The sequence below is a fragment of the Papio anubis genome, chromosome 1, assembly GCF_008728515.1.
Source record: "Papio anubis isolate 15944 chromosome 1, Panubis1.0, whole genome shotgun sequence".
NCBI classification, from domain to species: Eukaryota; Metazoa; Chordata; class Mammalia; order Primates; family Cercopithecidae; genus Papio; species Papio anubis.
The window spans coordinates 118052059-118122884 of record NC_044976.1 but is presented as its reverse complement, the minus strand read 5'-3'; the positions used below and the strand labels follow the sequence as shown (position 1 = coordinate 118122884).

General features: G+C 42.1%; 1 protein-coding gene, 1 long non-coding RNA gene and 1 pseudogene across 2 annotated transcripts; 1 reads left to right on the top strand and 2 right to left on the bottom strand.

The window, feature by feature from the left end:
- Positions 1–18578: 18578 nt before the first annotated feature.
- Positions 18579–19317, bottom strand: LOC101023910 (annotated as a pseudogene).
- A 1645-nt stretch (positions 19318–20962) lies between these two features.
- On the top strand, positions 20963–47362 carry NBPF7 (NBPF member 7). Its single transcript, XM_031656749.1, is given in 17 exon segments — positions 20963–23323; positions 23426–23635; positions 25386–25488; positions 26321–26535; positions 27587–27659; positions 28517–28728; positions 30453–30504; positions 31032–31076; positions 31078–31110; positions 31678–31817; positions 32794–32845; positions 33656–33825; positions 36497–36548; positions 37295–37467; positions 43108–43344; positions 45366–45576; positions 46173–47362. Coding segments are annotated over 15 exon segments (1938 nt in total). The 5' UTR covers positions 20963–23323; positions 23426–23460; the 3' UTR covers positions 45572–45576; positions 46173–47362.
- Positions 47363–51179: 3817 nt separating this feature from the next.
- Positions 51180–52670, bottom strand: LOC110740756. Its single transcript, XR_004177066.1, has 2 exons — positions 52217–52670; positions 51180–51783 (listed from the first exon to the last, which is right to left on the bottom strand). It is a non-coding gene; the product is annotated as an uncharacterized LOC110740756 (long non-coding RNA).
- Between the last annotated feature and the right edge of the window lie 18156 nt (positions 52671–70826).

The following is a 70826-nucleotide window of genomic DNA, read 5'->3' as shown; positions in this document are numbered from 1 at the left end:
TTATAAAACATTATGAATATCAAAAATAATTTTAAAAGGCCGGGCACGGTGGCTAATGCCTGTAATCCCAGCACTTTGGGCAGCCGAGGTGGGCAGATCACAAGGTCAGGAGATTGAGACCATCCTGGCTAACACAGTGAAACCCCGTCTATACTAAAAATACAAAAATTAGTTGCGCATGGTGGCACGCGCCTGTAATCCCAGCTACTCAGGAGGCTGAGGCAGGAGAATTGCTTGAACCCAGGAGGTGGAGGTTGCAGTGAGCTGAGATGGCACCACTGCACTCCAGCCTGGGTAGCAGAGTAAGACTCCATCTTAAAAAAAAAAAAATTAAAAAAGATGTATGAGATTTTCAAACTCAATCATAATAGTAATACTATAAAATAAATGTTTAAATTCCATATATATAAACAAAATATGGGGGAGTGAAGCAAAAACAGAGAAGGAGAAATAAGCCTATGCTAGTTTTGTATTTTACATAGAAGGGAATCAATACACATACTTTGATTTTTTACTCAAATAGAGAAATTAATTCAAGTTCAAACTTTTCTAAACATGTCTTCTTTAAAAATAAAAAACACATGACATAGTACAATTTAAATGATCACAACGTGGTCTCTTGTTCTTGTGAACCAATTTTCTCTTCCTAGAATGACAAGCACGTGGCTTATGTTCTCGCTCTTTCCTCTCCTGTCTCTCATGAAATTCAACATCTGGGTTGAGGACCAGTAAGGTCATCTGAGTCAGGAGTTTTACTTTTCTCAACCTTACAGACCTCCGCATCCACTCCATATCACAGGCACACTCACATTCTGCACTCCGTTACAAGACACTCATTGTTCTCCTCAAAGATCTCAAACTTGGTACTTCCACTCTCTGACTATAACTTTCACATCTTCTTCCTTTCCCATTCCCAACAGACATCTTACCTAATGTGTTCCCCACTAAAACCTGTAAGAGTAAACCCCTCCCAATAATCCACTTCATTAGCCAACGCCCTTTGGGCTGCCTTAGCTCTTAGTGTAGCTGAGCTCTATGGTCAATGAGATGAATAAAGTTTCTACCTCCTATAGCCCTGCCTTGTCTCTCTCTTTCTCGCTCTCTTCTTTTTCAGTTGTGCAAAATTTCACATAGTGATCTAAACCCATTTTGCCTCTTCCTCCTTCCCCAAGCCTACTTTTGTCTTTAACTTTCTGTAATCCAACTTCTTTATCTCCTTTGTATTAAAATTGCATTTCAGAAGATTTCTAATGACTCAAAAATTCTGATGAACATTTTGCAGTTATCACTAGTATTTGAGTCTCCTGGCTGTGACTTACTAATAACCATGGTTTGTTAAAATCAGTCTTGGGAATGTCAAAATAAGTAAGAGCAGTTTCCTGCCTTCCAGAGGCTGATAGTCTCTTAGGCAAGCTGAGCACATAACCCAGTAAGAGTAGTAAAATATTACAGGAACTGCCACCGAGGCGTTTAGAGTTGAGTTCAGGGCAAGCTTCTAAGCTTCTAAGGCTGCACCCTTTGACTCAACGATGCTATCATGGCTGAGCTCTCTTCCCACCTCTCAAACCTCCCCTTTTCTCACTTTCCTTCTTCGGATCCCCTTCCTCATCCAGTTTTCTGAAGGGTGGATGTTTTTCATACTTCAAGTCCAAATCCTCTGTTCTTATCACTCCACCCAATTTCCCTCACAGACTTGACACATTCCATGGTAACCAAAAAAAGATTCAAAATCTTAGCCTCTCAGATTTTGTATTCTGAGGTCCTGGGTATTACTGCTCCACGTTTTTCACTTGGAAAACTCATGTTCAACTTACCATCATCTCTACCCTATTTCTCTATCTCTGTCAATAGTTCCCGCATTCTCCCATTACTCAGACTTAAAACAGAAGTTCACTCCTTTCAATCACCTTCCTTACCCCACCAAGTACTTAGATGCTTCCCAGTTCCTACCATTGCTTCTTTGAAATTCACATTACTATTGTTAACAGTGCTGCAATAAACATACGTGTGCATGTGCCTTTATAGTAGAATGATTTTTAATCCTTTGGGTATACACCCAGTAATGGGATTGCTGTATCAAATGGTATTTCTGGTTCTAGATCCTTGAGGAATCACCACACTGTCCTCCACAATGATTGAACTAATTTACACTCCCACCAACACTGTAAAAGCTTTCCTATTTCTTCCTCTCCAGCATCTGTTGTTTCCTGACTTTTTAATAAACGCCATTCTAACTGATGTGAGATGGTATCTCATTGTGGTTTTGATTTGCATTTCTTTAATGACCAGTGATGATGAGCTTTTTTTCATATGTTTGTTGGCTCCATAAATGCCTTCTTTTGAGAAATATCTGTTCATATCCTCCTCCCACTTTTTGATGGGGTTGTTTGTGTTTTTCTTGTAAATTTGTTTAAGTTCTTTCTAGATTCTGGATATTAGCCCTTTGTCAGAAGGATAGATTGCAAAAATTTTCTCCCATTCTGTAGGTTGCCTGTTGACTCTGATGACAGTTTCTTTTGCTGTGTAGAAGCTCTTTAGTTTAATTAGATCCCATTTGTGTATTTTGGCTTTTGTTGCCATTGCTTTTGGTGTTTTAGTCATGAAGTCTTTCCCCATGCCTATGTCCTGAATGGTATTGCCTAAGTTTTCTTCTAGGGATTTTATAATTTTAGGGCTTAGTTTAAGTCTTTAATCCATGTGAAGTTAATATTTGTATAAGGTGTAAGGAAAGGGTCCAGTTTCAGTTTTCTGCATGTGGCTAGCCTGTTTTCCCAACACCATTTATTAAATAGGGAATCCTTTCACCATTGCTTGTTTTTGTCAGGTTTGTCAAAGATCAGATGGTCATAGATGTGTGGCTTTATTTCTGAGGACTCTGTTATGTTCCATTGGTCTATATGTCTGTTTTGGTACCAGTACCATGCTGTTTTGGTTACTGTAGCCTTGTAGTGTAGTTTGAAGTTCAGGTAGCATGATGCCTCCAGCTTTAAACTGGATAAAGAAAATGTGGCACATATACAACATGGAATACTAGGCAGCCATATAAAAGGACGAGTTCATGTCCTTTGCAGGGACGTGGATGAAGCTGGAAACCATCATTCTCAGTAAACTAACACAGGAACAGAAAACCAAACACCACACGTTCTCACTCATAAGTGTGAGCTGAACAATGAGAACACATGGACACAGGGAACATCACACACTGGGACCTGTTAGGGGGTGGGGAGCTAGGGGAGGGATAGCATTAGGAGAGATACCTAATGGAGATGACAGGTTGACAGGTTCATAGGTGCAGCAGACCACCATGGGATGTGTATACCTATGTAACAAACCTGTACATTCTACACATGTATCCCTGAACTTAAATATAATAAAAATTTTAAAAAATAGAAATTAACATACACACATATCTTCTACTTCTCAGTGTGACTATGTGTAGACTTTCTTATTTCTCCCTAGTGAATTTTACTACTCTTAAAATAGGAATTAATTTTTTCTTTGTGTCTGTTACAGCCTCTAGTGTAATATACTCTATGTAGTAGTTGTTCAATAAATATCTGTTATTGAACCTACTTACAATCATTCCATGGGGGCTTAAAGAGCCACGAAGTTAAACTGGATCATGCCTGTAACATAGCCAAGGCTACACCCTGAGTCATGGACTGCAGGGCAGGAAAGATCCTGCAGTCTCACCTCCTGCATGTGGGGCTAGACTATCCCTGTTTCCGCCAACAGCGCCACTAATCAACTCTGGGACATCTGGGGCAAGGGTGCTTCAGGTTAGCACTGTGGCAGTCTGCCCAACTGATAGGAAACTGAATTTGGGGTGAGGAGGTAGAATTCAGAGAACACGCTTATTATAGAGTCCTCACAATCAAGTTGACAGCAGAGAAATTGAAATATGAGACCTTTTTCCCATTCCTCCACGCAGAATACAAATGAGAATACCTTTCCAGTCCCAGATTTAAGTAGTTTAGTCTCTCAATCAAAAAGCTCCATCCCCACAGTCTTAAACAAAGTAGAAAAATGGTTGTGAGAAAAGCCTCACTCTAGAGAATAACTCATCCCCAGCTAGAGGCTGGACTGAGACAGGAACATCCAGCTCAGAATAAGAGCACCATGAGGAAAGTCTCCATTCCCAGACACGAGGAGCTGATGCGCCACCTCTGGCGAATGTACTTGCAACTCACGCCAAACATTTTTACTGAAATGGGAGCACCGACAGCAATGGAAACCTCCCCCAGCTCTTGAGGCTCATCATGCTCTAAAGGAGAGCTGAGAGAAAGTGTGGTCAGTTTTCTTTGACTCATATCCACCTAACTTCCATTGTTCACTTCTGCTTCCTGTCCCAGAGCACTATTCCAAGCCCACGCTGAAATTACATTTCTGGATTAATAACAAGCACAAGAAAATAAATCACATCTGCCCCAGAAGTGAGCCCAAAGTCAAAAGCAGCCACAGAGAGGAATTTGTGAGCTGAGCTAAGGGTCAACTTTAATTCTGGAGGAAATGAACCTTTAAAAAAAATCAGATAACAATCTATGTAGACAAAACATTAATCTACACTGCTCTAATAAGTTTTGGGGTCTTTAAAACCTCTTTCTTTCTTGTGTGGATATCTACCAGAGCAGAAATTCTCTGATAAGATGGCCTGAGGCCAAATACAGTTCAATAAAGTGCTTCATCTCTATCCAACCCTCAGGACTACTTTCATTTCCTAAGGAACATCCAGGTATCCAGGAATATCTCTAGAACATCATCTCACTGGGGCTTATAAACCACCTGCCCTTTCTGTCAGGACATTTCCCTGTGCCATCAGGTTCAAGTAAAAGGCTGCAGCACGGTCACTGCACCATTGCTGCCAGCTTCTATTTTTCATTTTGTTGTTGCTCTGTGTGTGTGTGTGTGTGTGTGTGCATACGTGTGCATGCAAGCATGCTTCCACATGTTTCTATCAGGAATGATCTTTCAGGAGCACATAAGAAGTGCATGTGGGAATCTTATGCTATATCTTGTAGGCTCTGTCTCATCTCTGCTGTCCATTCTCTCCAAATTTTCTGGACTCTGTTGGAGACTACCAACCCTTGCTCCTGCCTTTAGACATCCAGTCTAAATGCCTCTAAGACATCTGGAACACTCCGACAACCCTGTCCTCAAGGAACTCTATCCTCTGGGCTCACAAAATACCTGCGGGTAACTTGGCTGTGCTCTGCTGTGCCAGTTTCCACACTTCCTGCTTTGAGAGGTCCCAGGAGTCAGGACAAGCCTTTCCCCCCTGGAAAGCACTTGGCACCACAGTCCAAGGCTTTAGAATGCAAAGGGCTCCAGGCTCCTCCGAAGCACTGCCGTTGCTCTGTGACATTAGGTATGGCCTGTGGTTGCCAGCACCATCTCTACACAGAGGGCCTCCTTGAGTCCTGGTGACATCGCTGGCCTGGCTGGGACCAGGGTTACCTCCTGTCCTTTCCCTGTGTGTCATATGGACATAATAGTACCCACAGCTCAGTATGCTGTGCCGATTGAAATAACCCAAATACACACTTAGCACAGTATGGTTCCTGGTAAAAGCTCTGCTAATATTAGCTATTAGAATATGTACTGACAAGAAATAATATTTTTTCTTTAATTGTGTAATGCAATATACAGAAGTTGAATAAAACACAGGTATAAATTCTTGCATATGTTAACATGGAAGCACTAGCCAGAACTAAATACTAGCTTCCAGAATCTTCCCACATGCCCCTTCCGCACCACAGCGCCTCTCCTACCTTTAGCAATGACCATTACCTGATTTTCACGATGTTTGGTTCTTTACAATTTTCTGCTTCTCACGCCCTCCTAATGGGTCTAGGTTTTAACCTGTAATCATACACGTGTATTCCCTTATGCCTGGGTTTTTTTTTTTAACTAAATGTTATGGATTTAATAGTCATCACTGATTCACCCACTTTCGTTGCTAACGAAATATACCGTAATCTGTTTATGCATACGCTTGATGATGGGCATCTGGGCTGTTTCCAGTTTGTGGCTGTTAGACACAGTGCGGCTGTGGCCATTCATGTAATGGTGTCTGGGGCATGGGAGCACCAATGTCTCTGGGTTACACACACGGAATGGAATTCCAGGCCCTGTGTTTCACTAATCTAAGCCTTTTTGAGGTTAAGAAAAAATTGGGCTGGGCATAATGGCACACACCTATAGTCCTAACTACTCAGGAGGCTAAGGTGGGAAGATTGCTTGAGCCTCGAAGTTCAAGGCTGCAGTGAGCTATGATCACATCATTGCATTCCAGCCTGGAAGACAGAGTGAGACCCTGACTCTAAAAAAAAAAAAGGAAAATGAAAGAATCCCCATAATCAGGGGAAAGGAAAAGGGATGAGAAGCTGTTTTGTAGAAAGAAAGGCAGCTAGGGGATGCTCGACCAGGGTAGGATGTGTGGGCACAGAGTAGGGTCGGGGGCATTCCAGAGAAAGGGTCTGCCCTTCTGGGAATGACAAGAGAACACCTTGATAGCTCGCCCACCCCCCGCCCCCAGCCACTCTTCCACATGTGTCTCTCTGGCCCTTTTCTCATGTCTCCACCTCCCCATTCTTGCCATTCTCCTCCTATCTTGTTACTGCTCCTCCTCCACTCTCCCAATTGAATCCCCCCAAAGCACACAGCAGGAGGCTCCGGACCACTGGAAGGTTTGCCCAGTCTGAGAGAAATACGAGGGAATATTTTCCACCAGCAGAAGCAGCATGAATGCATCTTTCTCCGGTCAAGGTCGAGGAAATCAAGCAAGATTGCTTCACCTGACGCTCTGAGCCTCCACAGCCAACTCCCGAGGCCTGGGCAGTGCAGACCTTAGGCCGCTCCCTGGAATGGTGTGACCAAAAGTCAGGAACCTCTGGATACGCAGGGCTCATATTTGCCACAGTCTCCCCGGAACTGAAACCAGCAGAGTTCCAAGGGAAAGCACCATGGCGCACTCTTGTGGCCCCCGTGGGGACTGCAAACAGAGAGCCCTAGGGATCCTCCTGGCCCTAGAAGCAGCGCTAACCTGGAAGACCAACTTATTCTTTAAATCAAATTTTATTAATTTATATTGTAAATTAATATACAGTAGGCACCTGCGCATGTTTTAATTTGTTTTAAAATCAGAGGCAAATAGAAGGAATCAGCAGGTGTAGTGCAAGTCCTTTGTCCTTGGTGACCTCTAGCAAGGAACTTCCCTCCTCCAGGGAGGGGTCCTATCTGGAAGGCCCAGAGTCCAGCCTTGCAGTTCAGCCTCAGTTTATCTTTTCTCTTTTTCATACTGGAGGATTTCGGAGCTCAGGGCAAGAGTTTTCTTGAAGGTCACAGTTGCTACCTGTGTTAGGAGACATGAGGAAGAATTGCCTTACGCATTTTATAAATGGCCCGATTTTCTTCCAACCTACATGGATGAGCTGAAGTGAAATAATGGTTTAAGGAAGTCAAGTCACCAAAGAGGCCTCAGTGGGACATGGCAGCACTAGGGCAGCTTGTAAGTGAAAAACTCAGTGCCACCACCAGACAACTACTTCCTCAGTCCCATGGGCCCGGAGACCTTCGTGGATGGGAGAGAAGGAGAGATACAGCCTTGAGGGGGAGGTGCGGGATCCCAAGAGTGTGTGAGAAGAAAAAGAAACAGTGAATAAAATGATTGAGAACAAAGGTGTTTTAAATTATGCTGGGAATGAGGAAGCTGTGATTATCTCCCTGTTGAAATAGAGTCCCTTGAGATACCTCTCATCTATCAGGAAGCCTCGTAAGACTCCACATCACCGTAGAGCTGTTGACCACAAACAAGGTTCAGTATGCCAGAGCTCCAAGTGATTTGGCTACCCTCTGAAAATCACATTATGATGATTTATCAGGAGTGCTAATAAAATTAAGCTTATCACCTACCATATATTGAGCAATTATGTACCAAGCTTATTAAGATCCATTGGCGTCCTAGCCTGTAATTGCTCAGTGGGCAAAAGTACATTTTCAGAGTGATGAATTTTCTTTGAGTTACTGGTACAATATGAACTCATTTCTCAATAGGATAAATAGGGGCAGTATAAATAACTCTGTATAAAACTTGTAATAATAAATATAAAAATCACCCACTTTCCAGATAAATATAAAAGATAATTCATTAAGAACAAAGAGTGCTGCTCAACTCCATTGTTCTGCAGAGAAACAAGAGTCTCTTTATGCACTTCAATAAGCTGTACTTATCTTGACCTCTCAGTCCATGTAATAAAACAGAAAGCTTCAATTTGTAAGTTAAGATTACTGGAGTCCAAAACAAAGATCATAAGACAGCAGTGAAAAATGGCATCATGCTTCTGGAGTTGCAAATGGGCACATACAAAAGAATATATGGTTTGGGAAGGAACTTCGGCAACGTATTTAGTTTAATAGGGACCTAAAGGCCACTGAGTATTTGATCCATAAGCTAACCATGACCCTACACACTGATTATTCTGGTTTGACTTTGGCCAACAGTCACTATTTTTTTAACTTTTATTTTAGGTTAAGGAGTATATGTGCAGGTTTGTTATATAAGCTCATATTCTATACGTTATTTCCTCACCCAGGTACTAAACCTAGTATCCAATAGTTATTTTTTCTGCTCCTCTCCCTCCTCCCAACCTCCACCCTCAGGTAAGCCCCAGTGTCTGCTGTTCCCCTCTTTGTGTCTGTGTGCTCACATCATTTAGCTCCCACTTATAAGTGACAACCTGCAGTATTGGTTTACTGTTTCTGAGTTGGTTTACTAAGGATAATGGCCTCCAGCTCCATCCATGTTCCTGCAAAGGACATGACCTCTATTTTAAGAAAGGTCAGGGAATTGTGTAAGAGAATATCCACCTGAAATGGAGAAAACACAAAAGATCGGATTGCAAATAAACCTTATGAGAATCATAAACCATACCTAGTATCAAATTTTATTAATTTATATTGTCGTACTTAAGAAGAAAACTGATTATAAGACACACACAAATCAAGCACAAGTGTGAGAGCACCACCATCACTCCCCAAAGAGCCTCCCTTCCATATTAGGAAATGATGTAGCCCAGATGTAACATAAGAACTCTGTAAGTGATGCGCGAGATTGTAACTTACATAAATATGGAGCCATTTTTGGTCATCTCCATTTGATAAAGCTGATAGTCGCATAGATTATGTGACAGTTTCCAAGGAACAAAAGCAAGTAAATCTACAGATTCCAGGTTTGACTACCATGATTACCTACATAGATATGACACATCTTACTAAAAGGATTCCACATGTAAGAAGGTTTCCAATGGTAAGGACCATTGGTGTATTTACCAAGCAGTCTGTCATTATTTGTTTACAATGAAAATTGACTGGGTTACCTTTTTTCCTTTCCCAGGCTATCCTTCAGTAAAGGGAGATCATAGCAACTGAAATAAACAGTCCTTTGTGTCTTTTCTCCAAATAATTTTGTGGAGATTTTAGCCAAATCAGCAGGAGTTCAAATTTCCTTGTCTAAGAAAAGGAACAATGATTCCTTCCAGCATTGGCCATTAGTCAGTGCCAGATCTCAGAGAATTAGTTCAGAGTATTATTCTTAGAAATAGCATGATAGCAATCCTATCTGCAATCATTACACACTTAAGAACACCCCTATGGTGTGCAATAATCTGTCTCTAATGCTTTTTATTGTATCCTGGACACACATCATTTTCCCAGTGGTGAAACCGGTTTAGAGGTACTGTATGACTTGGGGATGGGGCCAAGAAATAGCCTGACCAAGCCAGTAATTGAGCTGCATACCAAATTGGCTTCCATAAGGCTACATGATGTGAAGTTAAATTCCACCCTAAAATACTGTTAGGAATACACATTCCAAATTCAAATGTATAGATATGGTATCTTTGGGATGGGTATCAAAGTTCTAGGCCTGCAATCCCAGCACTTTGGGAGGCCAAGGCGGGCGGATCACGAGGTCAGGAGATCAAGACCATCCTGGCTAACAATACAAAAAATTAGCTGGGCGTGCTGGCGGATGCCTGTAGTCCCAGCTACCGGGGAGGCTGAGGCAGGAGAATGGTTGAACCCGGGAGGCAGACCTTGCAGTGAGCCGAGATCACACCACTGCACTCCAGCCTGGGCGACGGAGCGAGATTCCGTCTCAAAAACAAAACAGAACAACAAAGTTCTTGGTACAGGATGTGCTCTCAGAAGTTACGTTGCTGGACTTTGTTAAAGGCGACCATCCCCTCACTTGCACACTTGGGCATTTCCTGTCCAAAAGCCTCTGAGACATCTAGGACATGCCAGCAATCCTACCTTTGAGAATCTCCACCTTTACAGGCCCCCAAATACGTGAAGGTACCTGGGAAGTCGATTCTTCCCTGCCATGGTTAGGCATTGGTGCCAGACTTGGGCCTGGAATCTGGAGATCAGACAAAGTAAAAAAAAATTCTGAGGTGGGAAAGAGATTTTGTTATACTAAGCTATATAATCGCATTCTCCCTTTACCCCTCATGCTGAGGACACAATAATTTTAACTACAAACCCAGCCTTTCCAATTTTGTCCATCTCCCCTGTTTTGACTACCATGTGTTTCAGTTGACTATCAAGGGTTTCATTTTTCATTTTCAGAAAGGCTACTGCAGTGAGAGTGGTAAGTAATACATTCCCTGAAGTATGTATTTACTCACAGTGTCAATTTCATTGGGCTAGTGTTCCTTTGGTCACACATAGGAAACCCAACAAATCTTAAAAGTGTGGGGTCTGTGGGCTGGGATAGGGTAATATCAGCTAACACTTAGGATTCTCTCAGAGATCACTGGTTCTTAAATGGATGGAACCCATGGTTGTCAAATTTCTCTATCTTTTCTTTAGGAGATTATAAGTCTAGATGCCTGCCATTTTCATGTTGACAAAAATGTTTACAAACTGAGAAATACCTTCAATCTGCTCCTAACTCCCAAGACACATGTTTACTGAGTCCCTGATATGTGCAAGTTCCCCTTTGCATCCATCTCAGGAGAAGACTTCCTAGGAACCCAACCTCCATCACCTGAGATCCCTGTTAGCCCCTCTATACAATCCTTCCCTGCTTTTGGTGCATTTTTGCTCCTAAGGATTCTTCTAGTAGGACTATCCTTGGGCTACTGTAACTATTTTGCACGCAGTCTCCCCAAACGGGACGTATATGGGAGTGTATAATCCATATATCCCACTTATCTCTCTTCCCTCGAGGCATTAGCCAATCACTAACAGATGCAGCAGGAAATCTCAGTTTCATGGGCTGGGGAAGGATAACTTCTAAACATAACTTAACTCCAAGTTCCCCGGCTGCTATCCAGACAAAGCTCCCTCGTGGCACTTTGCTTGACATAACACATACACAGCAATTAACTCAAAATGGATATAGACCTAGTTGTAAGAGCTAAAATATAAAAGTTCAGAAAGAATTCATAGGACAAAAACTTTGTGAATTTGGGTTAAGCAAAGAGTTCTAAGATAATATACCAGAAGCACAAGCCATAATAGAAACCATTAATAAAATGGACTTTCTTAAAATTAAAAACCTTTCTGCTTCGAAAGAGACCATTACAAAGAAAATAGTCATAGACTGGAGGAAAATGTTTGCTAATCATACATCCTACAAAGGACTTGAATTCACAATATATAAAGAACTCTTCTAACTCAATAAGAAGCAACCTAATTTTAAAAATCAGCAAAGGGGTATAGATGCAATTTTACTAAAGAAGAAATATAAATGGCTGAAAAGCATATAACAGGGTACTCAATGTCATCAGTCTTTAGGTAGATGCAAATTTAAACCACACTAATATACTGCATACACTCATGAATATGATTATGCTTTAAAAGACAGAGAATACCAAGCCTCGCTGATTATGTGGGAAAACTGCAATCCTCTAATATTGCCTGTGGGAAGGTCAAATAATAATCACTTTGGAAACCACTTTGACAGTTTTTTAAAAAGTTAAGCATATGGTTACCATATGATCCAACAAGTCCACACCTAGAAATCTATCCAAGAAAAATCAAAACATATGTCTACACAAGATTTGTTCTGGAATGTTCACAGCAGCATTATTCACAAGAGTGAAAAACTGGAAGTATCTCAATGTCCATCAGCTGCTAAATGGATAGACAAAATGTAGTGTATCTGTGGAATGGAATTCTATTCAGCAACAAAATCTCATATATGCTACAACATGGATGAACCTCAAAAACATGTTAAGTGAAGGAAGCCGGTTGCAAAATGCTACATATTGTCTTATTCTATTTCTATGAAATGGCCAGAAAGGATACATTTATAGAGGCACAGAGCAGATTAATGATTGCTTGGGGCTGGAGTGGTGGGAGCAGATGAGGGAGGAGAGACTGACTGCAAAGGAGCTGGAGGGAAATTGAAGAGATAAAGAAACTGTTCTAAAACTGGATTCTGGTGATAGTTGCACAACTCTATGAATCTACTAAAATTGTATGAATTTGTCAAAATGCATTCAGCTGTATACTTGAGAGGTGCATTTTTTTTTTTTTTTTTTTTTAAAGACAGAGTTTTGTTCTGTCACCCAGGCTGGAGTGCAGTGCTGTGATCCTAGCTCACTGCAGCCTCCAGCTCCTGGCTCAAGTGATCCTCCTGCCTCAGCCTCCACAAGTTGATTAGTAACAATTATATGGTATCAGTACATAAACCAACAAATAAATAGATAAGTGAAAAAGTATAGATAACTCATTAGAGATCATTGTCTATAAAAATTTAATACTTAGTAATGATATGTCAAATCAGTGAAGGAAATAAATTTTAAAAAATAGTCTATGCTGTCAAAATTTAGTGTCCATCTGGAAGAAAATAATGTTGGATCTCATCTCACTCAAAGTAATTTCTAAATGGATTTAAGCCTAAAATGTAAAATAAAATTTTATCATAATTTAAAATCTTTCAAGACAACTTAAGAAAGTATATATGTAATATTGGCAATAGGGATACATTTTTCAACTAACACTGGAAAGCCAGGAGACACAAAGTAAAAATGACATCCGTGATAATATTAAAAATCTTCCCATTCTTCCACATGTTACATCTCTTCATTTGTTGAGGCTTTCTAGCTTTTGTCCATTTAAACCCTGCTAAATTTACAGATTAATACTAGTAATATTAAGAATATTTCTTAGGATTTTCTACTTACATGTTGACTAAGACCTCCAGGATGTTAGTGAATAAATATTGGAATAGCTGACATCATTCCCTTATTCCCTGTCTGAGATGGAAAGCATTCAGCATTTCACGATTAACCATGATATTAGCTCTATGTTCTTCATAGATGCATTTTGTAAGTTAAAGAAAATTTCTTCTATTCTTAGTGTGCCACATGTTTTGTTTTCTTTTGAAAATCATGAATGAGTTTCAATCTTGTCAAATACTTTTTCTGCATTTATTGAAACAATTGTATAATTTTTTTCTTTGTTCTGTTAATGGGCTGAATTACATTAATTGATTTACAAATGTTGAAGAAACTTTATATTCCTGGGATAAACTAGACTTGGTCAGGATTTACTATACCTGTTATATATTTGGGTTTGATTTGTTAATATTTTGTAGGATTTCTTGAATCTATGTTTATGAGACAGAGTGGTGTATAATTTTTTTCTTATAAAATCTTCTGATAGCAGCATTATACTTGCTTTGGTTTTGGCATCAGGGTTACGCTTGCCTCAAAAACGTTGAAAAGTTTCTTCTTCTAAATTCTGAAAGAATTTATTTAATATTTGTATCATGTCATTCGTAGATAAAGGAAAGAATTCTACTTGAAAGCATCTGGGCTTAGATTTTGCCTAGTGTCAGATTTTAAAATTATAAATGCAATTTCTTTCATAGGTGGAGGGATATTCATGCTATTTCTTCTTGTCATTTCAGGTGAATTGTACTTTCTAAGAGATTTGCCCATTTTATCTGAGTTATTGCTTTTATGGACATAAAGTTGTTTACCATGATCTTTTATTATCCCTTTAATGTCTGTAGAATCCATGGATATCACCTTTTTAATTCCTGATAAAAAGATAATTTGCATTTTCTTTCCTTTTCCTTAATTTGTCTTTGTACGTATTTATCAGTTTTATTAATCTTTTAAAAAACAGCTTTTGGCTTTAATTTTTCATTGTTTATCTGATTTCTATTTCATTGATTGCTGCTTTTTATGATTTCTTTTGTTCTACTTACTTTAGGTTTAATTTGCTTGTCTTTTTCTAGAATCTTAAGACTATAAATTTAGATCATTAATTTTAAAATTTTCTTCTCTAGTATAGACATATAAAGTTATACATTTTTTCCTATCACTTTAGCTGCATCTCACAAATTTTAATGTTTTGTTCTTATTTTCATTAAGTTTGAAGTATTTGCCAATTTTCTCTCCAGTGAGACTCCCTCTGGCCATAGCACTGCTTACTCCTGGACTGGCTTTGGCAGTTCCATTTAAAGTGATTACAAACATGGCTGTATTTTGGGCAGGAAGTCGGTGTTCCAATGAACATGGTCATGATATAGTTGACAGATGAAGTGATGGTAATTTCCCTTGTGGTGGGGTTTCCAAAGGCTTGAAGTATTTCATTATTAAAAATTTCAAATATAAAACAAAGTTGAAAGATTTTTACAAAGCTGGGGTGCTTTTACCTATATCCTTATCCCCTATATTCTATCATTAATATTTACTATCCTTGCTTTATCATATATCCATATATTTACCCATCTCTCAACCCACCCCTTCATTCATCTACTTTTTTTGATGCATTTCAAGTAAACTGCAGACATCAGTATACTGAATTCACATCCCACTGAATCCTTCAGCATTCACGTCCTTTCCTAAAGTTCAATATTTATCTACAGTTTTTTTGCTTTTGAGGTAAAATTTACATATAATAAAATGCTCATGTCATAAGTGAACATTAGATGAGTTTTGACAAATGCATATGAACATATAGAATATTCTCATCACCCTAAAATTTCCTCATGCCCCTTCCTGGACTTCATCCATAGGAAACTACTGCTTTTTTTCCCCCCCCAGAACATCTACTAATGGAATTAAAGAGTGCATACTCTTTTGCGTATGACTCCTATTGCACTCAAAATCTTTTTGACATTCATCCATGTTGTTTTGTGTGTCAACAGTTTGTTCCTTTAGCCATTCCATGGAATGAATGTATCACAGTTTATTGATCCATTCTTGTATTGACAGATACTTGAATGTTTCCAGTTTTTCCTATTATGAATAAAATTACTATGAACATTCTTGTACACATCATTTTCTGGACATCCGTTTTAATTTCTCTTGGATACATACTTAGGAATTACTGAGTCATAGAGTAGGTAGTTGTATAGTTCTATAAGAATATGCCAGACATTTTCTAAATCAGAGAAAAAAGTAGAATATCTGTTGTTACTCTTTCAATTCAGCATTATACTAGAGATCTAAACCAATGCAATAAAGTAAGGAAAATAAATAAATAAAAGCATTGAAAAGTTTAAAACTAAATAATTGAAGCTGTCTTTATTCACAAATAATGACTGTGTATGTTAACAATCCTAGAAATCTACAAAAATCTACCAAAACTAGTTAGTGAGTTTGGTAATGTTGCAGAATATAAGCTCAATATAAGTAGTCTTTTGTATTTTTGTATATTAGCAATGAGCATTTGGAAAATGAAATAAAAATACCATTTCATTTAAAGTAACATCTAAATATATGATGTGCCTATAAATAAATTTAACAGGCTGAGTGGGGTGGCTCATGCCTTTAATCTCAGCACTTCATGAGGGCAAGGTGGGCAGATCATGAGGTCAGGAGATCAAGACCATAAGGCAAAACACGGGGAAATCCTGTCTCTACTAAAAATACAAAAAATTAGCTGGGTGTGGTGGCACATGACTGTAGTCCCAGCTACTCAGGAAGCTGAGGCAGGAGGAGCACTTGAACCCGGGAGGCAGAGGTTGCAGTGAGCCGAGATCACATCACAGCACTCCAGCCTGGGTAACAGAGTCAGACTCCATCTCAGAAAGAAAAAAAAAAGAAGAAAGAAAGTCAACAAAGTTTATGTAGGGCCAGTACAGCAAAAACTACAAAAATTGCTTTGAGAAATAATAAAAGAACTAAATTAGTGGGGAGATAAACCTTGTCATGGATCAGAAGAGTTGTTATATTTAAAAAGTCAGTTCTTCCCAAATTGATCTCCAGATCCACTAGAATTCTAAAAAAAAACTCCAACCAGCATTCTGGTAGAAATTTACAAGCTGATTCTACCATTTATATGGAAATGTCAATGATCAAGAATAAAAAAGGAGTAATATTATAAAAGAATAATGGTAAATAAATTCACTACCTATTTCCAGAATTACTATACAGCTATGAAAATCATGTGTTTTGTTGAAAAAAATAAAACATATATCAGTGGAAGAGAAGAGAGAATCCAGAAATAGATACTCACATATATGTCTAATTAATGATTCTTAGGACATATATGTATGTATACACACACACACACACACACACACATATATATAGAGTCACCGTTTTGAAGATTATCTATCATTATTTCCAAATAGGGAACATTAAGAGAACATATAAAGAAGCCACAATATAGGAGACATCATATTTATCTCCAATAAAGGGTTTTTTTTAGAGTGTGTGTATATATATATAATGCAGTCTGATAAGATAAACAGCACAATGAAACAATTTCTCAAAAGACTTGAATAGATACTTCAGAAAAGAAGATACATGAATGGTCAATTAGCATAGGAAAAGATGCTCCACTGTTTAGTCATCAGGGAGATCAGTCATTACAACAATGAGATACCAGTACATATCCATGAGAATGGTTGAAATTAAAAAGGCTGAAAATAGCACATGTTGGTGAGGATACAAAGCACTTGGAAGTCTTATACTTGTGGGAATGAACAATGGTACAACTCCTTTGAAAATCTAACAGTTTCTTAAAAGTTAAACATATACAAATCAGACGGACAGTCATTCCATTCCTAGGAATTTACACACGATGTCTGCACAATGATCTGTATGTGTGTTTCCAGACCAAACTGAGGGGCGGGCTGCTATTTCTCATGGCCCAGTAAGGAGATGCAGATGAACTGAGGAGGAAGAGAATTTTTACTTCTGCAGCTGGTTACAGGGAGAAGGCCTGGAAATTATCACCAGACCAACTCAAAACTACAAAGTTTCCAGAGTTTATGTACCTTCTAAGCTATATGTGTATGTGGAAGTGTGCATTCATCTAAATACATAAGTGATTAACTTCTTTCAATCTATAACTAAGTCTGAGTCCTGAAGACCTTCCTCTGGAGCCTCAGTAAATTCACTTAATTTAATGGGTCTAGGGACTGGGGACCCTTATCTTGTCTCTTGCTAAATCGCAGAGGTTTGGGGAGTTCCTTCAGACCTCCAATAAAACTTGTTTAATCCTAAATGATTCCTGTCAAGAATTCCTTCATTATTTTGTCTTGCTTTAAGGCCCAGGAAAAGCCTAGGCAAAACTCTTGGTGGGCTTTTGTTACATTCTAGCCTTTGTATAAGGGCACTGGCTTATTTTTTGCTCTTAATATTTAATTTGACCACTCAGTCAGTACTGAAACAGTAGTTAGGGAGGCCTGCATTAGTGAGACCTGGCCTTCCATATATGGATGCTCATGTTAGCTTCATAATAGCCCAAACCTGGAATGATAGTAACGTCCAATCACAAGTGAATGTATAAACAAACATGGTATAGCTGCACAAAGGAATACTACTTGCAATTACAAGGCATTAACTGTTGATGCAAATACTCATATGGATGGATTTTAAAATGAAGTTGATGCATGAAAGAAGGCAGACACAAAAGAACACAGGTATCATTTCATTTATAGAAAACAGTTAAAAATGCAAATGGACCTGAAATGACAGTGGCTCCTTGGAACTGAGGGTTGAAAGACGGATGAACTGCAAAGGGGTACAAGAAACTTTGGGGCGTAGGGAAATTCCTCTATCTTGGTTGTGGCAGTAGTTCCATTAGTGTATACATTTGTAAACATGCATTGAATTATACATTTTAAAGTGGTGCAGTCTGTTGTACCTAAATTATACCTTCATAAAGTTGATTTCATTATCTTAATTTCTCCATACTAGCAATTAGCAGCTAGAAAATGAAATGCAATAAAATATAATAGAGATTAATAGCCGGAATCATTATATGCTTAAGAATATATGCAATGAAGCAGGTACAAGGCCCCTAAAAGCAATTGGTGAGAAAATTAAATAAGACTAAACAGAGAAATATATATCATGTTCATTGATTGGAAGACTCAATGTTGTTAGCATAGTACATCCACACAATTCTGATTAATATTTCTAGTAAGAGATTTTAGAGAAATTTAAAAACTAATTTCAAAATGTATTTGAAAATCAAAGAACCTAGAATAGGCAAGTCGGTCTTGAAGAAGCAATAACTTGGAGGACTTACTCTGCTAGATTTCAAACCTGATTTTAAAGCTATAGTAATTTAAAAATGGTAGTTTGGTGTACGTATCCATAAATACATCAAAGTAAAAGAATACAGATTCAAACAATATGCCCACATATGTACAGTTATTTAATTTTTTTAGTAGAATCTTTTTTATTCATTAAAAAAACTCAAAACCCCCAAATGAAAAAGTTTTCCAACCACACACAGGAAAGGTATGGGTACAGGGGGTGTCTGTCCCTCTAGTCCTGGCCCCCAGCCCATGTGGTTTTGGCAGCAATAAGGGGTGTGGGGTAATGGCCCCCAGAATTAAAATGGTGTATGTGTGTATGAGAAGGAAAGTGGGGCAAAGTTGTGGGAAGCGGTGGAGGGGAAGGAACAAAGGAGGTCAGTACTGGGAACACTGAAGGTGGGAGGCCATTTCATAACACTGCTTGTTGGTGAAACTGCCATGGACACTTTCTTGGCCTATCAGCATGTCTAGCGTCTTGGCAGTCATGGTGACAATGGCATTGAAGGTGGGGGCTCCACTGATGCTCTTCATATGAAGATCCACGGTCAATTCCCCATCCTGCAGCAGTGAGTCTGGGACCACAGTACATTTCTGGCCCCCCAGTGTCAGCCCATTCATGAACAAGCTTGACCGGTCTTTGCCAACCAGGACACCAACCTCAGCTGGGGTGATGTTGATGAAAGTTTTCCCTGGGACGGCGGCCCAGACAGAGGGCGAGTCCTTGTAGCCCACGATGGCCACGTCCTAACAGGTCCCGTCCGCCACCAGGCTGTAGATAGAGGCATCCACCCGGCCATTGCGCTTCTGCAGGGGCTCCTCTGGTCGCTGCTGCTGGTGCCGCTGTTGCTGGCGGGCGCGAGAGGCAGAGAGCTCAGGGCAGGCGCTGCCGTCCTGACCAAGGCACTGGCACTGCCAGAGACACCAACGCCCTTCATTGGGGAAATGAAAGACTTTTAAGTAAAACGTTTTTGAGTGAAATAATATTTGTTGTTTTAAAAAGTTAATATTAACAACCACTCTCCACCATACACTGAAATTAACTTGCGGTATGAAAGTTAAAATGAGAAACCTTGTGAAGGAAAAACAGGAAATAGTTTCATGAACTTGACATACGCAAATATTTCTTAGATGAGATACCGTAGCACTCACCATAGTAAGCAATCAAGTGAATTGCACTTCATTTTTAAAAACTTTCTGCTTATTATGTTTTGTTTAACAACTTAAAAGCTATCTGTAGACCAGAAATAATTATTTGCTATATAATATCAAAAAATGTATATATAAATGGACTCATTCAACATATATAAAGAACTCCTCGGCCGGGCGCGGTGGCTTAAGCCTGTAATCCCAGCACTTTGGGAGGCCGAGACGGGCGGATCACGAGGTCAGGAGATCGAGACCATCCTGGCTAACACGGTGAAACCCCGTCTCTACTAAAAAGTACAAAAAAACTAGCTGGGCGAGGTGGCGGGCGCCTGTAGTCCCAGCTACTCGGGAGGCTGAGGCAGGAGAATGGCGTAAACCCGGGAGGCGGAGCTTGCAGTGAGCTGAGATCCGGCCACTGCACTCCAGCCTGGGCGACAGAGCGAGACTCCGTCTCAAAAAAAAAAAAAAAAAAAAAGAACTCCTATAGATTACAAAGAAAATGACAAACACCCCAATATATCAATGAGCAGAAACATTTGAAAAGGTCTTTTCCATAAGAAGTTATCTGAATGAACAGTAGGTATGAGAAAACCAAAATAGGATATCTCCATACACAGGGTAGAATGGCTATAATTTAAAAGACTGAAAATATTAAGTGTGTGGGAAGGTACAGCACCTGGAAATGGCCTGTATCTTTCATAGAAATGTAAAATAATACAACTTCTTTGCAAAACTCTGTGACCATTTTCTACCCATTCACCAAACGATTTCATCCCTAGGTTTAGATACCCAGGAAAATAAGTAAAATAAGTATAAGTATGTATATTCACAAAAATAATTGTACGAGAATATTCATAGTTACTTATGCACAGTAGCCAACAAGCAAACCTGTCTCCCATCAGAAAAATGGATATCAAATTGTGTGATAATCATACCATCAATAGGATATTACTTGGCCAAAACAAAATGAAACAAGAGAAAAACACAATCCAACAAATTAGTGTCATATATAACCACCTAAGTAAGAAAAGTCAAAACAAGAGAACATACTAAATGATTAAATGATTCCTTTTCTTTTTTTTTTTTTTTTGAGACAGAGTCTTGCTCCGTTGCCCAGGCTGGAGCGCAGTGGCGCGATCTCATCTCCGCTTCCCAGGTTCAATAAATTCTCCCTGCCTCAGCCTCCCAAGTAGCTGGGATTACAGGCACCTGCCACCATGCCTGACTAATTTTTGTATTTTCAGTAGAGACAGGGTTTTGCCATGTTGGCCAGGCTGGTCTCGAACTCCTGACCTCAGGTGATCTGCCTGCCTCAGCCTCGCAGTGTCTTAGGATGACAGATGTGAGCCACCAGGTCCGGCCAAAATGATTCCATTTTTATGAAGCACATGAATAAGCAAAATTAATCTATGGTGGCTGCTATAGTTTAGATATTGGTCCCCTCAAAATTACATGTTTAAATGTGGTCCCCAGTGTTGGAGGTGGGGGTTAATGGGAGGTGTTTGGGGCATGGGAGTGGATCCCTCATGAATAGAATAATCCCCACCGGTGGCTGGGAGAAGGTAGTGAGTGAATCGAAGAGTGAATTAAACACAGCCAAGGGAAGACCCAAGTCTCATACTTCTCTTGCATATTCCAAAGTTCCAGGGAAATTCCAGGTGATAGAGGTTATTTCCCGTACTGTTAAAGCAAGGTTGCAGACACTTGGGAATTTTGGTCCCAGTACTCTAGGAGGGCACATCTCTGTCCTGGAAAATAATACAGGAATGAATTCTCTTCCCGTGACTCATTCTGCTCATTCTTCCAGCATCACAAAAACCAAAAAATAGAAATATGGCCAAACACATGATTTGCTATCCCTCTTCTTCGGGTTTCTTACCTGTTACTTATGGATAATAGCTTTACCTTAAGGATTATGAAGATACAATGTCCAAATATGAGCAGTTTTGAACAAAATGCCTTGTACGAATTGGTCAATGAATAATTACTAAATAATTATGTGAATATTTACTGAATTATATGAATCATATGAATAATTACTGAATAATTATTGTGATTGCTTTTATTGGCAGTGCTGAAAACTCATCCCTGTGTGACCTCATGTAAGCCATGTAACTTTGTGAACCTGCAGTTTTATCATACTTGACAGATTTTCATTCTGACACAGAATGTCAGGACTCCCAGACCCCAGAAAATGCACTGACTTAAAGCCTTTGATGCATCTCAAAGCAATATCCTTACAGTGTCATTGGAGGATGGTGTGGGCTGCAGAGATGGATGCTTTCAAATGGGATTGATCCAGTTCTCCTTCCTTCACTTCCACATGAATGCTGGGCAACCCAGGGTCACACCCACTGCACCCTCAACTCAGGCAAGTCCACCAGCCAATCTTAGGAGACCTGGGCTACAGGACAGTCTCCCAAGTTCCAGGCTCACAAAACCTAGGTGGGAATGAAAGCTGAGAAAGTGAGGAGGTGGTTCAGGGGGTCACTCTTTCCTACTCGTTCCTCTCCCCTCAAACTCACCTTCTATTGCACAGCAACACTGAGGATCACCAACCAACCCTGACCATAACCTTGATCTTGCCATGTTCTGTTAGTGGAATGCAACCAAAAATCAATGGTGTTAGTCCAGCTCAACAAAATATACATCAAACCATATTCCACAAGAACTGCTCATGGCCCTGTTCTTTTCAGTATATGGGAAAACAAAATGGAAACAACAAAATAGCATCAAGTTTACAAAAATTCCCAAGATAGATGGTCACACATGTTTTCAGGAGACCTCTATATAAATGATGTTGATCACTTGATACCTTGAAAAGAGCTCTTGTGGCACTAGAATGACATCCATAAGTGACAAGTATAAAATGTAGTGCTCAGTGACATTAAAAAACAAATCAACCCACATAGAGGAAGAGCTTTGGACGTAGGGATGCCAAACTGGTCTTGGGTGTGATGAAAACCCAAGATGGTGCCCCAGTAAGATAAAAGAAATCAACATAACAATGGGATGCAGCAAGAAGAATACTGAGACAGGAAAGAAAACATTTTTAAAAAATGAATTATTCATTCACTTTCTAGTGGATACAGAAAAAACTGCAGAAGACCCAGAGGATATCAGGGCAGGCTAAAAGTTTGATATCTTACACTTGTGGAGAAGCCTTAAGATGTGTTTTAACTTAGAGCAGGTGGGGTGACTTCATGACTACCATTAAGAAAATATAACCTGTTGGGAAACTGTTTCTGCCTTGATGATTTTGTACAGACAAGAGCTAAACAGTGAGGAATATGCTTAGATGTATTGGGAAAGAGATGGGTCTGTGCCATTGTCACAAGGGTACACAAATACTGAGAGTGAATGCTGAAGGAATGATCCCATTGGTGGTGACCCTCAGGTGAGACCAGGGTGCCTGTGTTTCAGCAAAGCCTGGGCAATTGGAATGCAGGCTCCTAAGATTCCATGACACCCCCACCTTCTAATTCTGTTATTGCAACTGGAGACCGTTACCTGGCACGCTGGCCACAATCTCCCTCACTCTTGTTAGAGTCTGAGCTACAGGCAGTGCCTTCAGCTCTGAGCTAAGGTACCTCGAACCTTGTTTTTGTGGTTAAGGATCCTAAAGTGCTGTGCGGAGTGATCACGTTTTTCTCAACAGTAAGTTAAGAATTTCAGTTACTGACATCCCTCAGTCCTGATTAAACCTATTTGATTCCACCAATTTTTAACCCACCATATATTTGTGTTTCTTCTCCCCAGTCCCTGACTCCACCTCTTCTGCCACAAACGTCAGCATGGTGGTATCTGCTGGCCCTTGGTCCAGTGAGAAGGCAGAGATGAACATTCTAGAAATCAATGAGAAATTGCGCCCCCAGCTGGCAGAGAAGAAACAACAGTTCAGAAACATAAAAGAGAAATTTCTTGTAACTCAAGTGGCCTACTTCCTGGCCAACCAGCAGAATAAATACAGTAAGATCTCTAGGCTCACCATCATGAAAGTGATGAATGACATCCTGTCTTCTCTCTGAGAAACTAAATGCTCTCTCCATCAAAAATAATTTAATCCTTCCCCTACTTCTAGGAAAATAGAAATGGGTATTTTAACATTTTGTTAAAGTTGGAAGACAGAGGTACCAAAGTATTTGGCAACTTTCCATGTTTGCAGTCAGGTGGGGGTGGGACTAGAGTTCAAATCCCAGTTGCTGATTTTCTGACACAGGCACAGAACGACCTGTTTTCTCCAAGAGGCTAAATCATGTTTTCAAGAATCCTCTCTGTACCATATAAGATCCGGCAGACAAATAACATCTAGTCTGTTGTTCTAAATGTCTGGGGCTAGTGAACTTTTATTCAGTTCAAGCTTCTGTTGAGGCCCAATAGGCAAAGCTCTGTTCTAGGGACCCTGAGGGAAATTTGGTGATAGTACCCAGTACCCGCTCTGAGGGGCTTCAAGAGGAGTCTGCTCCCAATAGAACCTGTGGTAGCTATAAGTGACAGCATCAAGAGCAGGGAGTAGGGGCCGGGTGCGGTGGTTCACTCCTGTAATCCCAGCACTTTGGGAGGCTGAGGTAGGCAGATCACAAGGTCAGGAGTTTGAGACCAGCCTGGCCAACATGGTGAAACCGCGTCTCCACTAAAAATACAAGAATTAGCTGGGCATGGTGGCAGGTGCCTGTAACCCCAGCTACTTGGGAGGCTGAGGCAGGAGGATCCTTTGAACCCAGGAGGCAGAGGTTGCAGTGAGTCAAGATCGCGCCATTGCACTCCAGCCTTGGGGACAGGGCAAGACTCGAAGGAAAAAAAAAAAAAAGCAGAGAGTACCCTGGTGAGAGGAAGTCCTGCTTCCTGGGGCACAGGCTCTTGTTCCTAAAGAGGAAGAAAGATCGCACCCGAGAATGTGTGGAAGTAGCAGTGCAGTGGGCAGAGCAGGGACCCGGGGCCTGTGTCCTGCACTCCATCCAAGTTGCTTGTCTTTTCTAATCCTCAGTTTTATCATTTGATCATAGAATACTACAATAATACCTACCTCTGTAAATTGCTGCAGTGAATTACATGAGCTATTTCTTGCCAATCTCCTGGAACAGTTACTGGCACAGAGTAAACACTATCTATTAGTTCTTCATTCTACTGTTTCTAAATTAACACAAACTTTATTAGTATTTGGGCATATTTCCTTCATGGCCTTATGGTCTTATGTCTCATACTTTATGTTTCAGATACGATTCTTAAAATCTTATCTGAAGATATGATTTAGAAATCAAAGATTTAAAAAATCTTTGTCATACTTGTCCTTGAAATTCCCAGTAAAAGGGAAACCATCAGTCCCATAGTCCTAGGGGCCTTCCCGACTTACAAGAAATCACTGCTTCATGGCCCAGTGCAGTGTTTTAGAGGAGAGGCTGAAGGCTTGGGAAAGCGGCCCCGCATTCAGACTCAGACCTCAGGGGCTGTGAGTTCTGACTCCACTTCGTTGTGGTTGAATCATCTTGTCAATTTCCTTGATGTGCCCTTGAGTTTCTCTTTCTTCGTCTCTAAATTTTGGAGGATCAGATGCCAGAAATTCGGGAGACTGAAGAGTAAAGATGTGGAAATCCCTGCCTAGAGCCTGGTAGCGGGGACAGTTTTGTCCTTGGGATGGACCTGCCTCCTGCCCTGTAGGCAGTGACCACAGCAGCATGTCCAGCCTTCCACTGAGGCAGGCGTGTCTGTCTTTTCTCAGAGTATGAAGAGTGCAAAGACCTCATAAAATCTATGCTGAGGGATGAGCTGCAGTTCAAGGGGGAGAAGCTCGCAGAGCAGCTCAAGCAAGCTGAGGAGCTCAGGTGAGGGGGCCCCGTGGGGGCAGGCAGGTGGGCAGGTGTGTAAATCTCTGACGTACAGCAGCTCGGCGGGAGAAGTAAGAGCTAAGCTGGGTCAGGGAAGGGCAGGAATTGCCATGGCAGGCTCACGACACACAAATATTTATCAAACAGAGAACAAGGATAATAATAAGTTATGGGTTGCAGTTGTTTCTCAGAGCCTTGTTTTCTCTTTTTCAAACAAGTAATTGTTGAGGTGAAATTTGCATAACACAAAATTAACCAAAGGAGTGGGAACCACCCAGCAGCATTCAGTATACTCAAAATGGTGTGTCATCACCACCCCACTTACCCTTGGTCAGAATCACTTCCTGACTGGCTACGGCGTCTCATTCTTCCACTCAATCAATGTTGCCTTCTCGGCCCTGTCATTCTTTTCTTCTTTCATCTTTTCAATTCGCCCCATCTGCACCTGGCCTCATTTCTGTCCCTGGCTTTGTATCTATCGCCGCAAGATGCACTATGCGTATTTTCACATGGAAATGTCCGTGGCCAGGGTGAGGAACTGAAAGGATGTCTTTTTGAAATGGAATTAGGAAGACACCTACTTTTGTTTACAGAAGAGAAAGATGAATGAAATATCATCAAGGATCTTACAGGAGTCCTCTCTGATACAGAGGAAGCCTGTAAACCATTTTCTCTTCTTTCTCTTGGCCACAGACATTCCTTTAAACATGTGCTGACCTTCTGCTTGGAGGTCTCCTTGAGGACATTGTCTCAGAAATCTCTGTTGCAGTATTAGAACTGATCACTCATCCCTTTCCACTGTTAAATGTTCTCTACCCTCTCACCTTAGGCAATATAAAGTCCTGGTTCACTCTCAGGCACGAGAGCTGATCCAGTTAAGGGAGAAGTTACGGGAAGGGAGAGATGCCTCCTGCTCATTGACTCAGCATCTCCAGGCCCTCCTCACTCCGGATGAGCCGGACAAGTCCCAGGGGCGGGACCTCCAAGAACAGCTGGCTGAGGGGTGTAGGCTGGCACGGCACCTTGTCCACAAGCTCAGCTCAGGTAAGGTGGCCACAGGCCCTGATGACCCCAAACCCCAGGCTTATGAGAGACTCCAGACCTCCACACTTTCACAATGACGGTTGTATCGGTGGGGCTTTTTTCCACTAAACATATGTGGCCATGACATGACCAGGACTTCCTGGGTAAGAACAGAGATGAGAAACCCATGAGGTTGGAGGTCACAGTATTGCAAATGTCCCTCCTTCCTTGATGGAAGGTGGTCTTTGGAGCAAGAGGCAGTATCTGTCTAGTTTTAAAGGACAGGAAGGAGGCTGTGACGGGAGGACGCTTGTTAGAGTGAAAAGAGCTCTGGACTAAGAATGAAGGTTCCCAGGCTGTCTCTTCAGCAATGTTCTTAGTAACTGTTGGTGAGTGATTTATTTATCTTTCCTGGGTTACTGTCTCTCATTCTGCAAAGGCAGACACATTATCTCTTGCAAGTGTCTCTATCATTCAAATGCCGGAACACTTATGACTGCTTTTCAGAATGAGATGAAGCCCCTCGCCGTGTGGTGTTGGAGAAGGCACCTGATGTGGGGGCATTTGGTGGTAGGAAGGGCTTTAGACTGGAGCACTCCCCACGGAGAGAATGTCCCTGAATAACACAGCAGAAGCCACGTGGAGGGCCTGTGCATTCTCCAGATGTATAGAGGACTGTGGGACAAGTTTGTCCTCTCCTAAGAGAAAGAATTAGTTTCTAAATGCAAACTGTGACAGGACACCAAGCCCATGCCTGGGAATCAGATCTGTGGCGGGATGGGGGAGACAGCTGCCAAAGGCCAGAGAAAGGCTGCACAAGCCTCCAGTGATATGGGGAGCAAAACGTCTTTTCAGTGTTTGGCCACATCTTGATGGTGGCCCTCCAGATCAGAAATGCATTGCCTGATGGATCAGGAAACAACGCCAGGGCATTTTGTTAAAGATAAAACATGAGAGCTTTCAGTTCAATGCTGACCCATCATAGATGTTCATGTCTCTGTGCACATTGGGCTGACTGTGCTTGCAGAGTGTGAAGTGGGAAATATCTGAACGAACACTTCTGTATTTACAGAAGATGATGAAGATGAGGATGAAAATGATAAAGCTGAGGAGGTCGATAAAGTACAGGAATCACCTGCCCCCAGGTAAGACTGAATAATCAGGAGCAGGTAATGGGTGGTAACATATGGAAAAGGTCTCAGCAAGAACACAAAGGGAGTGAAGGTAGTCACGGATTCCGGATGCAGGATAAAGAAAGCTGCAGAGTACACTGATTTCTTGCACTCACCTAACAAGGAAATAGGCCTGTTAACATGTTTGTCCATTGTCTTCATGGTACCTTAAGGAAGACCCTCAATAAACTCACTAGCCCCAGGGACTTCCTGCACACACAGAGAAGGCCTGTTCTACCCTGTTGTGAAAACCAGGAGGAGGTGCAAAGCTGCTTTCTCCATGGTTGTCTTTAGATACTTGTTATGAATGATAAATAGCAAAGAGGCAACAAGCAGAGGAATTAGGAAGTACCTAGCAAAGTTAAACACCAGGAAAAGTACCTAGACAAAAAAAAAATACATTTTATCTCACAATGTTAAAATAAAAAGGCCTAGAAGGCACACCATGTCTGGAGTCTATAATGGGTCCAAAGCCTGCGTTCCCTTGGCCACAGTATGTGAAATTCAACCCAGCTTAGACACAGGGTGTGGCAGCTTTGTCTCTCTGTGTGTGCTGTGTGTACTGTACAGGGATAGCTGAGTCTTCATCCTCCTCAGCTCCTATCTGTCCAGTGCAATGAACACCAGTTGCTCTCTTCCTCTCTGGCTCCCATGGCAGCCATGCTCCATTGCAGAGAGAAGAGGATTGCCTGTTCTCTCTTAATGGGAACCTCTTGTTTGCTTTCTGGAACCACTCTCTTATGCCTCCTGTCAAAACCAGCTAGGACTCCCTGGGGTCCAATCCCTCTCGGTCTAATCTTCTGTCATCTCTATCCCACCTGGCTCATCAGGGAGGCGCAGAAGGCTGAAGAAAAGGAAGTCCCTGAAGACTCACTGGAGGAATGTGTCATCAGTTGTTCAAATAGCCACGGCCCTTGTAACTCCAACCCGCCACACAGGAACACAAAAATCACATTTGAGGAAGACAAAGCCACCTCAACTCTGATTGTAGATGGTGAATCCTCTCAAGATGAATGGCAGGATACTCTAAACATTCTCCCAGGTAACCTCTATTTTCCTTGTGTCTCCTACCTCTGTCTAGGCTATGGAAGATCAATTCTGAGGATGGGCTGTATACACACATATTGGTTTGAGTCAGAAACTAGGATGGAGCTAGGTACGGTGACTCACACGTATAATCACAGTACTTTGGGAGGCCCAGGTGGGTGGATCACTTGAGATCAGGAGTTCAAGACCAGCCTGGACAATATGGTGAATCCCATCTTTACAATAAATACAAAAAATTAGCCAGGCATGCTGCTGCATGCCTATAGTCCCAACTACTCAAGAGGCTTAGGTGGAAGAATTGTCTGAGCCTGGGAGGTAGAGGCTGCAGTGAGCCGTGATTGCACTGCGACACTCCAACTTAGGCGACAGAGCAAGAACCTGTGTCAAAAAGAAAAAGAGAGAGAGAGAGAAAGAGAGATAGAGAGAGAGAAGTGAAAGAGGAGAGAGAGAATGAGAAACTAGGATGGAATATTAAACACAGATACCAGTGGATCAGAGAGCTTTCCTGTCCTCCTTGGCCTATGTCATACCTTTGTCATCCTGGCTCCAGTATCAGGTTATTGGAACAGAGGCAGGTGTGACAAAACCATAGCTACCCATGTACAGGAGGAGTACAGGAGGTATCTGTCAGGCCTCTTAGCTCAGTTCCTATGTCTCTTGTCAGCTGCAATGGTGTAATTTGTGTCTCTGAACAATGTCCGTGGAGTTTCTTTGCCTGTCTGAGGCCACTGACAGCCTTGTCCATTTATTTGAAGATGTTCTTTCCCTGGTTTCACTCTCCTCATCTCCAGTCTGGATCTCCTTTAAACCAGCTTGTCTCAACTATTCAGTCAACTGAAACCAGGACATCAACACTTGTACCCTTATCTTGCTTATAAGTTTCCATAAAGCAAGCCTGGGTCCTGAGTTCTTCACCCTATGAGTGGCCACTGTTTCTGGGTAGCACCACAGATTTCTTTGCTTTCTTTCTTTTTCTTTTCTTCCTTTTTTTTTTTTTTTTTTTCTTGTGATGAAGTCTCACTCTGTCACTCAGGCTGGAATACAGTGGCACGATCTTGGCTCACTACAACTTTTGCCTCTAGGGTTCAAGTGATTCTCTTGCCTCAGCCTCCCGAGTAACTGGTACTTCCAGTGTGCGCCACCACGCCTGGCTAATTTTTGTATTTTTAGTAGAGGTGGGGTTTCACTATGTTGGCCAGGCTGATCTTGAACTCCTGACATCAAGTGATCTGCCTGCCTTGGTCTCCCAAAGTGCTGGGACTAGAGGCATGAGCCACCTGCCAGCCCCACAGATTCTTTGTTAAGCAAAAGTTGTTAGAATTAATCTATCAGTTCAGTTTTCTATATAAATTTCTCTAACCATTCATTGACCATGATATATGAAGAGATAAATCAGTATTGCAGCAGCAGTTCTGGAAATCAGTTAGGGCAATTTTTGAAAATCTTAGGGAAAATGATTTAATTGTTTGTGCTGACTCAGGTCAGAGGATATAAGATTAAGATCCACCAGATGAGGGAGATTTTGTCCCACGGATCTGAAAAGCAGGCTCATCTACTTCTGTCAAGACTTAATCTAGGGCACATTAGAACGTTCCTGTCAGAATATCACATTCTTACACTGAGAATATTTATGTCCTTGTGCTATGACTGGACACTGATTTGGTCTTGTGTGAAGCGTGATTTGCTTAATGTGACCTGCTCTTCTGAATTTGTTTACAGAAAATCCAAATGATCATGAGGAAGAGGAAGGGAAAGCGCCAGTGCCCCCCAGGTAACTCTGTAGATTTGTGGGATGTTAGTACAATAGTGACACCGGGAGACTGTAGATCCAGGGAAAAATAGAAAGTGACGAACAGAACTGCCTCATCCATTCATTCAGCTGCAAATTATACGTTTTAACAATGCTGTCTTTTTGACTGTGGTACTTGAGTAGGTTACACATTTCTTTCTTTCTTTTTTTTTTGAGACAGAGTCTTGCTGTGTCTCCCAGGCCAGAGTGCAGTGGCATGATCTCGGCTCACTGCCAGCTCTGCCTTCTGGGTTCACGCCATTCTCCTGCCTCAGCCTCCCAAGTAGCTGGGAATACAGGCACCTGCCACCATGCTGGGCTATTTTTTTTTTTTTTTTTTTTTTTTTGTATTTTTAGTAGAGGTAGGATTTCACCATGTTAGCCAGGATGATCTTGATCTCCTGACCTTGTGATCCGCCTGCCTTTACCTCCTAAAGTGCTGGGATTACTTACAGGTGTAAGCCACCGCGCCTGGCCAGGTTTCAAATTCTTAATCCCCTCTTGCATAGGAATATGCAATCAGTTGAGCCAGGTGAACTAACCAAACTCAGGGATGTCACCTGTTCTCTCCCATGTGGTTAATCCAGAGTGAGACGCATGTATACTTTCTACATATTTGATGTCAGCGTGTTGGCAAGTATTTCATTACAAAACAGGGAAATGGTAATTTATGTCAAAATATTTTAAAAATGGGCTTTGAAAAGATAAGATCTGTGTATCTGGAATGCCTCAAGAGCTGTGTTTACTTGGGTGCTGCATGTAAACATCAACACATTTAAGCATAGGAAGCCAAGCCCTGTGTCAGTTCTCTGCGCTGCAAGTCGTGATCGCGGTTTACAGGGAGAGTCTGGGACCTCCCGCAGCAGCTCATTTGTGACAAACGCGCTGAGCACCTGCTGCTTGCGTTTGCTCTGTCCCCAGGGCGGTCACATCCACCCCACATTTAGAAGGATAGATTTTTCTGTCTTGGAGGAGACTACCCCTTTGGTTTCTGTGACCACTCCCTTATGTGTCCCATGAAACCACCTGAGATGCTGTGGTGTTGAATCCCTCTTGTCACTCCTCTCCTGTCTGGCGCATCAGGAAGCTGCAGGAGTCTGAAGAGAAGGAAGTGCTGCAGGACTCTCTGGAGGAAAGTGTTCTGACTTCCTGTAGTCACCATGATATGTCCCAATCTTACCAGCCTTGCGAAGCCACTTTCTTGGCACTGGACGAACAGAAAGTTTGCTCTGCTCAGGACGTAGCCAGCGAACACTCCAATTCCAAAGGGGAGGAAACCCCACTTGGCTTCCCAGGTAGGCTCCCTATTCTTGGCACCCCACGACCAGTCTAGAATGACAGATGCTATACCTTCAGATGGACCCTATACTCATACACTGGTTAGAACCAGGCTCTAGGATTGAGTTTGAAGAAGGCATCCCATGAGTCAGAGAGTTTTGCTCCATCCTAGCTGCAAATCACATGTCATCTTTCATCTTTGCCCCACTAGCAAATCACTGTACCCAAGGTTGACCTGACAAATTCACATGCACCCCTGCGGCCTGGATGCGGGATTTATCCATCAGTCCTCCCAATTTAGATTGAATCTGTCAACTCACATGGGATTTCTACCCAAACAGCCTGAGTTTTTATGCTGTCCAAGGCCATTGGCAGCCATTTCTATATTCCTGGGGCTGTCATTACTCTTGTTCCCTTCTGTCAGGCTAGACACTGTCTCTTTTTAGTTGGCTTGTCTTAGCTAAGAAATCTCTGAGTACCAGAACATGAACACCACTATTGGACTTTTGATGTTTCTCTGAAAGAAGGCTGGGCCCTGGAACTCCCTACAAGATGAAAGGCCAGTGTTTCTGCAGAGCATGAGAGATTCTTTTGACGCAATCTATCCATCTAAATGTGAATTCTACAAAACCACCAACGGTAACTTATCAGAAGGAAGCATGCTGAATACTGCAGTAACCCTCCTGGAAAGCATTGAAGTGGATCCCCAGGATCTCTCAGTAAAAAAGGATGTGTTTAACTGTGCTGTGGCTCAGGACAGAAGGGACTATGATGATGACCTGTTATGTTAAGGAGATTTGCTCCATGGCTCAGGAAAGTAAACCTAGTGGCTTCTCACAAGGCTCATGCTGAGGCCTCCTAGGAAGTTCCTCTCACAATAGGCTGTTATGACACTGAGTGTATTTATGCCACTGTGTAGGTTTGGACACAAGTGTGTGCATGTATGAATGGGATCAAGTTCATGTGACTGGTTTTCTCTCAATGTATTTGCAGAAAAGCAACTTGGTCTTGAAGAGGTGAAAAGACAAGAAACAATTGCTCCCAGGTAATTGAGAAAAATCAGGAACTGTCAATTCAGGGTGATATCTGTACAACTCATATCCACAGAGAACCAGAAAGTCCTGAATATACCTAATGCATCCCTTCAGCCAACCAGAAATGATCCTTTTGGACAATGTTTTCTGTTTTCATTGTGATACTTGTACTATTTGCCATTTCTTATTAACTTCTCAAGTTCCGTACACAAAACCAGTTGACCTTGTGAACAACTAATCAGTCACAGAGATTTCCTGCAAGCAGATATGTTCTTCTTATGGTTTCAACCACCCTGAGATGCATATCTGCTTTCTGCTGGTTTTGCATTAGCACAGTGGTGAGTGTTCCACGGCAAGAAAGTTTGATAGAAAAATTATTATTATACCATGCCACGAGATTAAGAGAAAGGGGACTTGATGACATGAGATTTTGGGGATATTATAATGCCTCAAAATCTGTGCTTACTTGGCCAATACGTATAAAATTCAATACAATTTAAGAAAAAAGGATGAAACCACTGTTCTGGGACATGATAATCAGTAAGTCATGACTGTACCATACAGAAACACTCAGTCTCCTGCCTCAGAAAATCATAATCTGGCCAGTACTTGATGCTTCTCTCTCTCTTGTCTCTCTTTCCGTCTGTATTGCTCACCTACCCCATGGCAACCACACTGCAACCCACCAAGAAGAGGAGAATATTGAACTCTTTAATGGGTTGACCATTTGCTTTCTGTGATCGCTCCTTCATGCCTCACATGAAATCCAACTAGGGCTCTGAAACTTTTTGGATTAATCTGTAGTCCTTCCTACCCTGCAGGCTCAGCAGGGAACCGCTGAGGGTGGACAAGCATGAAGTCCCCCGGGAGTTACTGGATGGATGTTATTTGATTGCTTCTGTTCTTCCTGACCTGACTCACTCCTGCCAGCCTTATAGGAGAACTTTGTATTCTTTTGAAGAAAAGCAAGTCAGCTTGGCTCTTGTAGACAGTGAGTACTCCATTGTGAACATGATAAATCTCTTATTGGTGCCCCAGGCAGACTTTGTAATCCTTGCACCGCGCACTCCTGGCTGGACTTAGACGTGTCATTGGTGTGGGCATCACTCGTAGACACAGGTTGATTTGCTGGAGCTTAGGCTGTAATGTTGGCTCTCCTGCTACCCACCTCCTTCTCTATGGCCTGGTTCCTGACAGGCCATGTATCGGTGCTGGTCTGTGGCCTGGGGATTGGGGGCCCCTGTTCTAAATCATCAAAACCTGAGTATTTGGTGAAGAAGGCTGAATATTACAGTCTCCCTCATACAATGCAATTTAGCTATTTGCCTAGAGTCTGTGGGGAAAAGGATTACTTCACTGTTTGGCCAGAGTCAGAATGGAGGATGTTGGGATGATGGCCTACTAGCACAGGCAGATTTTGCCCCATGGCTCAGGAAAGTCAATAAGCCAGTTTTCTCAAGACAAGACCTTATGCCTCCTGAAATATGTCTCTCGCAGTATCCTGTTCTCATACTGGAAAGTTAGATGTCTCTGTGTTAGGACTGGACAGTGAATTGGACATGTGTGGAGGGGAATCAGCTTAATGTGACAGCCCTGTCTGAATTTATTTGTAGAAAATCTAAATAACAGAAAGAAGATGGAAGACCAACAACTACTGTGCCCCAGGTAAGTCTCAGGAACTGTAGACTGTTCATTCACTGTTGACAGCTGGAGACTCCAGACCTAGGTAAAACAGAAAGTGCTATATATATATATATATATATCTCCTTTCAGCAAGTCACAAATTATCCCTAGTCATAAGATTGTCTATTTTCATGGTGGCACCTGCATAGGATCCCATTACTTCCTCCCTCTGACATTTAGTAACCCGCAGTTGGTTACTCAGGTCAACACACCTGACTAGGGAGCTCCTGCAATTGCCCCTTCTCTCTTGGGTGTGGGGCCACAACCAGTGTGATGCAGACTTGATTTTGGCTTGTTTCTCTTCATCATGTGTTAGGACTTTGGTAATAGGAAAAGGAACTAGAAAAAAACCATAGCCTGTCACTATATTGAGAATAAGAGGCCTGAAGGTGAAAGGTTTTGGAGGCTACACTTCCTCTAATGCTACAATCATGTACCTATTGCTTATCAACTTCAACTCATTTTATGCAAAACCACTGAAGCCACTGCTTTAAGTAATCTCTCCATACTGTGTGTCATGAGGGTGATAACAGAGGGCTTCCTTTCTCCCTCCCCATCGCCTTATAATCTGGCCAGTTCCCTGAGCACAGCCCCACACCACATTCCCTTGGAAGCCACACTTTATCCTACAAATTAGAGGATACTTTTCCTCCTTTTAAATAGATTCCCATCTCTGATTTCTGCAACCACTGTCTCAAACCTTCCACCAAATTCAGATAGACCTCCGTGGCACCTGATATTCCATGGATTAATTTTTAGACCTTCCTACCCCAACAGGCTCAATAGGCAACCGCTACAGGTGGAGGAGCATGAAGTCCCTCAGGAGTCATGGGATGAAGCTGACTCGACTCTTCCGATCCCTCCTGACCTGACTGACTCCTACCAGTCTGATATGAGGAGTGCCTTGCATTCATTAGAGGAACAGCAAGCCTGCATGGCTCTTGATGTAGACAGTGAGTACTCCGTTGTGAAGGTGATATAAGTCCTAAGTGGACCCCAAAATCCTTGGGCCTCCCACCCGTGGCTGGACTGAGAGTTGTCAACACTGTGAACTGGACCTAGATATACATGTAGATTTGTATTGCTCTGGAATCGAGTCTGAAACAAAGACGTAAGATTGGGTCCATGAACTTTGGCCTCTTCCTAGTCTCAGGCCATTCTTGTGGCATCCTGGATCAACTGTTAGGACACTGGACCCCAAGCAGGTGTGAAAAATTCACACCAATGTACGTAACACATGCCCAACAGGTGTCTGTCAGGCCTCTTAATCTGAATAAACTTTGTCTTGCCAGCTATTGTGTTCCTTACAAGTTTCCTTCCCCAACCATGTTCCTTCAGGTTCTATGCCTGCCCAAGGCCAGTGGCATCTTTGACTACATTTCTGTTAGAGATATTACCCAGATTTCAATGAACCAAGCCTCATTCTCTGTGTCTTCGATGTTGGCCTGTCTTAGCAGAGCAGTCCATCACCTTTTGTTATGTTTGCAGAAGCAAGACTGGGCCTCGTCACTCCTAGATGCCATGAATAGCCAATGTTTCTTTATAGCACCAAAGATTCATTTTGATTCAAGAGGCTGTTGATTCCCCCCTTCATTCTAATTTCAGTGTCTAACATCCTCGCAACCATGAACAATGTGGGTATTTAATGATAGAAAGCTAGATATTTCCGCTAGAAAGCAGTTGGGGTATTTGCTTTAAATTGGTGTGAAAAATGTTGCATAACTCTGCACAAAATCAGGAGTGATGATATTGGGATGATGATCTACCACAACAGGGAGATTTCACCCCTAGGCTTAGGGAAGAAACCCAGAGCACCTCTCTCATGACAGGACCTCAGGCCTCCGGGAATATTTCTCTCACAGAGTCCTGTTCTCCCACTGAGGAAACCGATGTTTCTATGTTAGGATTGCACAGTGGATTGTTTGTGTGTGTAGGGGAACCTGCTTAATGTGTCTGTCCCTGTCTGAATTTATTTGCAGAAATTAGCAAGGATCAAGAGGAGCTAGTAGACCAAGACCCACCATGCCACAGGTAACTCTGAGGAATCATGGACAGTCAATTCAGTGTTGATATCTGGAGACTCCACATGCAGGGAAAGTCAGAGAGGGTGCTGAATATACCTGTTTCATCTGTTCAGCCAGCCATGAAATAGCCATGTTCATAATGTTGACTCTGTTCATTGTATACCTGTATTTGTTTTTTCTCCTTATTAATCTCTGTAAATTGTACTAGTCTGCATTCAGTTGACTCTGCTGAACTGATCAGTCACAGACATTTTCTGCGGTCCTCTTTTCTGTCCTTTTTGCTTAAAGTGAAGAAGAGGTGCACATCTGATGTCTGCCACTTTGACAATAACATGTTTGCAAGTATTTGATAGCAGGAAAGTGAGTGAAAATTACTCATGTCCTGCTACAATATTGAGAGCAAGGGATGTTGAGGATGCACTCACTCTGTCTGTGAAGCCTTACGAGCCTGTATTCATTTGGCCAGTGATGCTAATTTCAACAAATGTATGCAAAAGTGCTGAATGCACTGTCATGGCCATTTCACACAGGGATTGTTCCATCTCTTTCCTCCCCAGCTTATTGTCTGTCCAGTGCACCGAGCACCTGCTGCTCTCTGTCTCCTGCTCGAGACAGGGAAGCATCCTTGTATCTCTCTGAGGGGACTGTCCTTTGCTTCCTCTGGTCCCTCCTGTGAGCCTCCCTATAGACCCAGCTGAGTACAGTGGTTTTGGTTCTCTCTGGTGTTTACCTTATGTCGTCTTTACCCACCAGACTGAGGCAGGAGCTGCTAGAGGTGGAGGAGCAGGAGGTCCCAGAGAACTCCCTGGATGAAGTTTACTTGACTCCTTCGGTTCCCCATGACCTGTGTGACTGCCACCAGGCTTATAGCGGCACCTTGTACTCACTGGAGGATCAGCTCGCCTGCTCTGCTCTAGATATAGCCTGTGAGTACTCCAGCCTGAAGGTCACAAAGCTCCACCGTTCTCCCAGGCAGCCCCTATCTGTTTTGCTTTGTGCAACTTGTACAGCTGAGGCGGTTCATCTCTGTAGGCAGGCCCTGTATACTGAGCCTGTTTTGAATCTGGCTCTTGGATCTAGTTTTAAGCACAGACATCCACTAGGTGGAACTTCCTCTTCTGCCCAACTGGCTCATCTGTCACCTGGCATCTTCTCACAAGAGCAGGTTGTGCGTATCCAAACAGACCAGAGAAGGGGATGGTGAGGGATCGTTGCAAAATCTTGACAACAGTAGCTCACCTGGAGAAATCTGTATAACAGACTTTCTTTTTTTATTTTATTATTTCATTTTATTTTACTTTAAGTTCTGGGATACATGTGTAGAATGTGCATGTTTGTGACATAGGTATACATATGCCATGGTGATTTGCTGCGCCTATCAACTCGTCATCTAGGTTTTAAGCCACGCATACATTAGGTATTTCTCCTAATGCTCTCCCTCCCCTTTTCCCTCAACCCCCAACAGGCCCTGGCATGTGTTGTTCCCCTCGCAGTGTCCATGTGTTCTCATTGTTTAACTCCCACTTATGGGTGAGAACATGCGGTGTTTGGTTTTCTATTCCTTTGTTAGTTTGCCCAGAATGATGGTTTCTAGCTTCATCCATGTCATTCACTCTGCAAAGGACATGATCTCAATCTTTTTTATAGCTGGTGTAAGGAAGGTGTAAGGAAGGGGACCAGTTTCAGTTTTCTGGATATGGCCAACCAGGTTTCCCAGCACCATTTATGAAATAGGGAATCCTTTCCCCATTGTTTGTTTGGTGAGGTTTGTCGAAGATCAGATGGTGTCATTCTTTAAGATAGGGCATCTCGGCCGGGCGCGGTGGCTCAAGCCTGTAATCCCAGCACTTTGGGAGGCTGAGACGGGCGGATCACGAGGTCAGGAGATCGAGACCATCCTGGCTAACACGGTGAAACCCCGTCTCTATTAAGAAATACAAAAAACCAGCCGGGCGAGGTGGCGGGCGCCTGTAGTCCCAGCTACTCGGGAGGCTGAGGCCGGAGAATGGCGTGAACCTGGGAGGCGGAGCTTGCAGTGAGCTGAGATCCGGCCACTGCACTCCAGCCTGGGTAACAGAGCAAGACTCCGTCTCAAAAAAAAAAAAAAAAAAAAAAAAGATAGGGCATCTCTCTTTTCTGAAATTATGTTGCTAACTGCTGCCCTGAGCAGTGCCCTTATCTCTTTTCTGGCCACCCACATGTGCTTGCAGTTTTGCTCAATTATTTTGGAGGTCTGTTTCATGATTTCTGTGTCCCAAGCTAGATTCTCTACTTTAGGGGTCCCCAACCCCTGGGGCCATGGACCTGCGTTGGTTCATGACACACAGGAGGTGAGCAGTGGGCGAGCATTACCGCCTGAGCTCCGCCTCCTGTTGGATCATCAGCAGCATTGGATTCTCATAGGAGCTTGAACCCTATCGTGAATTGTGCATGTGAGGAGTCTAGGTTGTGCACTCCATATGAGAATCTAATGCCTGATGATCTGTCACTGTCTCCCATCACCTTCAGATGGGACCAACTAATTGCAGGAAAACAAGCTCAGGGATCCCAATAATTCTATATTATGGTGAGTTGTATAATTGTTTCATTATGTATTACAATGTGATAATAATAGAAATAAAATGCACAATAAATGTAATGTGCTTGAATCATCCCAAAACCATCCCCCCACACTGCTCCATGGAAAATTGTCTTCCTTAAAACTGGTCCCTGGTGCCAAAAAGGTTGGTGACTGCTATTGTATGTCCTCTGTGGTAGCTTCCCTCCACTGAAGCAGTCTAGTGTCCTTTCCTCCATGCAAGGCCATAGCTTACATCCTCTGTAGAGCGCTAGTAGATTTTACATGGATGGGATTGTAGTTTCAACCACGTGTTGGTCTCAGTGCTATATTCTCACAGAAGCCATTGACAACTCGTATATCTGATGAGGTGCTGGCCTAACTGATGAACAAAGCAGAGTGGTTCCCGTCCCCACGATCTCCAGAAAACCCTTCCTCTTAGCAACTTCCCCTTGAGACAGCAGCTTCACAGGATGTGTAGAGAAAAATATCCAACGTTCATTTCTTCTTGCTCATTCTTTTTTTTTTTTTTTTTGAAACGCAGTCCCTCTGTCACCCAGGCTGGAGTGCAATGGCATGGTATCGGCTCACTGCAACCTCCACCTCCCAGGTTCAAGCAATTCTTGTGCCTCAGCCTCCTGCGTCGCTGGGATTACAGGTGCCTGCCACCACGCCCAGCTAATTTTTGCCTTTTGAGATGGAGTCTTGCTCTTGTTACCCAGGCAGGAATGCAGTGGCACGATCTTGGCTCACTGCAACATCCACCTCCTGGGTTCAAGTGATTCTTGTTACTGAACCTCCCAAGTAGCTGGGATTATAGGCGCCCACAATCATGCCTGGCTGATATTTGTATTTTTAGTAGAGATGGGTTTCACCATGTTGGCCAGGCTGGTCTCGAACTCCTTACCTCAGGTGATCCACCGGCCTTGGCCTCACAAAATGCTGGGATTACAGGCATGAGCCACCGTGACTGGCCTAATTTTGCCTTTTTAGTAGAAATGGGACTTCACTATGTTGGTGAGGCTGGTCTCCAACTCCTGGCCTCAGGTGACCTGCCTGACTCGGCCTCCCAAAGTGCTAGAATTACAAGCATGTGCCACCATGCCTGGCCTGATTGTTGGAGATTTTACCCATCAAATCATCTTCTAGTAAGAGCAAGGAACTCTGTGATGTCAACAAAAATGTATGGCCTCTATCTATTTTGGTAAGTGCCTTTGATGTTGGGACCATCCCCTTTCCTGTTTTCCATTGCTCCCTGAGTTTCAAAGAAGCAAAGGCTTTTTTTTAGGATCACAGCAATTCATGAAACAGAAATAAAATACACATTGACTTTGCATCGGCTGTATGCCAGGCCCCTTGCTAAGCAAGCTCTGTCCTTGCTGTAACTCGTTCAGTGCTCCAGGGACACTCCCAAGTTTGCGGTGGCATCTCCATGTTAGAGCTGAGGATGCCGAGGCTCAGAAAGGTCCACTCACCTGCCCAGGATGTCTTGACTAGTTGCAGTGGGAACATAAGCCCCATATCTACCTGACTCCAGAGCACAGTCGCTGTTATTTATTTCTGTGTTGGCAGGAGAACGTGTCAGGGCTGAGCCAACATGGGTGCTCACCCTTTTTTATTTTGTAGAAATTAATTTGGAAAGATTTCAAGTTGAAACAGAAAAGTTGCTAGCCTGGTACAAAGAACTCCTGCAGCCCCTGGCGCAGATTCCCGAAGGAGGAATGCCTCTGTGCGCTTTGTCTGTGAGCAGAGCTAGTGGCTCCTCCAGCCCCTCCAGGGGGACCTACAGCTCCATGGGGCTCTCCTTGGAAAATCACACAGGGGATGAAAGGTCTTAGTCTCTCCCCAGCCCCTGTCCCCAGGGTTTCTACTCTCAACTTGGCCATCCTTGAGCCCCTGTAAATCTGCAGGGCTCTGTCTGAGGAGCACCCCAACCAGGACAGGGCTTCTACAAGGAGGAAGGGAAGTGCTCAGACACATGTCTCAGAAGTGACATGCCTCTGATATGGGCCGGCTCTGCCAGAGCATCATGAAACAGGGGCCTGGGGAGGCCACAATCCTCCATGCAGATGGGTTGAGATGAATGAATGCACCTGTCAAATTACACAAGGATGCATCCTGTGTGTGGGTTCATGACAATGGTGTGTGAATAGTGTGCACAGTGCACAGCCCTGACCCCAGCAGCGGTTTCCACAGGTGATCTGCTCCATCCATCCTCTCCTTACAGCGGAAAGCTTGGTAGAACCAAGGAGAATACAACCTAAATGATCACTTGATCTATAATTGAGCGCTTTTTCCCACCTGTCCAACTCACAATACTACCGTATTTTAGAAGTTTGAGAAAATATTTTCCCTTTTCTCCTGAAAATGCAAAGAATATTCAAAGTATAAGTTTAATAAGACTCAGTAGTCTAGCAAAGAGGGACAAAATGACATGACAAAATTAAGTAGTAATAATTAAAAACATTCCTAGACATTGATTCTAAACAGCAAGTGCAGAGGATCAGAAAGAGAGACCTGTGTTTGCCCAGTCTTCACCAATGAGATTTGTTGTTTCAGCATGTTGTTCTCATTTGCCCAATGTGAACTATCTTAAAATCTTAGAGTGTCCTAAGTGACTGATTGACTGATGGTTAACGATCAGTAAACTGTGCCCTGAGTAACTAAGGAGGCCACACCAAGCCAAGAGAAGTGCTCCTGGACAAAGACGCAGAAACTGGAAGGCACCCTGTGCAGGGCTGGGCCAGGGAGCAGCCAGCCTGACCCCAGGGGAGACTCTGTGTGAGGGAGTGGTGGGAGGTGATGCTGGATAGGATCACGGGGCAGAAGATAGTAGGAGCACACAGGCAGAGTGAGCAGGGAGAGCGGTGCAGTGGGCAGTGGAGAGTTTTCAGAAGCAGAGTAGGAACGTGGAAAGAACAGGGCTTTTGGGTGATAAATTGCTTGTGGTATAATTGCTCGCGTGGAGATGGCAGAATCAGAGAAAGCAGTTGCAGGGGTGTATGAAGCCAGGCATCAGTGATGAGTCTGTGCTCTCAGGAAGACGAAGGAGAACAGATATACAGAAGGCATTTTTAAGAAAACTTAGAGAAATCTTGGTGAGAATGAGGATGTGCAGAGGGGAGGAGAGAGAGGAGCCCTGCAGCAACGTGGATCAACCCCTGCAGGCCCCGTCCTTCTTCTGAGGCAGATCTGGACTGGCGTGAGGCCACCGGAAGTCTTTCCTTAGTCCACTTTCTGAGAGTGTGATTTCCTCTTCCTGTGGAAATAGCAATAATTTTTATGAGGGGTGCTGCCCGGACCCCACTGGAGGAGCGGGTAAGATGAGGACTGTGCTCGGTGTTATCTCCCTACAGAACCACACACGCTGATCGGTAATACCTGTGGCCCCTAAGTGTCCGTGAAGGGACTGGTCCCTCTAATACTTTGCTTATGGCTGCTGAGACCCTTCATATGGCAATAAGATGTATATGTGTGGGCAGGTGGTAAAACCATTATAGGCGATAGGAAATTCAAAATGTCCTGGACCCCTGAAAAGCTTTCCTCATTTAGTATTTGGTCTATAGGATCCCAGCCCCCTTTTCCATGGTTCTTTCTCAAAGCCTGGTGGCTCTAACTCTTGCCCTGTTCTTATACCCCTGTGTGTGGAGGGAAACAACTTCTCCTCTCCTATGCTCTGAGGGCTCTCTAGAACTTTCCCTCTAGGCCACCGGAAAGAGACCAATAATGACAGAATAGTTAGCATGACCTTGTTAGCCAATCCAAAGCCCTCTGGGCTGAAACAAGGGTATTTCACTTCAGGGACGCCCAGCCTGGGCACCTGCCATCTCAGCATCCCCAGGCACAAACAGGAAAGGTGACCATGCCTGCATTTACATGATGTCTGTCTGCGTGGCCTGGGTCACTGGGTGGCTTTACTGAGAGGCAGGGACATCAAGGATAGGCGTTCTGGGCATGCGTAACAAATGGAAAACTGAGGTTGTTCCTACTGAAGACCCTTCTCTTTCAGCTCCCGCCCAGGCAGCTTGTCCCCACCGGCCTTGGAGTGGAGACTTGAGCCACCACCTGTCAGAGGTTGAGGCTTCACAGGCACAGCCGGAGCTGAGAACCCTGGTGCCCAATTGTCTGCGACCGCAGCTGGATCAAGGGTTTGACGGCGGCTATGGCTTAGCCAGGCGGGGCGTTTCCTCCGCCACCTGCAGCTTCACAGCCAACGCTGATCCTGGGCAGCAATGGCCCTTCCAAGGTAGGAAGGAAAGGGGACCAGGAAGCTCTAATCCGGGTGTTGGTGGTCATGGTGCTGTGGGTGGAGGAGACAGTGGGGCCTCTTCATGCTTCCTCAGAGTCAAGTTGAAATCCACGATGCTCCAACCCAGTGAAGTGAGCAAGAGCCTGGGGCTCAGGATCAAATTTGCTCTCAGGCTCTGGCTTTGCCACTGTCTGGTTGTTCGCTTTGGCCAAGGTTTTTATCTTTTTGCTATTTGTATCTCAGTTCCCTCATGTGAGATACCTGAAAAATCATATCTACCTGTAATCATTATTGAGAGTATTAATTATGATAATTTCCAGAGGGCCGGATTCAGTAACAATTGCTCAATAAACCTATGAATAGATGATATTGAATCATTTTCTCTTTCTGGCAAATTCGCACTTAGATAGTGACTACACATGCGGTGTTTCGTCTGCGGTAGAGCAATTGTTAGGATCTCTGCTTTCTGGGGACCCCTCTTCCATTGCTTTCTTACAAAGTCTCCTTTGCCAGCTTTCTTCCTCTCATTACCCATCCCTTATGAGGCCAATCTTCCTTTACCAGACACTTTCAATAATAACCTATTAGGCACATTCAGTAAAAGTGTAAATCCTGGCCCACAAGTCAGTCTCCTGACGTATCCAGCTTCTTCTGCTTTTTCAGCTTTTTTTGAAATAAAAGGGCAACCTTCCCATGGAAAGTGTACAAATCAGTCTCTTTTATGAAACTCCATTTAGTTCATCATCTCTACTACGTCCACAGCCACGTCCTCAGTTTCCTTCTTCCAGGGATCCACTTCTGCTCAGATTTCCTTAAAACCCTGGATCGTGTTCATCCTTACTCTCCGTCCCACTCAATATCTCCTCCTGGAGCCCCTGGGGCTGCCTGGTGCTCATCTGTCAGGCGATGCCCTCAGCTGAAGAATAAGGAGACCCATGTCCTCAGGAGGAGGGAGGGTCACGTGATATAACGAGCACCATCTGGGTCCCTGAAGAGGACACATGGAAGGCGCTCAGTGAGTGTCGGGGGATGCGTAGTCCCTGACATGTGCCGTGATAACTTCGAATATTTAAACATATTTCTTCCCACTGGAATCTCTTTTGTTTCTCCGTGGATTCCCACACCCCCAGCCAAGACTCACCCCACTGGCTCAGACACGCCCTCTCTTGCTCATTCTCCCTGGAGTCTAGAGCATGAACCAGGCTCCAGGTAAGAGGACAGAATGAATGCCTTCTGTGCCTTTTGTTTTCTTTTCCTTCACCTGGTGATTTCTCCTGGCTTTCCAACTGGTCATTTGTTTCTCACCACACTTTTTCTTCTCAATATTCTCATGTTTCCATTTCTTTCCAATTTTTATGGACGAGAAGAGTGGTTATACTGTTATATTCAATAGCTCCCATATCCCTGTATAATATTTTTGTTAGATTAATATGTATATATAGATATATGCATTTGTATCATTTGTCATATATATTAAGCATATTTGGTGTGTATGTTATATAGGGTATATATACATGCAGGAGATCATATAATGATGCAAGTTTTGTAACTTCTCCATGTTTAGTCTTCCTGGTTCTTTTCTCTCATCAGCTGCTGTCACCTCTGTCTGATCTCACCTCTGTGCCCCATGGGCTGCCGCCCTGCCAGGCCCTGCCATCGCCTTCTCCTGTTTGAGCTCAGTTCTGATTTCACTTTGCTTTTGCTTGAGTTTTATAATCTCTTCCTTCCCAAAAGCACAGTCTATATACAGTGTGATTTCCTTGCCTTATCTACCTGTAATCTACTTGTGTTTCTTAATCCTCTGTTGTTTGAATATTTTTGTGAATTGGGAGTGTCTTTGCTTCCTGGCAATCTTGTAATCTGGCGAATGTAAGAAAGATCAACAAAAAGAAAATATCAAAGTGACTCCATTGGCTTTGGACGCCACTTTTCCTTATTTGATGTTCTTTGGGTAGGAGGAAAGTCACAGTGAGAACATGGATGCCAGTGGATCCCATTGTCTGTGGTTTTATTTTCAGAGCTGGGTTCGGAGCCTTGCCTTGGAATGAAGAACCCTCCCCAGCTGGAAGGTGAGGCTCTTGAAGGCTCAACCGACAACACACATGGGCATCAAGTCATTGGCCACATTCATGCCTCAAGTGTCCTAAAACCGAAAATGATCAAAAGAAAACTGCCGTTCAGCAGGTGGAGACTGGCATGCAGATTCCCTGGCCTGCAAGCTTAGAGCAGGAAAGTAATCACATCTATGGCTCTTAGCGGCACTCACTCCTTATTTCTCTCTGTCTATGATGACAGCTCATTCTCCCACTGCTGTTCTCTTCCCTATTTGTGGGTATTGTCTGAGGCCCCTGCTGCTTCTCACGTCCAGGTTCTTCCCATAGTCTGCTCTCCCGCTCCTTCCCAGAAGACTGGGACATGGAGTTGTAAGGGGGTGGGTTTCTCTGCAAAGGGCCCTCTCCTTCTACAGCCCTCTGCTTCTGAGTGTGCATGGTTGACGCTGAGCACATCCTCTCTGGGAGGTGTGAAAAGCCATCACTGCTCCGGACAAAGGGGATCAGAACGAAAGGGTCATCGGCTGCTGGTTGGGCATAGGCAGGTCCTTATATCTGCACTCCAGGCTGACTGGAAGTTCAGGGGTGTTTTCTTCTCACTTGTGGATGGCACTTGCCCCTTCAGCTAGCCAGAGGCTGAGGCTTCAGCTCATCCTCCCAGCAGGAGCTCAGTTTGCCCCTGGGCTATCACAACTTAACAGTCCCTCCAGACTCAGTCATCAGCAGGACTTGACATAGATGCTCTTTTCATTTTTTCTTTTCTCTCTCCTACAGATACCAAATACTGCTGGAAGGATGAAAAAGATGAAAAGATGTCACAAAAAGTAGCTTTTCTGCTTGATGGAAAAAACTAAAACAGCAAAGCAAGTTGAAGTTCAAATACAACACTGCAGGGGTCCTTTGCTGAGGACTGAATTTTAGACACAGAACGCTCTTGATGATTTCAACCCACTAGGATCCATTGATTTGAGAAACCACAATCCGTCCCATTTCCACTTGTGATGAATACCCAAGGACACCAATTCCCAGATGGACAAACAGCATTGAGAGGCCTTAGCCCTGCTCCTCTCAATTCCATCCTGTAGAGAACAGGAGTCAGGAGCTGCTGGCAGGAGACAGTATGTCACCCAAGACTCTGCCGGTGCAGAGTATGAACAATGCCATGTTCTTGCTGAAAACGCTTAGCCTGAGTTTCATAGGAGGTAATCACCAGACAACTGCAGAATATAGAACACTGAGCAGGACAACTGACGTGTCTCCTTCACACAGTCCACATCACCACGAATCACACAACAAAAAGGAGAAGAGACATTTTGGGTAGAAAGATAATGTAGCTACACTTCTTTAGTTATTTTGAACCCAAAGTATCTCCTCATCTTTTTGTTGTTGTCATTGATGGTGGTGACATGGACTTGTTTGTAGAGGACAGGTCAGCTGTCTGGCTCAATGGTCTTCATTCTGAAGTTGTCAGAAAATTTCCTTATGATTAAATTCAGCCTAAACATTTTGCCAGGGACACTGCAGAGTCAATGCTGTGAGTTTCCAACCTCAGCTCATCTGCAGGCAGAGAAGGTCCGGTTTGTCTGTCACCATTGTTGTTGTATCAGGACTGGTTACGTGGTTAAGGAGGGATCTGGGAGATCTGTCCTTTGTAGAGACACCTTATTTATAATTAATTTGGAAAGTGGTTTGAAAAAGGATAAATACCCCGTATTCTAACAATCTTCCTCTGACAATTTCATCATCAATTAATCACCCCTGGCTGTGTCAGTTATTATATTTATGTTTGTACATTGGAAATTTCTATCTCAGTTCTTACTATGAACTTATTTCTGTTGGCATTCTGTTGTGAAAAAGAATATTCCCTGCCCAAATTTTAACTTTCATCCAGGACTAATTTTAGTCTATTAAAGTTAAAATGTTTATGTTTTAAATCTGTTTAATTAAAATATTCTTGCCTATCATTCTGGACTAGTAGATTTTTTTTTTTACATACAATGTTTTAAGCTTTTATTATGATTGGTTTTGGTGGATAAGGATACAGATTAATAAAAACATTATTATTTCCCTGTTTACATTTTAAACTCTTCCATATTTTAGTCTACATTTATCATATGCAATAGTAGATGGTCTTTACTACATTTCTTTATCAATGCTATTTTTTCTTTGTGTGTGTGTGTGTGTGTGCCTTTTGTTTGTTATTTAGGAAGGGTTGTGTAGCTCATGTTTAACATTGCACTGAAAATGTTTTGACATCACTAGTCCCCTTTTAACTTGACACACTTCTAATATTTGGTTTATAAATTTTTAATCATATCTTTTGAATTTAAATTTTTACCACTATGACAACCAAAGATATTATTTTCCTCCTCTCTGACCTCTTAACCTGCCATTTCTTACAGTGTTAGTTCAACCCAAGCATATACCAGTGACAGCCTGTGTTTCCCACCTCGCCTCCACCTTGGCTTTTGGTTTAGGTCCACAGTTAAACATGCTGATGCTCATGAACTATTCAGAAGTGAGTGTCCTGGGCATCACTTGTTGAAGGGAATTTATTCTTGGGAAAGTCCTCATGAGGGAATAGGGTCTCGCTGAGTTTTGCTTAATAACGTTTTCCCGCTGCCGTGGTACATGGTGCACATGACTAGATATAAGGTACTTGCCAAAAATGATTTTTCTTGAGTTTTTAGAAAATGTCTTGCTTTAGGGGACAGGGATGGTATGTGTTCCCATTCTGGGATTCTGTTTCGTTCTACCAGGACCTCTAATTTCTGCCAGTTACTTCATTCATTCTCTTCACCACAAGTCTCCAGAGGATGCTTCCTTTGTCCACACCTCCCCATCTCCCAGCAATTCTGGGTTTCCGAGCTTGCCACCTCTGGTCCTCTGCACCGTGAAGCCCCTTCCTTTCAATTCCCCAGTAGCCAGTGTAAGTATGGATTGATTAGTTCTATAATCAATTTTGAGTGAGTTTTAGTGCAAGTATGGATGTTTAGGTAGATTTTTTTTTCTTTCTTTTCTTATTATTCTTTACTACCAGGTCTCAGACATGATCTGTCTTTCTTCACACTCACTTTCTGAGGATAGTTTTACCTGTGTTCTGTCATGAACAGGCCCTCCCTGCTGTCCTGGCCTCTATTTGCATAGTGTTTCCTGCTCCCTCTGCAGTTGTGTGGCTCCCAGACCCTGCTAAATAAAATCACCTGAGGGCTACAGGGTTCTTTAGCCCTGGTGTTTAGGGGCAGGGTTCTGGGTGGTATTTTTGACTCCCTGTTAATTCCTAGGGCTTTGAAGTGTATGTTAAGAAAATCAGCTGTTATCCTATCCTACTTCTTCAAATGTGGAATTTCAATAGTATTAAAAAAGGAGACAGAATCATATAATAGAACTCCCTCATATTCATTGGCTAGCTCAGCAATTATCATTGAATAACTGAACTTTTAAAAATATAATCCTTCCTACTTATGAAATGTGTGTATACATATATATATATATATGTATAATGCATGTACATGTATGTGTGTATGTGTGTGTGCATATATACATATAAATTTGGACATATGATTACAGAGGCTGCAATTCCCAAGATGGAAAGCTGGATACCCAGGAAAGCATTTCCTTCTTATTAGGCCCTTTCCTTCTCCTCTGACCTTTGGTTGATTGGATGAGGCCCACCCACATTAGGGAGGACAGTCTGCTTCACTTAGTCTCTCTATTCCAGTGTTAATGTCATCCAGAAACACCCTCCAGCACACACCCAGAATAATGTTGGAACAAATGTCCTGGCACACTGGGGCTTGGTCACAGTGACACACACAATTAACCATTATACAGGTCCTTCATCATATGTGGGATTTTCATATTTTTCTCCCAATTTGTAGCATATGTTTTATTCTATTATCGATATCTTGTGCTGACCAAGGATTTTTAATTTTTATGAAGTTGAATGTATCAATGTTTTCTTTAATGGTTTGTGTTGATACGATAACTAAGAATACTTCGTGCCTAACTCTACATCATGAAAATTTTCTCTTAAGTTTTCTACTGTAAGTTTTCTAGATTTGCAGTTTACGTTTAGTTGTATAATCAATTTTGAGTTAGTTTTTGTGCAAGTATGGATGTTTAAGTGGATTTTTTTTCTTTCTTTGTTAGTTGTTTTTTACTTCCACTTTTATTTTAAGTTCAGGGGTGCATGTGCAGGATGTGTAGGTTTGCTACATAGGTAAATGTGTGCCATGGTGCTTTGCTGCACAGATCATCTCATCACCTAGGTATTAAGCCCAGCATTCATTAGCTACTCTTCCTGATGCTCTCCCTCCCCCCACTTCCCACCCCCCGAAAGGGCCAAGGGTGTGTTGTCTCCACCCCGACCCTATCTGTCTATGTGTTCCCATCATTCATCTCCCACTTATAAGCGAGAACATGCAGGGTTTTGTTTTCTATTCCTGTGTTAGTTTGCTGAGGCTAATGGCTTCCAACTCCCTCCATGTCCCTGAAAAGGACATAATCTTATTCCTTTTTGTGGCTGCATAGTATTCCATGTGTATATATACCACATTTTCTTTATCTAGTCTATCATTAAAGGGCATTTAGGTTGATTCCATGTCTTTGCTATTGTGAATAGTGCTGCAGTGAACATATGTGTGCATATATCTTTATAACAGAATAATTTATATTCCTTTGGGTATATACCCAGTAATGGGATTGCTGGGTCAAGTGGTATTTCTGCCTGTATATTTTTAAGGAATCACCACACTGTCTGCCACAATGGTTGACAGTTACACTCCCACCAACAGTGTAAAAGGATTCCTTTTTCTCCAAAACCTCACCAGCATCTGTGAATTTTTTTCTATTTTTGCCTATGGATGTCCAGTTTTCTCAACACAATTTGTTGATAAGACAATGCTTTCTCTCCTGAATTGTTTTGAACCATTGTCCGTCCATTGGAGAGATGAGACTGGAGAGAGGACTGTCCTGATCATTGGAGGGACAGGGCCTGAAGTAGAGCAGGTCTTATGGAAAAGAAAATGAACACCTATTTTTCAGTGAGGCAGAGGAAAGCCCCAAGCACAAGTGAGGTACTCCCTACCCTCATGTGTGGCACACTCGCCTCTGCTCTCTCTGCCTCTCCTGCTGCACAATCTTGGGTGTGCACAGACACTGAAGCTGAGTTGTGTCACTGGGCACATTTAGGCATTGACATCAAATGTGTGGCATCAAATCCCAGAATCTCAAACAGGCAAAGTGGCAGGAAAACATGAGACTTAATGAAGAATGAAATAATTCATTGAAAATGACACATATGTTAGAAATAGCAGGCAAGGACATTACAGCAGTTATTACAATTTTAATTAAGTGAAGATGTGGGAGATACTTTTAAAATATCAAGTTCCATAAGTGAAAACTACATTTTACTGTCTGAATTTTTTAAAAAAATGCACCGGATTGAACATTGCAGAGGAAAAGATTAATGAATTAGAGGGAATAGCAATAGAAACGAACACAAATGAAACACACAGGAAAAAATGAATTTAAGAAATAAAAAGCCCATCAGTGGGAAAACTTTAAACACTCTACTAAATGGAATCCCTGAAGGGAACGGAGTGGGTAAGAGGGATAGAAAAATATTTAAAACATACTGGATGAAAGCTTTCAAAGCTTCATGAACACCATAAACCCCAAATAACCAAGAAACATAATGTATTCTGATATCCCAAAGTCTGTGCTCTCTTCAGAAAAGAAAGTTCAGCATAAAGCACTCAACCAGGAGTCAAGATATTGTATTTTCAACTGTTATTTCAACAGCTGTATTATAACAGGCCAGTTTATTTCATGCCTTTCTAATTTGACCTAAAGTGCTGGGTGGCACTGGGGCTGGCATAGCCTTGCTCAATTATGTGTTGAAGAGTATACAGAGACTGCCAGGCTGAGGGAAGATGCAAGAGAAGAGAAGAGATGTTCACAGGGAACAACAGACCACAAGGCCCCAGAGTCAGAGGCAGCATCAGCCACTGTTGGCTGCTCATTTTCTCAGACAGAGCCCACAAGCCTCAGCCATGCTTTGCTTCTGCAAGATGTTTCTTCAGCTTTTCAATAAACCTGCCTGAATTTAAGCTGATGGGAGTTTATTTCTCCTTCGTCATAAATGAAATTCTTCACCACAACAATCTCCAATGAATTGTGGGCACAGCAGGCAGGCCCATCCCTGCTTCTGTTCCACCATCTCCCCTGTAGGTTGAAAAGGAGGAGGTACTGAATTACCTCCAAATGTTCCTTTGGCTCTGATGGTCTGTTATTTTGGTTTCTTTCCGGCTACTTTGTTTTTGGAAGCATGTGTCCTAACGCGTCCGGTTGAACCACCTTTGTCTACTGTGTCCAGGCATTCCTGGTGGTATTTCAGATAAGACACTCTTGGGTTGCTGTACTCACAACCACTGAACCAATTCTATGACCATCTGTTTCATGGCCACATGTTTGCTCATTTTTTATGTACATAAAGGGAGGGGACAGACAGCAAACTTGAATGTTATAAATTGTATCATCTTACAAAGGAAACAAAGCAACACTGTGCAATAAAACCTTAAGATGCATTAATTTGATGCATTAATTTTAATCCTAATGCAATAAAGAATGCAATAAAAATGCCCATAAAAATTTTATCTAAAGAATCAAGGGACATCATCATTTAAAGTGATATGAAGAAACCTTCTCAGCTAAGCATATGGGCTAGATTAGAGAGAAAAATAAAGGACCCATCTCTGCCCTGGAAAAACTACTGGTAGCATCTTTCAGAAAGCTCTGTGTGTCTGAGTACGCACCTTGATCCATAGGCTCACATTTGATCCCAACTGGCGGCTGCTTCTTGGCATTAACATTGGATTCCCAACTAGTAAATCTTACCAAGATCTGAGTTTCTCCAGGTATGATATTATTTTGTTTGACCATCCTTATCTTCAAGGGCTACCAAGAAGGAACAAATAATTTATTTACCTCCCCAAAGGAAAAGGTTTTACCAATGAGACACTTTCTTACCATGACACCAGGGCCCCCTGTGCCCTGTTCACTCGAGTGCCTTGTGTGGTCTGACAGGAGCTCATGCTGGTCACAGGATTTCTTATATGATTAACCTCCTTCCTGAATCCCAACTTGATGGTGGTGGTGATGACAGGTGTCCTGTATCCCATGCTCATGTCCCTGAAGTCATCAGCCTGTCTCCAGTTGGAAAAATTTACACATATGTAGAAAAGCCTCTTTGGAAGTAGCTAAAGGTTTCTCCCTTCTCATATATGAATGGTTGGAATGTACAATAGTATAAACACTGTGGGGGAAAAAAGTCTGGCAGATTCTTATAGAACCGAACAACTACCCACTCTATGACTCAGTAATTCTTAAGTATTTATCCAAGAGAAATTCAAACATATGTCCACAAAATGATTTACACAAAAATGTTTATAGCACTTTTATTTGTAATAACAAAAACTAGAAACATTGAAGTGTCTGTCAACATGAGAATGGAGCAATGAACTGTGATATATTCATTCCATGGAATGGCTAAAGGAACAAACTGTTGACACACAAAACAACATGGATGAATCTCAAAAATACTTTATTGAGTGCAAAAGGAGCCATATGCAAAAGAGTACATATTCTTTAACCACACTGACAGACGTTCTGGTGGAAAAAAGTCCCCACAGAACAGTAGTTTCCTATGGATGGAATCAAAATTGATGGTGAAGGGGCACAAGGAACTGTTGAGGGTGTGATGAGAATGTTCCATATCTTCATATGCATTTGTCAAAATTCATCTAATATTCACTTATGATTTGAGTATTTAATTGTATATAAATTTTACCTCAAAAGGAAAAAAGGTGTAGATAAATATTGAACTTTAGTAAAGGATGTGAATGCTGAAGGAATCAGTGGGACGTGTACTGAAGTCTGCAGTTTACCTTGAAATGCATCAAAAACCTAAGATGAATGAATGGATGGATTGGGAGATGGGTAAATATATAGATATGTGATAAAGCAAAGATAGTCAATGTTAATGATAGAATCTAAGAGATAGGTATACAGGGAAAAACATCCCACCTTTGTAAAAGTCTTTCAATTTTGTTTTACGTTCAAAAATTTAAATAAGGAAATACTTCAAGCCTTTGGAGACCCCACAAGGAGGGAAATTGCCATCCACATAATCTGTCAACTATATTATGACCATGTTCATTAGAATACCAATTTCTTGCCCAAAATAAAGTCATTCTTTGTCATCGATTTGAAAAGAAACTGTCAAAGCAAGTCCAGGAGTAGCCAGTGCCATGGCCAGAGGGACCCTCGGGGGACTTGGTCTCCCCATGCATGAGGGTGGAGCTGAGTATCAGCATCGATAGCTTGTTCCTTTTCTCAGTGGAGCAACACAAATCCTGTTTCCTAGTTTTTATATGAAATTGCTCTAGTCACACAATCTACTAACTGAAAAGATGGGTCCTGACTGCTTCCAACCCGTTCTTGCAGAAGACGTGGATTTGCCTCTATTACCCAAGCTGACCACTGGGGGATAAACTATTCCTCCAAATGGCTGGGAGTCTCTACAGGGGAGAAAGCCCCAAAAGGGATTCTAGTTCATAAACCCATTGATTCCCACCATGTTTCCCTCATGTATTCAGTAACCATACATCTAGCCTTTATTATATGCTGGGCTCTATGGCAGATGCTGAAACAGAGCAATGAGCCTCTGCTATCACCAAGGTCACAATCTCAGCTTTGCTGCACCCTGTAGTTGATCCGTAGTGCCACATCCTCACACAGGAACTTCCTCAGCTTTCACTTTCAGGCTCTGGTGCTTCCAGATGGCTTGTCAATGCTGGTCAGGGCCAAGATTGCTGAAACAACTGAGAGACACCCTGGGACCCATCACCAGCAGTTCCCACTCCCAGAGCAAACCACACCCACTGCTCCCACTTGAAAGCATGAGCCGCAGGCCTGTCTTTCAGTACGCAGGACTGCATGATATGAACTCCAATGCCCACCACGTTGCGGAGGACCTGAAACAAACACGGCCCTCTCAGTCCCCTGATGTCAGTACCACGGCCTCAACGCTCCCTCAGCCAGAAAGCATGAAGTCCACTTATTTGCTGACTTTTTAAATTTTTATAAATATGGGCGGGTGCGGTGGCTCACGCCTGTAATCCCAGCACTTTGAGAGGCCAAGGCGGGAGGATCATGAGGTCAGGAGATGGAGACCATTCTGGCTAACACGCTGAAACCCCGTGTCTACTAAAAATACAAAAAATTAGCCGGGCGCGGTGGCGGGCGCCTGTAGTCCCAGCTACTCGGGAGGCTGAGGCAGGAGAATGGCGGGAACCCGGGAGGCGGAGCTTGCAGTGAGCAGAGATCGCGCCACTGCACTCCGGCCTGGGTGACAGAGCGAGACTCCGTCTCAATAAATAAATAAATTTTTATAAATATTTGAAAGCATAGAAAAGAAGAAACTCCCATAAATGCATAGTATCACCCTCAACATAAATTCTTCATATTCACTTCCTATTTTTAAAATAAAATGTATCTATTACTTATGTGAAGGATAAGACATCTTTTGAAATTCAAAATTAAAAAGCCTGAGAGCATTTAAGGATGTGAATAATTTTTAGAACTGAAGGTAAATAATAATTTTCTTCCTATCTTTCTTGTTTTCCTTAAAGAGGTTGGAAACCTGAGCAAACCAAACATTGAGGGAGGTAGAAAGTACTTGAGACCTACAGCTGGCTTTGAGCCTTGGCTTAGTAACACCTGTACTTTCAAGCATAAACTCTGTGCATGAAAATTTATATCCCGCCTAATGTGAGTACTTTGGTTAGAATCTTGGGAGTAAATGATATTCTCTTCTTTATTCCCAGCTTGTATATGTCACAGGAACAACTGGGATACTTCAGGAAGTGTCCACTGTTTTTTTTTTTTACTTTTTTTTTTTTTCTGAGACTGTGTCTTGCTCTGTTGCCCAGGCTGGAGTGCGGTGGCACAATCTCAGCTCACTGCAACCTCCACCTCCCAGGTTCAAGCGCTTCTCCTGCCTCAGCCTCCAGAGTAGCTGGGATTACAGGAGCACACCACCTTGCATGGCTAATTTTTTTTGTATTTTTAGTAGAGACGAAGTTTCACCATGTTGTTCAGGCTGGTCTTGAACTCCTGACCTCATGATCTGCCCGCCTCGGCCTCCCAAGTGTCCACTTTTAAAAAACGATATTAAGAGCTTAATAAAGCTCTTACTATGTATCAAGCACCATACTAAACTCTTTGGATTCATTATCTCATTTAATATTCACAACTTCCCTAAGGCAGATGTGTAATTAATATCTGATTTTATTAGAAGGAAAATAGAGGATTCTTGAGGCTATCTACCTCAAAACCCTTCAGCTAATAAGCAGCAGAACCCCATGAGAACCTGAGTCTCTGATGCCAAAGCCCAGGCACTGACAACCATACTCATTTGCTTTCCTCTAACTTCATTATTTGAGTAAGAAATGAAGCCAGAAATCACCCACTCCAACCCCTTTGTTTTAAAGATGAGAAAACCAAGGCCTGGTAAGGCATACTGATTCCCCTACAAAAGACTGATCTTCTCGAGAAGAACTGGGACATTTTCTTTGAGTAGCCATTGGGTTTTTTTCTTTTATTGTGGTAATACACAAATAACATAAAATATATCATCTTAACCATTTTTTAATGTAGAGTTCAGCGGTATTAAATACATTCATAAAGTGCAACCATTACAATTGTCTTTCTCTGTAACTCTTTTTGTCTCATACAACTGAAACACTGCACCCAATGAACAATAACTCCCCCTGTCTACCTCCCCAAGCTCCTGACAATCACTACTCTACTGTCTGCCTCTATAATTTTGATTGCTCTAAGTTATTGCATAGAAGTGGAATCATACAGTTTTCGTCTTATTGTGACTGACTAGTTTCATTAAGAATAATGCCTTCAAAGTTCATTCCTGTTGTGCCATATTGCAGAATTTTATTTCCTTTTGAGGTTGAATAATATTCCATTGCATGGATATACCACATTTTGCTTATCCATTCATCTGCTGATGGACACTTAAGTTGCTTATATGTTTTAGTTATTGTGAATAATGCTGCTATGAACATGGGTGTACAAACACGTCTTCAAGACCCTGCTTTCAATTCTTTGGGGTATATACCCAGAAGTGGAGTTGCTGGATCATATAGTAATTCTATTTCTAGCTTTTTGAGGAACAGCCGTACTGTTTTTCACAACATCTGTACCATTTTACATTCCTACCGACAGTACACAGGGGTTCTAATTTCTCCACATCCTCGCCAACACTGGTTATTTTCTGTTTTATTGATAGTTGCCATTCTAATGGACGTGGGGTGTTATCTCTTTACAGTGTTGATTTGCATTTCCCTAATGATTAGTGATGTTGAACATCTTTTCATATGCCTATTGGCCATTAGTATAACTTCTCTGGAGAAATTTCTATTCAACTCTTTTGCCCATTTTTGAATCAGATTTTTTTTTTAATTGACAGATAAATTGGTATATATTTTCCACATAGAATGTGATGTTTTGAAGTACATACGCATTGCGGAAAACTAAATCTAACAACATATGCATTACCTCACAAGGTTATATTTTAGTGATGGGAACACTTTACACCCACCTTTTTAGAATTTTTCAAGAATGCAATATATTATGAGCTATAGTCACCGTGTTGTACAATAGATCTCTTGAACTTATTCCCCAACTGAAATTTTGTATCCTTTGAGCAACATCCCCCTAGTCACCAACCTCTACAAAGAGCCCCGTCCCGGGGAACCATCATTCTATTCCCTATTTCTATGAGACCAACTATTTTAGATTCCACATATGAGTGGGATCATACAGTACTTGTATTTCTGTGCCTGGCTCATTTCACTTAATATTCTCCAGGTTCATTCATGTTATCGTAAATGCTAGAATTTCCTTCTTTTTTATGACTGGATAGTATTCCATTGTGTATACACAGTACATTTTCTTTATCCATTCATCTACTGATGAACACTGAGGTTGACTCAATGTCTTGTGGCTGTTGTGAATAGTGCTGCAATGAACGTGGGAGTGCAGATTGCTGTTATCACTTCAACATGGGTTATGTTTTGTTGTTGACTTTTTTTTTTTTGAGACAGAGTCTCACTCTGTCACCCAGGCTGGAGTGCAGTGGCGCGATCTGGGCTCACTGCAAGCTCCGCCTCCTGGGTTCACGCCATTTTCCTGCCTTAGCCTCCGAGTAGCTGGGAGTACAAGTGCCCACCACCACGCCTGGCTCATTTTCTGTATTTTTAGTAGAGACGGGGTTTCACCGTGTTAGCTGGGATGGTCTCGATCTCCTGACTTCGTGATCTGCCTGCCTTGGCCTCCAAAATTGGTGGGATTACAGGCGTAAGCCACTGCGCCCAGCCTGTTGCTGACTTTTAAGAGTTCTCTATATACTCTGGATATTATTCATTTATCAGATACATGATTTGCAAATACTTTCTCCCATTCTTTGGGTTGCCCTTTTGCTATGTTGATAGTTGAGCAGTTTGTAATCCCTTACTTTGTGTTAAGTTATAGCACATAAAATAAATGTCTCACTTTTTGAATTAAGACAAAAAGTATTAAAACACTAACAATGCCAGATTAACAATTACTAACAATTACTGAGGATGTGGAGCACTTGGAACTCTCTTGCATTGCTAGTGGGAATGTAAAATGATTCAAAAGCCCTGAAAGACAGCTTGTCAGTTTCCAATAAGCTTAAATATACACCTGTCACACGACACTAAAATCCCACTCCTCGCATGGAATTAAAACATATGTCCACCAAAAGACTTGTGTAAGAATATTCATACCCCAAGGACCTCCATGAGATAAAGCCAGGAATGGCTTCCCTGTGCTCAAGCTGAGGACCAGGAGTGCCTACACAGCTCTTCCTGCTGCTGCTTCTACTTTTATATTTAGTTTGGCTCCATAAATCCATTTCAGCTATACATTTCAGACACGGGGTGGTGGGGCCAAGATGGCTGACTAGAAGCAGCAGCGATCAGAGACTCCCATCAAAAAAACCATAATAACCGTGTGAATCCTGCACCGGCAACCAAGGTATCCAAGTTCTCTCATCAGAATTGACTAGAAGGCTGGCATGACTCACAGAGAGAAAGAACAGTGTGGTGTGGTGGCCCACTTGAGAGCCACACGGGAAAGGGGAACCCTCTCCCCCAAGCCAAGGGAGGTGGTGAGTGAACGTGCTACCCAGCTGGGGAAACTGTGCTTTTTCCACGGAACTGGGCAACCCACGGATTGGAAGATCCCACTCACAAACCCACACCACTGGGGCCTAGCGTCCCAATCCCAGAATGTGCAGATTCTTACGGCCTCTCAGCTAGAATCTGCTTAAGCCTACAGAACTCCCAGGGAGAAGAGTGACCAGTACCTGCTGCAGCCGCCTGCTGTCTAAGCCTTTTGAGCTCTTTGGGGAAGGGGCAGCAGCCAGCACTGGGACTCGCAACTGCCTAACATGCTAAGCTCCCTGTCGGGGGGGAAGGGCAGCACCCATTTCTATAGCTCCAGGCTGGGCTTTTCCCCTGCTGGAGCCAGAGAGGCTGGACAACTTGGTCCCAAGACTTGTCCCCACAGCCCAACACACTGTGGCAGTCTGCCGCCAGAGTGCCTCTTCAGGCCTAAACCTGACCCATCCTTCCTCATTGCGGGGGCCTCCCTGCACCATCTCCAATAACTCCAACCAGAGGCTCAGGGACAGAATTCAGATCTCCCTGGGCCTGAGCCCCTAGCGGGAGGGGTGGACGCAGTCTCTGCAGACCAGCAGACTCAGCCTCTCCTCCTGGTAGTTCTGAGGAATCCAGGCAGCCCAGACCAGTGGGTGTCCCCACAGCAAAGCCCACCCTCTCCACCAAGGGACAAAGTGCTTTGTTAAATGGGTCCTGCTCCCTGTGCCACCCAACTGGATGAGACCCTCTAACAGGGGTTGTCAGACATCCTATGCAGGAGTGATCCTAGTGGAATCAGGTTGGTGCCCCTCGAGGTCAGAGGTCCCAGAAGAAGGAGCAAACACCCATCTTTGCTGTTCTCCAGCCTCTGTGAGTGACATTCCCAGGCATGGGAGCAAACCAGATGAATAGGGCCTGAAGTGAACCCTTAGCAAACTGCAGATGCCCTACAGAAGAGGGACCTGACTATTGAAAGATAAGTCAGCTTCATCCCTGGGATGCAAGGCTGGCTCAACATACGCAAATCAATAAACATAATCCATCACATAAACAGAACCAAAGACAAAAACCACATGATTATCTCAATAAATGCAGAAAAGGTATTTGATAAAATTCAACACCCCTTCATGTTAAAAAATCTCAATAAACTAGGTATTGATGGAACATATCTCAAAATAATAAGAGCTATTATGACAGACCCATAGCCAATATCATAGTGAATAAGCAAAAGCTGGAAGCATTCCTTTTGAAAACCGACACAAGACAAGGATGCCCTCTTTCACCACTCCTACTCAACATAGTATTGGAAGTTCTGGCCAGGGAAATCAGGCAAGAGAAAGAAATAAAGGGTATTCAGATAGGAAGAGAGGACGTCAAGTTGTCTCTGTTTGCATATGATATAATTTTATATTTAGAAAACCCCATCAGCTCAGCCCAAAAACTTCTTGAACTGATAAGCAACTTCAGCAAAGTCTCAGGATACAAAATCAATGTGCAAAAATCACAACCATTCCTTTACACCAACAATAGGCAAGCAGAGAGCCAAGTCATGAATGAACTCCCATTCACAATTGCTACAAAGAGAATAAAATACCTAGGAATACAGCTAACGAGGGATGTGAAGGACCTCTTCAAGGAGAGCTACAAACCACTGCTCAAGGAAATAAGAGAGAACACAAACAAATGGAAAAACATTCCATCCTCATGGATAAGAAGAATCAATATGATGAAAATGGCCATACTGCCCAAAGTAATTTATAGATTAAATGCTATTCCCATCAAACTACTATTGACATTCCTCACAGAATTAGAAAAATCTATTTTAAATTTATATGGAATCCAAGAAGACCCTGTATAGCCAAGACAATCCTAAGCAAAAAGAACAAAGCTGGAGGCATTACGCTACCTGACTTCAAACTATACTACAAGGCTACAGTAACCAAAACACACAGAGAGGAGAACAACACACACCAGCGCCTGTTGGGGGATGGGGGTAGAGGGGAGGGAATTTAGAGGATGGGTCAATAGGTGCAGCAAACCACCATGGCACATATATACCTATGGAGCAAACCTGCATGTTCTGCACATGTATTCCGTTGTTGTTGTTTTTTTAAGAAGAAATAAAGAAAAAAAAAGAATATTCATAGCAACTTTAGGCCAAAACCAGAAATAGTCAAAATGCCCATCAACCAAGATGAATAATAATAATAATAATAATAATAAATAACCTGTGCTACATTCATATAATGAAATAGTACTTAGCAATATTAAAAAAAACCAAACTATTAGTACCGGCAACAATGTCGATGAATTACAAAAGCATTATGTTGAGTGAAAAAATCCAGACATAAAAGAGTATATATTATATGATTTCATTTATATGAAATGGACAAAAAGCCAAAACTAATCTATGGTGAAAGAAGTAAGAATAGTTGCATCATTGGTGGGAAGACTGACTGGGAAAGGGCAGGAGGAATTTTCCAAGGTGATGAAACTGTTCTCTATCTTGATCTGGATTAATGTTTCACAAGTGTATAGATATGTCAGAATCCTTCTAGTTTAATAGTTAAGATGTGTGCATTTTATTCTACATAAATTAAACCAAATAAAGTAATGCTATCACAAAAATCTTCATAAAATACAAAATGAAACAAGGAATTTGGTAATAAAGGAATCCGTATTTTCACCTAGTCATTTTGAGGAGGCGATATGGTAAGACACAACAGATAAGAACCAAGTGGATACATAATAGAAAGAAAATGACTTAAAGGACCAGGGGAGAAGAAAAGAATAAAGGGAGAAAGATAAGAAGAAGGGAGGGAGGGAGAAATTTTGAAGTCATCAGAATCCAATGTGAAATAAAAAGAAAAATGACAGAAAGCAAATAACCAAAAATCACGAGCTAAAAATAGACACATGGGATCTAATTAAACTAAAGAGCTTCTGCATGGCAAAAGAAACTACCATCAGAGTGAAGAGGCAACCTACAAAGTGGGAGAAAATTTTTGCAATCTACCCATCTGACAAAGGGCTAATATCCAGAATCTACAAAGAATTCAAACAAATTTACAAGAAAAAAAAACAACCCCATCAAAAAGTGGGCAAAGGATATGAACAGACACTTCTCAAAAGAAGACATCTGTGCAGCCAACAGACACATGAAAAAATGCTCATCATCACTGGTCATCAGAGAAATGCAAATCAAAACCACAATGAGATACCATCTCACACCAGTTAGAATGGCGATCATTAAAAAGTCAGGAAACAACAGATGCTGGAGAGGATGTGGAGAAACAGGAACACTTTTACACGGTTGGTGGGAGTGTAAATTAGTTCAGCCATTGTGGAAGACAGTGTGGCGATTCCTCAAGGATCTAGAACTAGAATTAACATTTGTCCCAGCAATCCCATTACTGGGTATATACCCAAAGGATTATAAATCATGCTACTATAAAGACACATGCACATGTATGTTTATTGCAACACTATTCACAACAGCAAAGACTTGAAACCAACCCAAATGTCCATCAATAATAGATTGGATTAAGAAAATGTGACACATACACACCATGGAATACTATGCAGCCATAAAAAAGGATGAGTTCATGTCCTTTCAGGGACTTGGATGAAGCTGGAAACCATCATTCCCAGCAAGCTATCACAAGGACAGAAAACCAAACACCATATGTTCTCACTCATAGGTGAGAATTGAACAATGAGATCACTTGGACACAGGGTGGGGAACGTGACACACTGGGGCCTGTCAGGGGCTGGGGGCCTGGGGGAGAGATAGCATTAGGAGAAATACCTACCGTAAATGATGAGCTGATGGATGCAGCAAACCCACATGGCACATGTATACCTATGTAACAAACCTGCACGTTGTGCACTTGTACCCTAGAACTTAAAGTATAATGAAAAAAGAAAAGAAAAAAAAAATCACAGGCCATGGTCTTCTGGTTAAATAGCTTTCTCCAAGCCAGAAGAGGTACGACGAGTTCTCAAATAATCCTGGTTATTAAAGATGTTTACAGATGTCTAATCCAGCCTTATGGCAACCGAGTGAAGTCAGCAAACAGGCAGGCTTCCTGTACATTTAGTGCTGGAGAGCAGCCCTCCTTGAACGCAGGCTGAATAATCTTCAGGGACTCACAAAGGCCAAGGTTACAGACCAGGTGAGCCCTGAGGACATGCTATGGAAGCCCATAAGGCAGGAGGATGCGAGTTTGAGAGCTTGGGGATTGAAAAGCAAGGAACAGAGACACACCATAGAGAATCTGAACCTGGCAGGAGTTTAAGAAACCATCTAGTCCAACTCCCTTATTTTAATAACAAGGAATTGAGAAACCAAAGTCATGGCATATTTTGCTCAATGACATAAATAATCCCTTATGTGTTCATAGCACTTCTGAGCTTTCAGAGCACTTTATAGTTTTAAACAATTTTCACATAGATTATCTTAATTGATCTTCCCAGCAGCCTGGTGAGGCGGCTGGAAAAGGGATTATTTCATGAATTTATTTGTTTGGCTAATTACAAAATAAAACATGCTAGTGACCATTTTCAAACAATATAGATTTACATAAAAAGTCAAAGTTCTCTTTTTCCACTCCCGTCTCATTCCCCGAGAATAATCACAGATCAGTGTGATTTGCATATTTTTCTATGTATACAAATTAATATACCCGTGAATACTTATACAGCTTATTTTTTTTTACAAAAATGAAATTGTGGTCTACATATAATACAGTGCTTTTTAATAAACACAACACTTTGAAATTCTAATAGAAAAATAAAAGCAAAGCAAACCAAAATCTCCACTCTTACAAGGCCTCTGTGAATATAGTAGAATTTGGAAAGCTTACAGTTTACAAAAGAGTAAACAAAAATTTAGCTTAATATTAGACAGACATGTTTTTAAAAGCCCTTTGGAACACATTGCAGTGCTTTACTACTCTGCTGTCTCCTTTCTCTCCCTCTCTTCACCTTTCCCTCCTGCTCCCCTCCATTACATTTCCAGTTTATTGCTCAAAAGCAGAACAATTTAAGTACGTTTTACTGCCTTGCATTTTCCTAATCAATATTCTTAGAGTCTCACTTTCCACCCCAATTTACTTACCAAGGTATTTTCCCTATCAAAGACAATTCCCCTCAAAATGAATTATAGTGCCTGCTATTATAATAGCCTTTTACACCTCTACATATGCGTCTGTAAAATGTATATGAATTATTGAGATAAAAAGCTCAATCGAGTCTGTGAAAATCTTTAGAAGAAGATATAGAATAAAGAAACTGACATGCATTGTGAGCCTTCTCTGTGTCAAGCACTATCCTGGGGATTTCAATACACTGAGATTTGTCCAGTGAGCACTTATTAAACACAACTGAAGTGCCAGACATGTAGACAAATATGAAAAGTCACATCTCTATTCTTGAGAAAAGATACCTTATTGAGGACATTAGGCCCATAAGCAAATAATTTACGTACACTGTGGGAAATATTACAGAGGAGGGGGCTGGTTTAGGACAGGATTCATGAAGGAGATTAAGTCTGAGTTGAAAACCTTGACAGATGAAAGCTTTTTCTTTTACATCTTGGGAGTGGAACTTCCATTGTGCCTCTTGGGCAAATCAACTGATACTTTCTAGCTGGAGAGATTATCATGAAAATAGATAATAGGTTGTTCATGAAGTGGTGGAGAAGGAGAGTTAGTTCCATGCCATGTGTCTCCCACTGTGGGATGAGTGAGTGGGGATGAATCCTGCTGCTCTCAAGACAAGAGTTTCTTCAAACTGGCTATAAAAGTTAGTGGGCATCTCCACAGTGATTCATTTCCTCTCTGCCACTGATAGGATTTGCTTTCAATATAAGGAGATATTAAAGGTTTGCTTGTATCAGTGATCATGGTCAATACCTCTGTAAAATACGAAGGGACAAAGTCCAGGGCCATAAAAGTCTGCACCCTGTGGAAGCAGGGACAAAATCACAGTATTTTTTTTTTCCTTCTTTTTAAATATAATGATTAGTTCATGCTGTTTCTTAGGATTTAAAATTAGAAAAAAAATTACAAGACTCACCTCCATATTATATAGTCATGTCAGTTCTTCTCCAAATCCTTCTACCAGACTTCATTTTTTCCCAATCCCCCAAAATACATCTTCTTTGACCTCTTTCTAACGCCATTTCAATGCATTCTTTCCACACTGCTGCCCGTCTGGCTGGGGTTCTTCTTTCCACCCTTTCAAAAAACTTCTGACAGGCATGAACTACTAGTAAAACAGAAGCTGTTCATTAGTTAAAATGGATCCTAAGTGAGTAACTGTCAGACTGAAACTATAGGCAATTTACCCGTGACCTCAAATGAAGAAATATTGAGAAGTTCCTCTATTCGACTCAAAATGAAGGTCATCAGTCATTTGAAGAGGAAGGGAAAGGAATCGCATCCAAGCTTGAACCAGGGAAAGCAGAGGAAGAAAACTGGGCTGTAGATGTGACAAAAGAACTCCAGACTCAGTCTATCACATCGCAGAGAATGACAACGATTTCTTTCTAAAGTGGACCCTAGGTGTCAGCTGAGACACTCCTGCTTGGCGACCTACTTACATTTGGCTCAAATACAAGTTCTACAGCTTTCCCCTAAACTCCCCACAATTCCTTCGGTACTCAGAGCTTACTTCCATGAGTTTCCCTCTGTCTCTAAGCTTCCCTGCAAACAGTAACAATTCATCTTTTGTTCCACATCAACTTGTTTCCACAAAAAAAATCGCCCCTGTCTTCTTGCTTTGTGCTGTACAATATGGCAGCCACTAGCCACACATAGCTGTTTAAACTTAAGTTTAACTAACTGGAATTAAATGAAGTTCACAATTCAATTCCCCATTCTTAGTCTTCACATTTTGAGTGCTTGATAGCCATGTGTGGCTAGTGACTACCTCACTGACACCACAGATGAGAATGCATCCATTATCTTAGGGAATTCTGTTTGACAGCTGTACCAGCATGTCACAAACTGATGAGAGCTTACTGCATATCTGCGGACTTATGGAGAGAGATCACATTTTATTTTTTTATCAGAATATTCACTTTTATCTAAGCATGTTTAATCACATACCACTTTTGAGAAATGTACTGTCTACCTGTAGGGATGTACTAATGCACAGGTTTCCATTTGGAGTCTTTTAGGAAGCCAAGTTAAATCACCTCATAGAGGAATTTTCACCGTTTCAAGTGGGCTTAGAGCATGAATTCTTCCAAGAGAGGAAATAAGGCATTTCTCCCTGACAAAGAAGTGAATGTCTTCTCCAAAAATATGTTCAGTGAAGTTTTCCTGGGCTGGATGCAGTGGTTCATGCCTATAATCCTAGCACTTTGGGAAGCCGAGGCAGGCAGATCGCCTGAGGTCGGGAGTTCCAGACCAGCCTGACCAATATGGTGAAAGCCCATCTCTGCTAAAAATACAAAACTTAGCTGGTCATGGTAGTGGGCACCTAAAATCCCAATCATTTGGGAGGCTGAGGCAGGAGAATCACTTGAACTTGGGAGGTCGAGGCTGCATAGGAGGCTGCTCACGCTACTGCACTCCAGCCTGGACAACAGAGCGAGACTCATCTCAAAAGAAAAAAATAAAAATAAAGTGAAGTTTCCTCTGTGGGAAAAAGAAAGATATGAGTGAGCTTGCTTGTTCCCTAGAACCGCTAGATGGAAATACGTAAGAAGAAAAGAGGCAGATTTTGAAGCAACTACTCTTCTTTGGGTTAGTTTTGTTACTAAAAATTGCTGAGCATAAGGTGAGAGGGAGGAAGGAGGTATGATCCCTGACCTAAAGTAGCTTAGTGATATATCAGGTAGCCAACCAGAAAACAGAGACTCTAAGTGCCAGGCGTGGGGTATGTGAGCACAACCGAAGGCATTTCTGCTGTCAGAGAGTAGAATAAGGAAAAGCCTCCAAAGTAATGCTGTAAACCAAACCAAGTTGTCATTGTGGTAAGATCCTGCAGGACAGAAACCAGATGGCTGTTCTTCAACTTTTTCTCACCTCCTGTCCCCTTCCCTACCACACCTACACCCATATACCCAGATTCTTGCACTTAATCACATTCAATATTTATTGAATGAATTAATTAAAAGATGAATAAACATGCCCAAACAAGGAATGAGAAAAAGGGCATTGCAAGCAGAGGAATGACATGAAAAAAGGCATGGAGGTGTGACCTCGAATGGGGTTGTTCCAGGAAGTACCAACATGTGGTGTTGAAGGAGCACAGATTTGAGTGCATGGAGTATTAGTGCTGGAGGCAAGAGTGACGTGAAGGTGTACGACTCAGAAAGACTTTCCTGCTCTACTGGCAGTCCTGGTGACTGTGGGGCTCAATTGTAATATTTCATCGTAAGTGTAGCAACATCAAGTTTGCATTATCAAAAAAGGCCTCTGATAACACATATACTTAAATTAACATTTTCTAATGAAGTCTCAATTTAATCAGGATCAGATTTTTTTTTTTTTGAGACGGAGTCTCGCTCTGTCGCCCAGGCTGGAGTGCAGTGTGCAGTGGCACCATCTCGGCTCACTGTAAGCTCTGCCTCCTGGGTTCACGCCATTCTCCCACCTCAGCCTCCTGAGTAGCTGGGACTACAGGCGCCCGCCACCATGCCCGGCTCATTTTTTGTATTTGTAGTAGAGATGGGGTTTCACCGTGTTAGCCAGGATGGTCTCGATCTCCTGACCTTGTGATCCGCTCGCCTTGGCCTTCCAAAGTGCTGGGATTATAGGCATGAGCCACCGCGCCCGGCCAGATCTTAGAATATTTTCACTTCATTCCTAACTCTCTTTAATCTCAGTTGTTATTTTCTGGTATTTTTGTTCCTACTTATATTAAAAATAAAATAAAGGTACTATTAATTTTATTTTAAACATTGTTATAACTATTTAATACAGTCAACACTTATCTCTTTATTGTAACATATCTTCTGGGATTCTTTTATTTTTTGACAAAGGGCATGCTTAGGCAGTAATTTCCATGAGTCTATGGATGGCAATCTTAACTACGTTCTTATAACTTTAACATATCTTTTTGTCATACTAACCCTTAATGGTTGGTTGGCTGGGTACAGAATTCCAGGTTGAAAGTTGTTTTCCTTTGCACTTTAAAGCTAGAGTTCCATACTACCCAGCCATAAAAAGGAATGAAATAATGGCATTTGCAGCAACCTAGATGGAATTGGAGACTCTTATTCTAAGTGAAGTAACTCAGGAATGGAAAACCAAACATTGCATGTTCTTAGTCATATGTGGGAGTTATTAGGATACAAAGGCACAAGAACGATCCACTGGACTTTGGGGACTCAGGCGAAAGGGTGGGGGTGGCAGGAGAGAAAAGGCTACACATTGGGTATAGTATACACCGCTTGGGTAATGGGTGCCCCCAAATCTCAGAAATCACTGCTAAAGAACTTATTCATGTAATCAAACACCACCCGTTCCCCCAAAAACCTATTGAAATTAAAAATAATAAACAAATAAATAAGTAAATAGATAGATAAATAAAGTTAGTATTCAAAAGCTGCCTGGCTTCCACTGTATCTCTCCATTATGGTGCCATCCCCATCCTTGTTACTTTGAAGGTGATTGTTGCTGATTTGGGACTTTGAGGATTCTCACTTTGTACATTTCATGTATGAGGTGTCTATATGTAGACATTTTTAAAAAATAAACTTACTATTCAGTGGACCTTTTTGATTCAGATATTTTTCTGGTCCTTTATATTCTTACATCTCAAAGGTTTATGTGAGTCCTATCAATGCCTTCATTTGGAGCTAGTCAATGTGAGGGTTCAGTGAGAGACCTCTTAAAAGACCTATGAACATCTAGTTTTCTCATCTGTTCTACTCTCTTCTCTCCCATCTCAAATCTTTCAATCTATATAATGGCATGGGGGTAGCAGACTACAGGTTGGGATGGCTGGTGGAAACACAGGAGATCTATCTAATCAACCATTTTGTCAGAACTTTTCTGTCTTACATCTGGACCAGGACTTCTGAAGTTGAAAGACTTGGAGTTAACATCTTTGTACACCACTGTGCCATGAAGCAATGATGATTCCCATCCAGCTGCCTAAAGAGAAAGAGGTTTGTGTCAAACAAGTAGTGCAGCAAATAAATTGATCTAGTAATACCATCATTCCATGTACAGATTAGCAACCTCAGGGTCCTAAAGGCTTTAAATCTTTATACAACGGCATGGAGGTAGCAGACTGAGGGTTGCAATAGCTGGTGAGAACACAGAAGATCTATCTAATCTGAGGGTCCAAAAGGCTCAGTATCATGCCCGGTGTCACACAGTGAGTGCATAACAGAATGCGGACCTGAACCAACAGCCATAGGAGGCCAAGCCGTGTGCTCTTCTCCCAGAGCACCATCAGAATGGGAGAGATTCTCGAAAATGTTCTTTGTAAACCATGAAAGCATTACTTTCTCATGTCCTACCATGAATTTATGCACCTGATGGAAAAAATCTAATAACAAAGACTGAGTAGCATTTTTCAAACAACATTGAGCTGGGAGCAAGGAAGCTGGCTTCTGATATCAGCTTCACCCACAACTGTCTGTGCAGTAAACTAGTCACAATGTTTCCCTAGGCCTCATTTTCCTTACCAGTAGAACAAAAGAGTAAGATTCGATAACTACTATGGTCCCTTCCAGACTTAAAGTTTCCAGACATAAAGGTCCTTTACAGACTTAAATCTGTAGTTTGAAGTTGAGTCATCTCTGGCACCTACAACCTAATCCTTTGCCATCTACACTGGAAAAGAAAATCTTGTTACTTTTTTCAAATAGCTTATTTTTCAGTAGGACTGTATTTCGGCCAAACGGCTAGATTTGGAGTCAGAAGGACAAGTTTCAGTGTCCAGGTCCACTGCTGACCAGCGTTGTGAACCTTGGAAGGTTTCTAATCTCTCTCAAGGTCGGGTTTCTTGAGTGTGTAATGGGGATGTCTGTCCTATGTTGCTCACAAGGATATTTGATGACTTAAGGGAAAACCCTTTACTGTAACACACTCTGTTGATGTAAGCTATTTTGACATGATCACCCTTGTTCCGCGGAAGAAGCTCAAATAGTAGATCTCTGAGGAAACTCATGCATGTTGAGGGAATGGAGTTGGTGCTTTAGGAGGAAAATCTGTGTGTGGGCTTCAAGTCCCACCGCATGGGTCATAACCCATGCCTGACCCTAACAGAAAATCCTTCTAGAAGTAAAAGAGAAATAAAAGAAATCCACAATACCAAGGGATAAAAAGACAGCCATGAAAAAGTAACTTAAGGGGAGAGGAAGATGGGCTTATAACAGATTACAGGATATTGTCAGTTTTAATAACGGGACGTAAAGAAAAGATTCTGTTTGCACACAGGGAGAGGTTCTTTTGCTGGCTAGTCAGAGCACACCTTATGTACATTCTCAAGTCGTCTCTCATATGATTCATTTTTTTCACTGTAGATAAGACTTATATGGATGGATTATTTTTCTCAAATAATATTATTGCTTTATGATTAAAGTAAAGATTATTAATTCCTGAGGCAAGAAGATATAAAAGCTCTGGAAACTTTGACAGGGACCACTGGAGACACTGAAGAAGGCAGGGGCCCTCAGAGTCTTGGTTGCCAAACAGGTAATCCTCCTTGTGGTTGTTGATGGGGGGCTTTCTTTAAACATCTGTTTTCCTCTGTCAGCTATTAGCCAGGCCAGAAATGACAAATTGTATTTCTAGCGAGGCTTGTCAGGCTTTCTGTTGCTGTGTTGTTTGATTTAAATTATTTACCTTCTTTTCTTCCTTCATTGTAAAGAGCATTGGCTTTGGTGTCAAGCTGTTGGGTTAAATCTTGGCTCTGCAGTCTGGTAGCTCACTGCAACCTCTGCCCCCCAGGTTCAAGTGATTCTCCTGCCTCAGCCTCCTGAGTAGCTGCAATTACACCATCGCACCCAGCTAATTTTTGTATTTTTTAATAGAGACAGGGTTTTGCCATGTTGGCCAGGCTGGTCTCGAACACCTGACCTCAGGTGATCCACCCGCTTCGGCCTCTCAAAGTGCTGGGATTTCAGCCATGAGCCAGTATGCCCGGCCCAGTGCAGCTTACTTATGAACATGACATGTAGGCATTTGATGAATGC